This window comes from Strix uralensis, chromosome 5, assembly GCF_047716275.1.
Source record: "Strix uralensis isolate ZFMK-TIS-50842 chromosome 5, bStrUra1, whole genome shotgun sequence".
Taxonomy (NCBI): Eukaryota; Metazoa; Chordata; class Aves; order Strigiformes; family Strigidae; genus Strix; species Strix uralensis.
In genome coordinates this window covers 12,341,967-12,414,055 of record NC_133976.1, presented here as the reverse complement: position 1 = coordinate 12,414,055, position 72,089 = coordinate 12,341,967, and the positions used below count along the sequence as shown (strand labels likewise).

The 72,089-nt window shown below is 38.0% G+C and overlaps 1 protein-coding gene across 3 annotated transcripts; it reads left to right on the top strand.

Moving 5' to 3' along the window:
- Positions 1 to 17,659: 17,659 nt before the first annotated feature.
- On the top strand, positions 17,660 to 54,841 carry GNAI1 (G protein subunit alpha i1). Of its 3 annotated transcripts, none has more exons than XM_074869873.1 (10): positions 17,660 to 17,676; positions 18,537 to 18,721; positions 38,443 to 38,485; positions 38,565 to 38,706; positions 43,338 to 43,495; positions 45,285 to 45,413; positions 50,280 to 50,409; positions 51,615 to 51,768; positions 52,694 to 52,908; positions 53,010 to 54,841. In XM_074869873.1, exons 2-9 carry the CDS (start codon positions 18,604 to 18,606, stop codon positions 52,882 to 52,884), a joined length of 1,065 nt encoding a protein of 354 aa, XP_074725974.1. In that variant the 5' UTR covers positions 17,660 to 17,676; positions 18,537 to 18,603; the 3' UTR covers positions 52,885 to 52,908; positions 53,010 to 54,841. The 3 variants fall into 3 exon arrangements, with proteins under 3 accessions (XP_074725974.1, XP_074725973.1, XP_074725975.1); XM_074869872.1 differs by lacking the exon at positions 17,660 to 17,676 and adding an exon at positions 18,227 to 18,445; XM_074869874.1 differs by lacking the exon at positions 17,660 to 17,676 and having other exon boundaries at positions 18,232 to 18,721; positions 52,694 to 52,897.
- The last annotated feature ends 17,248 nt before the right edge of the window (positions 54,842 to 72,089 follow it).

The window sequence follows — 72,089 nt, the reverse complement described above, 5'->3', positions numbered from 1 at the left end:
ATGGCTCCAAGATGGACCCACCAATGGCCAAGGCTGAGCCCATCAGCGACAGTGGTAGCACCTCTGAGATAACATATTTAAGAAAGGGGGGGAAAAAACCTACACAATTGCAGCCAGAGAGATGAGTGAGAGAAACAACTCTGCAGACACCCAGGTCAGTGAAGGAGGAGGAGGAGGTGCTTCAGGGGCCGGAGCAGAGATTCCCCTGCAGCCCGTGGTGCAGCCCATGGTGAGGCAGCTGTGCCCTGCACCCATGGAGGGTAACGGTGGAGCAGATCTCCACCTGCAGCCCGGGGAGGACCCCACGCCAGAGAAGGGGGATGCCCGAAGGAGGCTGTGATCCCGTGGGAAGCCCACGCTGGAGCAGGCTCCTGGCAGGACCTGTGGACCCATGGAGAGAGGAGCCCACGCTGGAGCAGGTTTTCTGGCAGGATTTGTGACCTCGCGGGAGACCCACACTGGAGCAGTCTGCTCCTGAAGGGCTGCACCCCGTGGAAGGGACCCATGCTGGAGCAGTTCATGAAGAGCTGCAGCCTGTGGGAAGGACTCACATTAGAGACATTCATGGAGGACTGTCTGCTGTGGAGGGACCCAGCACTGGAGCAGGGGAATAGTGTGAGGAGTCCTCCAAAGGAGAGGCAGAGACAATGTGTGATGAACTGAGTGCAACCCCCATTCCCTGTCCCACTGTGTTGCTGGTGGGACAGAAGGTAGAGAATTTGGTAGTGAAGTTCAGCCTGGGAAACAGGGAGGGGTGGGGAGGGGTGGGGGGAATGTGTGTTTAAGATGTGGGTTTATTTCTCATTATCCTGCTCTGATTTGATTGGCAACAAATTAAACTAATTTTTTTCCCCAAGTTGAGTCTGTTTTGCCCATGACAGTAATTGGTGAGTGATCTCTCCCTGCTTATCTCGACTCACGAGTCTTTTGTTATATTTTCTCTTCCCTGTCCAGCTGAGGAGGGGAGTGATAGAGCAGCATTGGTAGGCACCTGGCATCCAGCCAGGGTCAACCCACCACAGGTACTGTGTTATTAAACACTATACTTATTTCTCAAGGTCTATACAGATTCATTCACCCAAACTAAATCGAAAGGATTAAATATTTATAAGCCTGTACTTTTGCTTTGCCTTGAGGTAAATAAAGCCCACTATCAGATAATCTCTGCAGCAAGAGCATTATCTGAAGTTCACTACAATTCTTTAAACATTAATTATAAATTCAGTGGGATCAAGATAAGGGTCTAAATAAGAACTTTATATCCTTTCTGTTGAAAAGTACTACAGTTTGGAGGAAACCTTGCTTTTCTCTCTGTATCTTTCAGTTTCTTCTCATGTAAGTTCTACCAAATTTTATGAGATTTTGGTATATTAAAGCTGGAAAGGTGTTTATTAATCAATGAGTATATTAAACGAAATTAAAGAAGGAATGATTAATCTGTCAGGCTCTTGACTATTTGTTGTCAACCTATGCTTGATTGCTGTATGACTTCTTTATATGTTTATGGCAATGAACTGATTCAATACTACTTTCATAATGAACACATTTCCTACTATCAAGGACCTGTCATTCCACAGTTCTACACTGCTATGCAGAGATGATGCACTGGTTCAGTTAAGGACGAGTTACCAGGGTTCTGTGAGAAGATGTAGCTCTACTTATTTATGTTGTTTCCCTAGCAGTTTATCTATACAAGAACCCATGCGGAGGAAATGAACTTGGAAGAGCAGAAAGAGGGTTTGGAAATAAGCCACCTTTAACAAGAAGATGAAATATCTTCACTGTTATTTAATAGTGAGGAAGGCTCCATGGAAGAGTTAAAGCTTTAATTTTTGCATATTTATTGTGTGAAGAGACAGAAGTATTTTGGAAAAATTCTCTACCTAACTAGGCTTTGGAACAAAAGTTCTGACAAAAAAAAGAATCTTGAGAGATTAATTAGTATCACATTCAGGACAATCATGTTGGTAACAGGCACTGATTAACAACTTAAGTTATAAAAACATTTCTTATTAAACAACACTTGTTCAGTGTTCAGTATTGTTTTGAATCAAATTTAATTTTCACTCTTCTCAGATTCAGCCTTTTGTATACTTGTTTCACAGATTGACAGCATATATCCTGATAAAAAGTAGTAACCAAGCTAGCCTTGAAGCACAAAAGACTGCATGACAAGTAATAGAGGCCTTATTTTATGATTTAGCATAAAAAAATCTGCTTCTTGATAAAATTCACCACTGTAATTCAGTTTATACATATTAAAAGCAGGAACCTAAGGGCAGATATGGAAATCTTATTTTTTAACACAACTTATAATTCACTTCTTCACTACTATAAAATATTTCTGTGGATATAAGAAAGTTTAAGGAGGAAAAAAAAGATCAGAGTAAATAATAAAATATTGTCTTTAGTCACACAAAATCAAGATACTAATATCTGCAACACCAGTTTCTATAAAGAAACCACAAACTAGCCTAAATTACAAAAAAGTTTCCTCACTGATTTGTTTTTACATGATTGTCCATTGCAGTATTTTGGAATATTTGCTGGTGAATATTAGGGGCCAGCTATTTTGAAAGAAGGGACACCACAAAAGTATAATTAATTTGAAATTATATTACAATTCCTGTATGTCAGTAATTAACATTCTTGGTCTCATCCTGGAAGTGAAAGAGAGAATGCAAAGAAAGACCATAAATTATCCTTAATATCAACAGATTTCTCTTCAGGATACAGTGAAAAAATAATAGTAGAGATAGTAAAGAAGCTTCTTTTATAGCTTCCCTTCAGCAGATTTATACATATATATAAGGCTTTTTAGTGTACTTTAGAGACAGAGATACATATATCTGATTGTAAAGCCTTTGGCTTTTACAGTATAGATTAAGCACACCGAAATGCTACAGTTCCATCTAGTTTAAGACCTTATTACCATTGGGAGAAGAGAAAATTCACACGGCTGCAATGTGGTGTTTACTGATGCAGGTGTATTTTTTCAGATATATTGTTGACATTTTTCTGTCAAATTACTGCTTTGGCATAAGAAAGAGCAAATAAGCATTAATACAAAGTACTAAGCAACATTTTCTGCAGTGGAAAAAGCAGGAAGAAAAGCAGAGTTGGCAGGCCACTATCAGTGAGCTAAATTATTTGGATTTTTGAATTCTAGAATTCAGTTTTGTAAATAAATTACTCTATAGCTATCTTAGAGACATAGTAAAAAATTTCTAAACTAAAATACATGTATTGCATAAGGGTCAATAGCATATATGATCACTAATCTGTAGTTTCACAAATCATTTACAATATATTACAGAAGTTTTTGCAAACAGGTGTGTCGAACTTTGAAGACCTCCCAGATTTCTTATTTCAGCTTTTTCCAACCTTCCTATTAGTATTAGACTTTCAGACTACAAACAAATATTTCTAAATTTGAATATTATTAACTAGAAAATTGATCAGCATACTGAAAATGAAAGCTTTTTTGTCTGTCTTTTTTTTCGGTTTCAACTTTCCTAAATGTGATTCTCGTTTTGCACAATGCCGAATATTTCTGTGTTGGCTGATCATGACCCATCTGCATTATGTAACTGTCAAAAGCCCGTCTTGGCCTTGGATCATGTTGAAAGCAACTATTGTACAGAGGGTCACTTGCCATTTTTATGTAATTGTCCAGAGAATGTCCTAGTTCACATTTAAATGACTCTACGATACGAAATTTCTCCCAGCATTCAGTCAAGCTTTTGTCTTGCTCTGAATAGTTCCTATTAAAAAGCAGAAATGTATGAATAGAGAGATACCCCACCGCCTGTTTCAACCCACTGGAGGCTGTAACATGCTTGTGAATAAACAATATATATACATATATAAAGAGGAAGTTCAAATGAAAAAGTTTGGTGTGAAAAATAACATTTATATTTGGATAGGCTAGGCTGCTGTGGCCAAGTCAGTACTGCAACACCTATTCCTGAGAAAACTGCCATGTTTCTATGATACCTTTATTATTTCTCGTCCCTGAAATCTGGGTTGTTTGCTCTCTTATTATGGCTTAAATAGGGCATAGCCAGCTATGAACGTTCATTACTGTTTTGTATCTGCGGACACTGGAAGAGGATATCTGGGTTACACAGACACTTTCAAACTGTGCTGAGGAGCCAGAGGAGCTGGGGAGTCGATGCTGCAGTTTAGGCAAGGTACCGCAGTACGCCCAACTTTCTAAGCCCTCCTTGAAGCACAGTAATGCCAAGCGTTTTTCTTGCATGGCCCTGTTAGCTCAGAAATTGCCATGCTCCTGACCACTGCACAGTGTGGGCATTCCCTGTGTAAAATCAACTGACTATCAGTGCTGGTCACGGTGTCCTTCATCTCTGTAATCTCCATGGCTGAGTCACATAGTCGCGTCACATGTTCACCCATGATGCCATAACCGGAAAGCACTATCTGTTCTCTTCCGGTTCTCATTGTCATATTTACCAATTACATATACTATCCTGTTTAGACATCAGATGACAGAATGAAGAGTCAGACTACTCTGCACAATAATATAACTACAAAAGTGAATTTTTAATGCTAACACCAGCTTCTCTTTTCTGCCAGTCATCAAGACCTGAAACATTAGTAACTAAAAATCAAAATTCAGCAGCCAGATCTAGTAAAACGCTTGGTAAACCTGGTAGACACTGTACTGCATATTTACGTGTCCATACTTCTCTTTTTCAATGGCTTCTACGTGATTTTTTATCAGTAACATAAATCAAGCTTTGAACTATAACTGCAAGGCCTACCACCTGATAGGCTAGAAATGAGCTAAAAGCGAATTCAAAGGAACATGAAAGTTGCCAGGTATCTCCACCACGTTCCATAATGAATTAAAAGGTTCCTTTTATTCAAATTACAGAATTCTGTATCACAGCTATCTGTGGCAAGTCACACAGCTTTAGTTTAACTAAGGGACAATCATGCTGTTTTGGGAATCAGCTTCACTTGTGGGATCTTTCTCAAGATCACTGAGGCAATTTGTAATCTCTCATTAGAAGAGATTTGCTACAGTTCATTCCTAAATTATTTTATTATAGGTATACAGACATTAAGGAAGTATAAAAACCAGATTACCTAGTTTGATTTTCCATCTATCACTGATCCTTAAATTACGTACCTGTCATCCGAGAGAGAAAGTTTCAAGAGTCTCCTCAGTGCATTGCCTGGCATGAGGTGGCTGCTCTGAACTCACGCCTCCGTCTCGGTAAAACACAGTGCAAAACCTTCTGAAGAGACTGTCCAAGCCACCACGAGATGACACAGTGCAGCCACCTCCTCCTGTTGCTGCTCACATTCCTCATCCCTTTTAGTAGAGAATTCTCGCTGAGCATTTTTATAATGATTTATACACTTACTGTAGATTTTCAACTTCCTTGTTTTGGTGTGTTCACACTAGCTCTGTAAGTACTATTTCAATATCGGCCTCATTAAAACTTCAAGAAGAGATAAAATTGCCTCTTCATACACATATTCTTTATTTAGCTATATAAACATTTTTTTCCCCCCAGGGTCCAGAATTACAATCATTCTAGGTCACTCTGTGTAACTGCCTTTGGCTCATCATTAATTAATGTTTTATTGGCCTCTGTATCATATGCAAGTTTTATCAGATATGGTCTAATAATTAATTCAAAGTTATCAACCACAATGTTGAACAGAACAGAAATGAGTCCTGTTCTCTGCAGAACTCTTCCACAGATCCCATCCATCGGTGAAAATCTGGACATAATATTTACATAAATGTCACAAATCACAAAAATACATGTCTATATAAAGATACACAATTTTATACATGTTTTAAAAATCTGACAGCTCACTTCTCTTAAATCCCTCTAAAGTCTGAATCATGGATAAAGCATATTGCTGCATTTTCAATCTGAAAGTCATGGAATACTTAGTGAAAAACCTTACAGGTTTTCAAAAAAAAGTTTAAAATATTTATTTTTAGAAAATAAAATTCAGTAAAATGTTGATTGGAATCGATTATATTTCTACCTTTTAATTCTTAAGGAAATTAATCGTGTGTCTGTTTTCTGTTATTTTGGCTCAGGCTGACCAGCCTGCTATAACAAGGGATATCTCAGCAGTGCTATTTCAATGTTAATATCATATTTTTTAAAAAATTATATTTCTATATGTATCACCCTATTGCCTTTTTTAATAGATAACACAGTAACATCAGATCTGTTTTTGCAGAAATGGAAACTCATTGTAGAAACCTACTGTTTATACATTAATTGAACATACTTCAGAGTAGCTCTGGAAATGAAAAAGCACAATACAGCCCAAACTCATGCCAACTTTGTCTAGAGAAAACAGGGCTTGTGATGGGACTCCAAGATGTGAAAGAAGCATAGATCAGTGAGAGAGGAGGCTTATTTAAGATGAAGGAAACCTACCAAATGCATTGGTCAGTTTATAATTTATGAGTTTATAAGGTTTTTGGTTTTGTTTGTTTGTATGTGGTTTGTTTTTTGTTTGGTTGTTCTGTTTTTGTAAAAATACAGTTTGTGGATTCCAAACTGTTTTGCTCACTGCTTATCTGGTTTGAGTCTCAAACACAGTTCTGGGGGATCACTGCCCACCGCTTGCAGATCTGCTCTGAAAGCAGAACCTCAGGCTGCAGCCCAGCCCACCCATGGGAGAGGGCGGGCGGGCTGTGAGCCTCAGGAAGTGGCAACTTGTGAACTGCAGCTATTCACTGACATCATCGTCCTCACGCAGCAGCAGGAAGGGGGCTGCGGAGAGCTGTAATGGTTCCTCAGCTGACAGGCTGCGGCGAGCCCTGCAAGCCGGGGGCGAGCAGCGCAGGGAGCCCGGCGAGCGCCCGCCCGCAGCCCGCAGCCCCCAGCCGCGCCCGAAGGCGTCGCGCCAGCACGATGGCGCTTCAACCGCTGCCACTTCTCCCTTGTTAACAAGGGTCTCTGTCCCGCTGACAACGACCCGTTCAATGTGCCAGCACCGGGCCTGGGCCTCCACCAGCTCCCAGTCACCGCAGCTGCGCTGCGCGGTCCCGGCCGCAGCTCCAGCTCCCTCCGGCTCCCTCCGGCTCCTTGGCCCTAGCTGTAATACTTTGCTTTCTCTAGAGTGCTCGAGATCTTCTGATCATAATTCTTGTTTGCAACTTGGTCCCACTAATTTAGGGAATAGTTGGACGTCGGGATCCTTTGGCTCTAATTCCATTTTCAGGTTTTTTAACCAGCGAAGTACCTTGCGGAGCACTCTGCGCTGCTGACCTGCATTGCCTGACCTTGGCCTGAGTTTCTGTGAAGCTCTGATGGTGAGGGCAATGGTCATTCTGCACACAAACATTAGCATTCTGCAGTAACAAGTAGTACTCAGTCTTTCCTGTTTAAATTCCTGATAGCTCTTTCTCATCTAAACACATTTCCTGGTTTTGTTCCATTAGGCAGTTTTATCAATGCACAGTTTTCTTAATCTGAGTTCCTCAAATTTTTGCAGCAAAGGCACACAATTTAGCTTTATAGTTCTGTTTCAGCTAGGGAAATACCTGGATCTTCCATGTGCCTCTCATGAGAGAAGCTGAAAACATCATCTACTTTCTTGGGAACAAAACCTGGATATACCAGGGAAAACTCAACATGATGGATTAACTGCGTAGAATAATTTGCCAGATTATTCCATCAGGTGATTTTGTGGCAGACAAGGAAGAATTATTTTTGCATACTGGAGAGGAGAAGAAATTATTTTGTTAGGCAAGGCATTTTATTTCTAGAGTCTTTTAGTGCTTTCTTCAACGCTGTGTAATCCAAAGTCACAACCGAGTTTTACGGGTATCGATGAAAGTGTTCTTCCTTCCTTACAGTGGATTTGGTATTTGGCATTAATGTTGACAGAATTTAGCTAATATATATTATTTTTATTGCTAACCATAACATTCTTAAGACACAATATTACTGAAAATAATTTCTGTTATTTTACAAATAGATTTTATGCCTGCTTCAACATTGCATTTTTATAAAAAACATTGTTTGTGTTACTTGATTTTATTCTGTTAACACAGTAGAGTCACCTAACTTTATTCAAGAAAAAAAAAATCTTCTGTCAGAATCCTCCTGTGGTATGTGTGATTATTTTTTGTGAGACTTAAACAGATCAACAGAATACTCCAAGGCAAAACTTCTTAGATTTCAAAGGGAAGATTATATTCGAAATGTAATTTATAATACCATGCACCATTAGACATAATGTATTATTCAGCTAAATACTGTAATGGTATTCAATTCACAATGAAAATTAAAAATTAAAAACTTTGCAGCTATTGATTTTCTGTATTCTGCACAGATATTGAGAAAAGTGAAGAAGTCTGAAAAAAAGTAGCAGTCCGTTTAAGGACAAGCTTTAAGGACATTGAACATGTAAACAAACAATAGAATGAATGGCATTACCCTGGCAACTTGGAATAATTTATATTGAAGTGAAGCAAATGCCAAGGCAAACAAAGGAGCACTGAAATATAACCAAGTGCTGGGTTTACTTGTTCCTGTTCAGAAGATGAAGGAACAAGCATTAGAAACCGCTGTTTCCTGTAATGAGGCTAATATCTGTTTTGCTCTGAGTAATTATTCATTTCATATAAATCAACAAAATAAAACCCATCTTGTCACCACATAAGAGAATAGCCTGCATGTTTATCCACATCTCTATGATGACAGGAAGTGTTCTGCTTTTTTTTAGGCAATTTAAGGAGATACTTAAATGAAAAAAATTAATCAGTCCACAGAAACACAAAATTTTGAACGGAGATGGAAATTAACTTAGATGTTATGATTTCAAGGCCTAAACTGTGAGCTTACCGTTCCTCCCAATTTGCTTAGGATCAAATTTTAGACAAAAAAGTTATAGTGACTTTCATTTACCCAGTAAAAATGATGTTTTTGCAACACAGTGTCAGCATAATCTAACTACGTAAGAATTTTGAAACATGCTGAGCACCCTGACTGTAGATCATGAATGCACTTAAACACATGAAGCACTCGAGCAGTTCCAAAAGGGAAATTCTGCCTATACTGAAGTACAGTAATGGTAAAGTAATAGTAATGGTAACGTCTCCATTGACTTCAGTGTACCCAGGATTTGAACCATGAACTTTGCTGCTTTTAATAAACTGCTTAAAACTAAGGTTTGTTGGTTTATTTAGATCGACTGGTGGAGCAAAGGAAGAAAAGACAAGCTTTAGGACACACAACCCCTTATTCAGAAGCAGCAGAATTCAAAACCAATTACAAGCTAAGTGGAAGCAAGCACAGATGTTAAGTATGACTCTGGATTGAATCTGGGACCTTGTATGACTGAGAACACACAGGAACATTTTGAAGATTCAGCATACATGTAAACATAAAACCATGGCAAATGTCTTCCTTCAGACCTGCTTCATGTTGCTGCTCCGTAACAATCACTGAAAGGAGGTAGGCAGTTTTACAATTTTCTTCTCCATCTGTTGTAATCAAGAGAATCCTTTAGACTCATAGTAATAGAATCCCAGGTTCTAGTATTAGACTGTATGTCATCATGCCTGGGGAAGAGAAGGACAAACCCACTTTCATTCAGAATTATTTTACTTGGTATTTATTGATCAGTACTCAGTTATTCAACATTCTAAAAAGGAAAGACTACTGCCATAACCCACACATAAATGTTTGCAAAAATAGAAAGGACCACTTATTAAAAAAATATTTTTCATTTAGATGTAAATATCATGTACCTTTCATTTGCAAGAAAACATATTTATTGGATAACATGGTCATGATCTACTCCATTCAGTCAATAGACTTTACTTGCAATTTATTTTAAATGTGCAATAATTGAAAAAGTCTCTGAATCTCCGTAAGTGATCAGTCCTATTCTTTGGTTTGTTGATATGTTTTGTCAGCAAAATGGTTGCTGGATTTGTAGTATATTTATAACTATGAATTAAAACCTTCTATTAATACATTATAGAATCTATTTATCACAATAATTAATGTTCTTATGCAATTTTCAAGTGCAGCAAAAGAAAACAGACTCTTCAGGGTACCTGCTCATAAGAGCTGCCTTTCAGAGTACACGTGAGGACTCTAGATATGACAGTCAAGAAGTTGTTCTATTTTCTTATAGTTATTCTGTGCTTATGTGAGAGAAAAATGGAACATTCTTCCTGCAGTAATTTTCCTGAATATCTTGTTAGTATAACATCTTGGGTAGTTGCTTCACTCATTATACGTTTACGGATCTTGACTGAAGATGTTTATCTTAAATTCATTTAAAAAGACACCAACTTATGATGACCTAGCATGGTAAGAGTAAACATTATACTGATGGGCATTTTTGCATATACACTGATGTTTACTTCCTACAATTCAAAATTGAAACAGTCACTACAAAAAAGATTTACTAAAGCTTTACACAAATAGAATGATATCCACTCTATAATTTTTGCTGATGTGACAATTGCGCATGAATATACATACTTATGTATCTAATTTTTACTCACATGCAGTAACATTTACAAACACAACACTTAGTGGTTCATAGTGCTGTTTAACACTTACTGTGAAATGATTTCAATTTATCCATACCTACAAAGGAACAAAGAATAATATAACTGCACAGACCACATCCCAAAGAGGCATGTATTTCATAATATTACATGTTTACCTGATTTTTTTGTGGTTTATTTTATGTGTAATTCATTTCTGCTATGGGTATACTAAAGGGTTATGTTCTGAAGCTCTACAGGAGTTTGTGCTGGCCTCTCAGCACTATGGAAACAAATGTGTATCTGTGTGTGTGTGTGTGTGTGTGTGTGTGTCTCCCTCTCACAAATTAATATAATCTTTATTAACAACATGCTCAATTTTTCAATGAGTTCTTCTTTTATTTATACTATGAAGTCCTTATAATGATTAGTTCATTTGCAGCTCAGGGTTAGAACAGACAGTAGATTATGTAGCTTTTTTTGCCATAATTGTTCAGAATTAAATCTAACAAGATAATTGTTCAAAAACATGCAGACTGCACAAAGAGAAATCTGACTTGCTGAACATTTGCTCCTGGCTGTGTCATATTCTAGGAGAGGACTTATCTACAGTGTTTTGAACACTGAAATCATCAACTTACAGACTTGCAGAACTTGTTGGAAACCTGATCTTTTGGAAAGGTTAACATAATATGAATTAAATGTCAAATTCCCCTCTGCCCCATTGCTGAACCTTCTCCTGTCAAAATATATGCAGTCCACCTGCAAAGACCTCTGGATTACACTGTGTGCATACACAAAGCCGATTCTCCTCCCACATTAGTGTAATTAGCACTGCCTTCATTAAAATTAACAGAACCCTCACTGTGTATTTCAGGGCAGCAGTGAGTACTAGGTCACGCATAGCACTCACTGGCCTGTGTGCCGTACATCTCCTCTCCCTCCCAACAGCACCATCCTTGCACAATATACACCTTGGAATCTCTCAAGGCATTGACAGTCATTGCTTGCATCCATATTAACAAGCACTATAGTTGTTAGCATGCTACCAAGTTATGGCTTAATCAATTCACAGAATCACAGAATCATCTAGGTTGGAAAAGACCTTGAAGATCACCTAGTCCAACCATTAACCTAACACTGACAGTTCTCAACTACACCATATCCCTCAGCGCTATGTCAACCCAACTCTTAAACACCTCCAGGGATGGGGACTCCACCACCTCCCTGGACAGCCCATTCCAACACCTAACAACCCGTTCTGTAAAGAAATGCTTCCTAATATCCAGTCTAAACCTTCCATGGTGCAACTTGAGGCCATTCCCTCTTATCCTGTCGCTTGTTACTTGGTTAAAGAGACTCATCCCCAGCTCTCTGCAACCTCCTTTCAGGTAGTTGTAGAGGGCGATGAGGTCTCTCCTCAGCCTCCTCTTCTCCAGACTAAACAACCCCAGTTCCCTCAGCTGCTACTCGTACGACATGTGCTCCAGACCCTTCACCAGCTTCATTGCCCTTCTCTGGACACGCTCGAGTAATTCAGTGTCCTTTTTGTAGTGAGGGGCCCAAAACTGAACACAGTCATCGAGGTGTGGCCTCACCAGTGCCGAGTACAGGGGTAGGATCACTTCCCTGTCCCTGCTGGCCACGCTATTTCTGATACAAGCCAGGATGCCATTGGCCTTCTTGGCCACCTGGGCACACTGCTGGCTCATGTTCAGCTGGCTGTCAATCAACACCCCCAGGTCCCTCTCTGACTGGCAGCTCTCCAGCCACTCCTCCCCAAGCCTGTAGCACTGCTGGGGGTTGTTGTGGCTGAAGTGCAGCACCTGGCATTTGGCCTTATTGAAACTCCTACAGTTGGCCTTAGCCCATCGCTCCAGCCTGTGCAGGTCTCTCTGCAGAGCCTCCCTACCCTCGAGCAGATCAACACTCCCACCCAACTTGGTGTCATCTGCAAACTTACTGAGGGTGCACTCGATCCCCTTGTCTAGGTCATCAATAAAGATGTTAAACAGGAGTGGCCCCAAAACTGAGCCCTGGGGGACACCACTCGTGACCGGCCACCAACTGGATTTAACTCCGTTCACCACAACTCTTTGGGCCCGGCCATCCAGCCAGTTTTTTACCCAGCAAAGCCTGTGCCCATCCAAGCCGCGAGCAGCCAGTTTCACCAGGAGAATGCTGTGGGAAATGGTGTCAAAGGCCTTACTAAAGTCAAGGTAGACAACATCCACAGCCTTTCCCTCATCCAATAAGCAGGTTGCCCTGTTGTAGAAGGAGATCAGGTTTGTCAAGCAGGACCTGCCTTTCATAAACCCATGCTGACTGGGCCTGATCATCTGGTTGTCCCGCATATGTTGTATGATGGTACTCAGGATGAGCTGCTCCATCAGCTTCCCGGGCACTGAAGTCAAGCTGACAGGCCTGTAATTTCCCGGATCATCCTTCCGACCCTTCTTATATATGGGCGTCACATTGGCCAGTTTCCAATCTGTCGGGACCTCCCCGGTCAGCCAGGACTGCTGGTAAATGATGGAAAGCTGTTTGGCGAGCACCCCAGCCAGCTCCTTCAGCACCCTCGGGTGTATCCCATCCGGTCCCACAGACTTGTGTGTGTCTATGTGATGCAGTAGGTCACTGACTGTCTCCTCCTGGATTGCGGGAGGGTGGTTCTCCCAGTCTCTGTCTTCTGGCTGAGGAGGCTGGATTCCCTCAGTACAACTAGTTTTGTTATTAAAGACTGAGGCAAAGAAGGCATTGAGCACTTCAGCCTTTTCCTCATCACTTGTTACCATGTTTCCTTCTGCGTCTACCAGGGGATGGAGGCTCTCCCTGGTCTTTCTTTTGCTGTTGAAGTACTTAAGAAACATTTCTTGTTATCCTTGACTGCTGAAGCCAGATTAGTTTCTAGCTGGGCTTTAGATCTCCTGATTTCCACCCTGCATAGCCTCACAGCATCTTTGTAATCATTGTCCGTGGCTAGTGCCTTCTTCCAAAGGCCGTAAACTCTCCTTTTCTCCCTGAGTTGCAGCCAAAGCTCCCTGTTCAGCCAGGGTGGTCTTCGCTGGTGGGGACTGCCTGCTCCTGTGCCATTAAGACTTCCTTCTTAAAGAGTGTCCAGCCTTCCTGGACCCCTATACCCTTCATGACCGTCTCCCAAGGGATTCTGTCAAGCAGTTGCCTAAACAAATCAAAGTCAGCCCTTTGGAAGTCCAGGATGTCAGTTCTGCTTCCCCATCTCCTGGCCTCTCTAAGAATAGAGAACTCTATTATTTCATGATCACTGTGCCCTAGTCGGCCTCCAACCATCATCCACCAGTCCTTCTCTGTTCACAAAAAGGAGGTCCAGCAGGGCACCTTCGATTCAGTATCTCTCAGCTATGGCATTAGGAAATTTTAAAACTGAACTTGTTTTGTGGTTCCAAGAAGAATTTCAGTTTGAATTAAGCATACAAAATCTCTTAGTCAGAAAGGATCTTCACAGAGGTGTTGCAAGTGACAGCTGAGGTCTGCCCTATCATTAGTGACATTGCTGAACAGGGACATTATCATAGCTAGTTAACATCTAAAATATCCACTATCTATTAATTAATCACACTAACGTGAGAGGAGAATCAGTTTTGTGTATGCATACAGTATAAGCCAGAGGTTCTGGAAGGTGGACTGCATGTATTTTGCCAGAAGACTCAGCAATGGGGCAGAGGGGCATTTGACATTGAATTCATACAGTGGATTCTTATTTGCTTTGATGTCTGTTTTACCATTTTTTCATCTGCTTGAATTTCAAATAGTGTAATACATGATTTAGATATGGTGCCACATGGGATCACAACATCACATGGGAGGCTCCTAGTTAATCTAGAAAAAAAATGGGGGTTACTAAACTGTAAAAGTCAAGGAGTTGGCTAAAGGCAAAAACTGCAATATACACACTTTAAAAGTGAAGCACTAGCATGGAAGATACCTTGCAGTGAATCTTGGGAACATTTGGTTTTCTTAACACAAAAAAGAAATTAATTAGGTAAGATTTTATTTTAGTTTAGGCATTGAGTTATAATTATGCATATAGTTACATGCTTTATTCAGAAAGCATTTTACCTTGGTCTATTCACTTTTCCAAAGATAGAAATTCAAATTCTTGCCTGCTTTCCTCTATTTCTTTCACAACAATTGTATTCAATTTCTCATATATGATTTTGCACACTGTCTCTGGTTAAAAATGAGAGCAAATAATGTGGCTGAATCAGATAATTGAAATTAAAATCTGAAAAACAGCAAAACAGAAGGCTGAAGGCTGATAATTATCCCCACTGTATATTCCATCCACAAGAAATTCTACTTACTAAGCCCACGCAGTAGCAGCTAAAGATAATCTTACACAAAAATGAGCCCAAGAGCAGGTGATGGGGACTAAAAAGGAGGTCAGACCAAACAACAGCTATTTGTTGCTAAAGCAAGAAAAACAACAAAATCTCTTGAAATAATCCTCTCTCAGGAACGAGGCTGCAAAACACACACACAGAGCTTCTGAGCAATCTCCCGACTTGTCAGATGAAGGGAAAAGCTGTATAATTCTAACTGTAGGGATGAAATACACTATCTCATATAACCATACTGCTCTGAAGCAACTCTAATCAATGCGTTAGAGCAAACACATTCCTGACATTTTGGAATAAAACTGATGGATGGTGTACTCCCAAATACAGACTATATTTAAATATTTAACTATAGTTTCTTTGATAATGCAGTAGAGTATTTTAAAGTATAAGATATCATGTACAGATCTGTACCAGCTTCAGATATAGATGCAGGCCTCCACTGCTCTACAACTTATCATGTAAGACATTATTTGTTGTAAAGCACTGCACTGACAAACTTGGTTCTGAATATTGGGAGTTTCCTGGCCACAAGAGTTAGCACAATCATTCTTCAACCATCTGGGGCACTGTAAAAAGGGTATGTGTTATTCCGTGGTCCTGAGAGCTTCTATTGATGTGAAGTAACTCTAGAACATAGTAAGTTATCACCTGGGTCATTATTCCATAAGTAGAACTAAACAGCTGACATTGGTGAACACAGTTGAGAGGTTCTTTTATTTCAAAGAGACTACATAAGGAAATAATATTGGTGAATCATATGTAAACAGTAATGAGTATTTCTTCTACTCCTGTAAAATTAAAAATCAATACAAATTTGCTTCAAATTTCAACACAAGTAACATGCATGTCAGAGAAAACATATGTAAGCAGATCTTCAGAAGTAGCCCTGTTTTTGGTAATGTTGGTCATGTACATAAAGGTACACCTTATCGACAGGACTGTAACAGGAAAAAGGTAGTAGAAGAGTCCCTAATTAGGAAATAAAGTGTTTTTAAGATAAATAGAACTAAAAGGAGAATTAAATCTTTTTGTATTTAAGACTATCTAAATGTGTAAAAAAGCAGATACTATACAGATCTGTTTTCGTGCTACAGGGTCATAAAAAAAAAAAAGGAACTGGGGCCTATTTCACTCTTTATATCCATGGGTGTAATGACAGTGTTAGAAAGGCAAAAGGGCACAGACAGAACTGTAGCAGACAATCTTAGTCAAAAGTATAAAAATGTGTGCTAGGCACATGATTAAATGAAACAAAATCCATCCAAAGTTGGGGTGTCCTACTTGTATTACCTCCATCCTTATAATATCTACCTCCCTCATTATCACATCTTTCTATCTACAGTAATCTCTGTTTACTACTTTCTTATCCCTTAATCTGCACACTTTCACTTGCCAATATTCAAACCACGTGTTGTTTATCTCAGAAATCAGTCTTTATTCTTTATTGCCAAAGCAGAAAACTATCCTTAAGCTTATTAATTTTCCTCTCGCCTCACTCCATTCTTTCCTGAGCAACAGTCTACATCACTACCTGTGCCACTTTGTCACAGGAGATGCCAGGAACCCTAAAACAAGTCTAGGTTCCCATATGTGAGCTGAACTGTTTTGTAAAAACTCTTATCCCATGGTACCAGTGTGGAAGTCAGCACAAGAGAACACAAAATGGACTGCATGCATGAACCACTCAGGAGGAAAAATCGCTGGTGGCAAAGAAGCAAGTCACACTTCTCAGGTGTCCAGCCATTCTCCATAGCAGTAGCACAATGAAGATGGCCAAATAAAATGTCTCAGAGGTCTTATGAAGTCTTAAGAGTTAATGTTGTTCAGGGTTTCTTTAAGGAAGGAATTTATACCGTATTTTGCTAAAGTTGAGTGCATGCTTGCCAACCAGAAAATGTTTAAATTATTTAAGTCACCGTTTAATTGAGCGTTATCTACTTCATTTTAGACCATTACTTATGGTTTATTCAGCGTCAGCATTCAAAGACCCGTTTAAAGAAGAAAATCCAACACATCCAATAAAAATTGAACATGCAATACACTTTTCCTTCAAGTATTACAGGAAAAAACTTTTAAATTACCGAGTAATAGCTGAATGTGACTTAAAGTCTTTGTACTCTAATGCTAAAACACCTCCTGTACTGTAAAATTCTGCTCTTTTCGAGCTCATTCTGGGGGAAGAAATTCTTGAGATCCTATAGAAACAAAAAATCCTAAGGACTCACTGGGGAAGATGAACTTTAACAGATTTGCCTTGTAGACTCTTGAGTCTTATGTTTTGACTGAAACTTTTCCTGAGATTCAGAGTTTCATCTCATGGGCAGGCTGTTTCAGCTAAGAAATTCTGTGAAATCTACTTTATTTCAAACTGCGCTCACAAATTGGCGGGGGGTGGGGTGGATACAAAGTCGCAGCTCAGCTGACCCTGCTCTCAGCAGGCGGTTGGACCGGATGATCTCCCGCGGTCCCTTCCAATCCGAATTCTTCTGTGATCCTATTATAAGGTAATAGGATCTTTTGTAATCCAAACAGCTCAACGTGTGCACGGTGGGGAAAGAGTTGGAAACACTGCATCGAGTTTTCTTCCGGGTTTTATATTAAAGAACAAAACAAGCAACAGAACAACCCCTCGGTAGGATGTGGATATCCAGACAGCCCTACACTTGAACTCCGACAAGTACGCCAGGCACACGAGGAGAAAGTTGACTGAGCAGTTCAGAGCCGTGGGGTGGGATCGTTTCGTTTGGCTTTCTTTTCGTGAGGGAAAAATGCTGCTGACCGGTGAGTCTCAAGAGTAGAAAGCCCCGCTGCTGCCCCAGACCCCCTCCCGGCCTCCCCTTCCTGAGGGGACGGTCGCCCCGCAGCCCACGGGCACCCAGCGCCAGTGGCGGCTGGACCCCGAGGCGCTTTGTCGGCGGGGAAGCGAGCGCAAGGCAGCCGGGCGGGCACGCCGGGAGCCAACAGCGACGGAAGCGGCCCCCAGGCGGGGCCGTCACTGAGGAGAGGGGGCTCCTCCACCCGCTCCTGCCCTGCCCTAGGCGGCCTCAGCCTCTGGAGCCGCCCTGCCTCCCTCGGCCCCTCCCGCTCAGACCCGTTTAAACTCGAGCTCGCGGCGGTTTCCCCCAGCGCCACGCGCAGGTGCCCGGCGCTCGCGCGCGATGACGTCACACAGCCGCCGCCCTCCTCCCGCGCCCGTTTTTAACCTCATTCGCGTCCCGCGCTACGGCTCGCGGGTGCCGTGCGCATGCGCAGCCGCGCCGCCCGGCCCTTCCCGCCGTGCACGCGCTCGCCCCCGCCTCCATCCTCCCCCCTCCCCGCTATCCCGCGCCGCCGTGTGGGCGGTTGCGCGCGACAGAGCGCCTCCGGAGAGGGCGGTGCCGGTGCCGGTGCCGCGGGAGCGCGAGGGCCGCGGCGGCGGGAGCAGCAGCCTCCGTCAGCAGCGCTCCGCCGTCTCCCTTTCCGCGTCCCCCTGGGGACGGCTTCAGGCAAGCCTCCCTCGCCCTCGTGTCCCCCCCGCCGCGTTCTTCCTCTCCGCTTGCTTGCGTGTGAGGTAAACTCGGCGCCGGCGTTGCGTTTCAGGTGAGGGAGGGGGGGAAGGCGAAAGAGAGCGGGGAAGGCACTCACTCCCCCTCCCTCTTCAGCCCCGCGAAACCCCGCCGCTCCCTTGATTCTCTTCTCCCGGCGAAGTAAAACAACCCCCTTCCCAAAATGGGCTGCACGCTGAGCGCCGAGGACAAGGCAGCGGTGGAGAGGAGCAAGATGATCGACAGGAACCTGAGGGAGGATGGCGAGAAGGCGGCCAGGGAGGTCAAGCTGCTCCTCTTAGGTAAGAGCTCCCGTGAGGTGAGGGTGCCCCTGAGGTAGCCCCCCCCCCCCCCCGCCGCCAAAGCCGTGGGGTGAGGTGCCCGCTCGCCGCGCAGCCCTGAGGTAAGGGCCCCTGCCGAGGCGAGGGCGGGGCAGGTGCCCGCCGAGCCAGCTCGCAGCCAGTGTGGCACTGGAGGATGGCTGAGGAGAGGGCCCCGCTTCTCGGGCGAGGAGGGCGGCTGGGCGGTGGGAGGCTTTCCTCGGGTAACGGGACAGAGGCACCGCTGTGCTGCCGTAGTGGGGAGGGTGCTTACGGCCCCTCAGAAGTTTTCGGGGTGAGGGGAGGCAGAGCAGCCCGCCCAGTCAGGTGAGCGCCTCGGCTTCTGTTGGGGTTGGTGGCAGGGCCGTCCTGGGTAACGGCACCTCGTAATGTGTCCCGGGGCCCTTCTTTAGAGCGGGCCCTAACTTCCGTATGGAGAGGATAACATCTTAAACTTTTGACGTAGATTCTGTGTACCTCTGCTCAGAGGAAGGGAATTTTAGGTTGGAGGATGTTTGTTCTTAATGTTTCTTGTGGAGCCGAACATCTCCCAAACTTTTGCTGTAAGAATAAGGCACAGAAAGCATCAAAGGAACACAAAACAAAGCATCATTTAAATTTTTTGCATCGTTTTATTTTTGTGGAAGTTGCTTATGTTGCAGAAATTTTACAATGGGAAGTACAACCTTGATGGGGGTTCTAAATGTATAATCTAGTGACTCATATAATATGCTATTGTGTTCTTGAGTTCTTCGCACAAGTGCTTGAAGCTAGCTTTTTTGTATATTTTAAGTGATATGTTTGTGTGTAAAGATAAGTAAGATTTTTAAAAATTACAAGAAAAAAAGCGAGGATTTTAATTGGAAATACCTTTGTGCAAGACTAAAATTACCGTACAGCTTGCGGACAGCTGAATGCTGCGAGATTTGCATTGTATTAATGTTGTGGGAGTTTTCCAGTATATGCCGTATAAACCTTCTAATCCGGAGTTAAGTAGCTGTTGAGTGGCAGTTTTTCTCGTGCTGCTCTTCCCCTCCCAGAGGTACAGTTTCAGGCAAACTTTTTAAACGACTGCCCAATTTGTCACTCCCGTCGACATTGATTTTTCTAGATTGCTAGTCTACAGTGCTCTGTTCACTACATTGTAGTAGACCTCTTAAATAACGTCTTTCTGTTGCTAAACTCTAAAATAGCTCCAGAAGGGTACGGGAGACTGAAGCGCTTTCATGTGTAGATGAGATGAAACAAACCTAGTATGGAAAAATCATCCTAAAATGCGTTTATAGAGTTAAAATTTTGCTTGTGAGAGAAACATTTAAAGCTTTTCTTTTTGATTTGTTTTCCAGAAAGTGTTAGGCTTTTGGCTGGTACGTTGTCTAGTCCTGCAAACCTTTGGAATCCTCACATTGTTCGTGGAAAGGTTATCCTGTATGCGATCAATAGCAATACTGCAGAAGATGTTACTGACTTTTTCAGAGGTGGCAAAGTAATGCTTTGTATGTCTTCTGGCAAGGCATTTAAAATGATTTTTCAGTATTTTCCTCTTCTGTATGGAACATGTAGTCTGGTAGTCACCTTCATAGCTTCCACCGTATTCTGTGGATACAGGTCAAGCCCACATCTGTAGAAAGATGCTTTAAACTTGAGAATGAATTTTGTCACTGTTTTCAGTTGTTTAGTGCTCTTATGCATAAAGTCCTGTGTTACAAGCTTTTATTTTTAAATTTTATAAATTCTATGTATCTAATACAGAAAAGCTTTTCAGGAAAGTATGTTTTTCTGCTGAAATCTCTTGAAATCGTAGGATATGGAACAATGGCTCAAATACATGTGTTTTCTAATTTTTTTTACATGTGTTCAATATTTCCCCCTCCCCTATTAAAAAGAGGGGTTAAAACTAGCAGGGTGACTTGTTAGGACTAGTGTTTGAATCATTGTTTAAACAAAAATTGCCTAAATGTTTACTGAACTCAGAACGAGGTTTTGCATATACACCCATGGATGCGTTTGTGTATTTCACTATGAAAGTTTTTCTGTTTCCTTGCAACTGTGTCAGATGTCTTAAATGTTATGTGAATGCTTTATCTGATGGTGAAACTATTTAAAGTTACTTCCACTAGAGTCACTTTCTTCTCATCGCTCACTTTCCCAATTGCTTGTTCAGCCCATATGTCATAGTTTATCATCTGCTCGGTTGTACTCCTACATCTATTTATGGGCTTGTTCTGCTAAAAAGATACCGAAATAAAAGGAAAAGTACAAATTGTGGTCTGCTGCCAGGAAAATACAATGTGTGAGAGGCATCTAAAATACCTTGCTTACATAGAAAAAGAGCATGTAGCTGTACAGCTGTTGACCCAATCAGACAGATTTATTCCAACATCTACAAAAGCTATACTTTTGTGTGGTGATTAGAGAATCCTATTGAAGCTTGAGCTAGGATGCTCAATTGAAGGAAGATGTGTTTATAAAATCAGTCTATTTCTAGCCTTTAAATTTAATTTATTCCATTATATGCTTTTCAAAAGGTTTTTCTAAACCAGGAAATTGCAGTGATATAATTACAGGAGAGATGTGACATTGCTCTACCTAAACCATGACTTTGTGAACAATATCACTGCTCCATGTTAGATTTAGATTTTGTTGTCCTGTTTCTAGGAAGAAGCAGACACATTTAAACTGTGCAAAATACTGTTGGCCTGGGTTATCTAATTTATTTCATTCTGTAAATACAGATTTCAATCTGTAAATTGGTGCATCATTTTGTACAAATTTGACTGCAGGTCATTTGGAACAAAAATACTGGATTCTGAACATTATCCATGTATAACAATATTTTAACCTTGTAATTCTATGCAGTTCAGTGTGCTATCCCAACAGCAGGAGAACCTTTTCTGGAAAATTTGAGAACCATCCTCATTATTAGAAGTAAGCTGAATTTGAGCATATAGTTTGTAAGCCAAATGGAAAAATGCTTGTTTATACATGGAATTAGGTGATTTATTTTTTCAAATCATTAAATAAATGACCTTCTTTCATTTAAAATTATTTTCAATCAATGGTTGACAAAGAAATATTTACATTTCATAGGAACTCAACAAAAAATGCAAGTGCTGTCTAGTATATTGTCCAATACTAAAAATGTAACATACAAACGTACTTAAGCACTTTAATATTTCTGTGTCAGGTTGATGGTTCCTAAACTTCTGTTTCCTAATTGTTTGAAGTAGTACTTTGTTTTATTGTATTTTTGTTGCTGTTGTTTCTTATAGATAATCTCATATACTTAATGTGAACAAGATTTTTCAAAAGCAGTGTATATTTTGGCTGGCTTCCAAGTAGAGAAAGCAGTAGACCTGAGTTGTTTTTCTTTTCCGTGGTTCCTCATCTTAACTTTTAGCGTTCAACAAATAAAAATTCCAGTGATGCTTGCAGAATGAATGTAGTTCTACTCATGTTGGGAGATGGTGGTTCTGTGTGAGTGATCTGTGTGCTGCATTAATATACATGTGATCCAGATCAGGTGTGGATTTGCAAGTACGTTTCTGTTGAATTAGCTAAAGCACATAAGACTGAACTTACGCCAACTGCAGGAGAACAGGCAGTACCTCATTTAGTAGAAAGCCTTCTGGTATGAGGTTAACGCATCAAGTTTTATGAATACATTCAAACTGGCAGCATGAGTTTATAGGATTAGCGCTTTGTCTTGTGGATTATCACATTCTTCACCTAATATAGCAAATACAGTGTTCAGGTATGAATGAAAAAGGCAATAGATATGTCTTAAACATTCTTCAGGGGTAGATCCTGGGATCTAGGAGGTCACAGACCATATATCTGAACAACTGTAATTATCTGTCTTCTTTCTGGAAAATCATGTTTGTAGATTTAAGTTCAGTGGATACCTTTGTACTCCTGATCAGCAGAGCCACTTTTCCATTCCTGAATAGATCCTTGTGATTCATACTGGAACACTGGCATGTCGCATTCCTAAAGATGCCTGTGTTTTAACTTAAGACAGAGTACTGCTGTTAGTCTTTTTCACTGCAGTTCTTCCTGTTCCCTAAGGCAGTAACCAGAACAATTCTATTAAGTTGTTCTTCTAAATCTTCAAATCTCAGGCATCCTTTTCTGGCTGTTTTTTTGTTTTGTTTTGTTTTTGTTTTTGTTTTTTTTTGTTACAGACCTGCATCTTTCTGTCTGCTCAGTCAGCTGACTCCCACTGCATACTCATCTTTTCAACAGCATGATCTTTGCAGTCCTTGGCAATACCTGCCTTTCTGCAGACCTGACTGCACACTGGAATAAAAAAAAATATATGCTGTTTGTACCATTACTTGTCTTGCCTTTTCTCCAGAGTATTTTCTTTCTCCACACTTGCAGATAAAAAGGACTTCAGAAGTCTGAACTTCTCGAAAAAGCCTTATTCTCACAAACAAGTGTTGCACATTTCAGAGATGTTGACCTCATTTTTGTAAGTTATGCCAGCCTAGTCTAAAACATTTTTGACAAAATATTTCCTGTCTCACCTTCGGAGACAACTATCTATAGATATTTACAAAGTTCACCTCTTATTTAAAAGCCCTTTATGATACCTAAAAGAAGTGTTTAAAGTTTGGGGGTTTTTTTTTTGCTTGTAGGTCTTGTTTGTCTCGCCTTCTCCCCCTCCCCCGACTTTCTGCTTGTCTGCTTAGATTTAGCTAGAGTGCTGAACTAGGAGCTCTCTTGCATTTTTATATTGTACAATCGGACTCTGGCAATCAGGATGTTATTTATGTGGACTTTTATATCTGACTTTGTAGTTAAGTCAATGAAATCCTCAACCCTTTGTACTAAATATAACAATAATTTCAAAGAACAAAGTCAAAATTACTACATTCCCATAGTGTAATAATCACCCTTGCTTTTGTGAAAGGAGGCTCATGGATGTACAGAAAACACAGCCATTCAGTTACCGTTGTGTTTGTATAATTACAGTTTGGGTTTTTTATGTCTCTTTCTATTTGAATGTTAGTGTCATAATTTACATCATCATCATATTGGTCTTTAATGTGTGTATAGACTTCTTCACTACAATGCAAATTAGTGATTTCAGGTCATCTGTTGCATTATTATTTTAAATCTTCATTTTGGAAGTTTCTTTATAAAGTCACCATTTATGTTTGTATCATGATTTTAATTCTTTAACATTCTTAGGAAAAAATTTACTTCAGTACATGTTGTTTCAGAAAGGGCTAAAGAGAAACTGCATGTTTTGTAGTATGTCATGATACCACTCATGGTGACTTTGCTTTTTTTGTCTCTTGATTAAAAAGTGTAGTTATGGATATATAAAAATTACTTTAACTTATCTTTTCCATCAGGCATTAAGGCTTTTTTTTTAAATATTTTAAGAGTTAGAAAACATTTTAAGCTTAAAAAAATATTTTCCTTCAAGTTGTCTTTTAAAAACAATTGTAATGCTGCTTCTCTTCGTGCCCCCCACCCCTGAATTAGAGACCAAAAAAGCTCTGGTAAGGTTCTTTTTGGTAAGCTGTTCACTCCCAGCATCAGTGATGCCTCAAGACTACACATAAGTTCTGTAATACACGGTCTCAATTAGTTTCTTCATACTTTTTCTGGCAGCACAGTTTATTGTGCCATCACTGTGCTGATATGGCAGTTTACTTCAGTCCTATAGATTATATTACTGAAATGATTGTGTATTTAAGCTAACCGTTTGTGAAGTTATTTTCAACTCACTTCAGAACTAAAGTTTACAGTATAGCTCCTTGCATAGTTTTGTTGGCACAACTTGAACTCAGGCTTTGTGCTATAAAGAGTTAGGCTGTGCTGATTTATATAATCATGTTGCTGAAGTGGATTGTTCCTTTGCCACATTTTACCTTTTAGTTGTTTTGGTCCTCTGAGAAGGAAGGACTGAGTAGTTGGCACATCCTAAAGTCTGGCTAAATATTTTGAAACCAAGCCATGAGTCTAGTTTCAGAGGGCATGAAATTCTGAAGTCAGTTTTGCCGCTGAGCTTGATGGATATCTGCAGTGTTTCCTGTAATATGCTATCTTGCAAATGTGGAGGTAGAAAACTGGAAGTAGAAAAGAGATATTTAAGATGTTCTGTTAAGTGTGAAGTATTTCTGCCATGGAAACGCTGAAATAATGATCTGAACTGACTTGATAATTAGCTATTAAGTTTTTTTCCAAGATGTGCATAGGAGAACTGTATTGATGAATACTTGCTATTCTGAGGTTGAGTCTTAGTCATTGTCCAGCTTTACTGAGGTCAGCTGTTCTATTTATTGCCTTCTTTGCTCAATGTCCTACTGTTACTTTAGGCTTTGGTAAATTACTGTTTTGTTATGCTGTAAGTGGAACTTAGTTGGTTTCACCTGAGAGATTCTGTATCCAAGAAGTATTTACATTAGTAATGTATACAGAGAGCAGCTGGAAAAATCAGAACTTTGAACTTGTGAGAGCAAAAAGTTTTATGTGCACTATTCAGAAAAATGCAGAGTTTTTGAAGTGGCTCAACTTAGTGACATTTCTGAGTGGAAGGATAATTAAGATACTGGAATTTATTAGACAATTAAGACAAAACCAAACTTTTTGCTGACACTTGTACTAGGAATGTATGCTTTTGCAATAAAAGATTTGAACTAATTTCTTAATGCTAAACATATTTTGTTCTCCTTGTCCATTAAGTAGGAGCAGACAAGACAAAATAATATTTCTTAATGAGAATCAGGATGGGAAATGAAGGAATGATATGATGTCATAGACTAATTATCCATGTTTGTGACTGCTGATAACCCTTTCACAGTGTAGCTGTAAGAAGTGTTAAGAGTTGGGGATTTGGGAGATGTTTCTCATCATCATGGCTTTGCCCTCAGAATTTACAAAGCTGTGGAGCCAGCTTCAAAGTCTTTGGAATTATCTATAGCTTAAATATGTAACAGGAGATAGTTTCATGTGTCTGTTCATGCTGTCCCAGCAAAATTGCCAAACAATCACCTAGTATCACAGATACCCGTGTGCATTATTCCTCGATTTGAAAATGTTATCTGATCAGGCCAAATTTTGACTTTCCACTTCATTTTGGTTTAATTGATGGCTAGTCCCTTCCTTAAAAACCATATTTCTGTGTAATTTTTAAAAATTTCACGATATTATTATTTCAGGATCTTGACTGATGGGGGTAATTGACATTGAGCATTTAGGAACCAATTCTTTAAGTAAGAGATTTGTTGTTAAACATATGATAGGCATATAAATTGTTTTCCTTTCTTGGCTTTGGTAATTAAAGGATCATTGAAGCTCTGAATAACACAATTTCTTGTATGTTTAGGGATCAACTTAATAAAACAAGTAGAGGTGTTGACATATCTATGGACACTATGTATTTATATTTAGAGATGCATGTGCACTGCAGTATTATATGTACCTATATAAATTGATACTGAAATTAGAAAATACTTTTTGTAAAGCTACTTATTTAAAGGAATCAACAGCATTTAAACATACAGTGTTTCAATTTAGAATTAAACTTGACCTCATTACTTTTTCTTGTGTGCTTTTGAGAAATGTAGTATTGCATTTGAAGTGAGTAATACACTTAGCAAAGGTACCTGATTAAATCTTTAGTGAAATGTAACAATATCTAGGCAACCAGAATGGACAGGAAGTCTTTACAATCATTGCTCTAAACAGATTACTTTTAAAGAAGAAATCAATGTACTGTAATGAACATTCCTGTTGAAGCTGTGAAGCAGGTTTATAATTTTTAATATCTTCTAGAATTTAAAACGGTCTGTTTCTTGAAATGAAAATACTGTTGGCATCAAATGGCTACCTGTATGCCATCTTCCCTTTGCAAAGTTGATAAAATAATTTCTTGCATACAACTACTTGTTTTTTTACATGGATGAAGCTGGTTTAAGTTGTTCAGCTCATAATAGGAGTTGTTACCCATCATGATTGTAAGGAGGTTCTGAATCTCTGGGGTTTTTTTTAACATTTCCCAGTAAAACTCAAGAGGTTCTTGCCTACTTTCTAAATCCATAGCAGAATGCTGGAAATAGCAGTGCCTGTTGTCTAATAAGCAGTTGAGCCATTCTAGAAGCTCTGTGTTGCTCAGAAGGAGAGTGCTCTTGCAGCATCTGACTGAATAGTTTTGCTCTTCCCTGGCACTTCTAAATGCTTAATTCAGTTTTGTGCTGGTTTAATAGCCAGATTGGCTGTCCGGTTTGGACTGACTTTGCTGCTGAAGTGGACAGTTTAACTGGTACTTCATAATGGTGTGGTTAGGACCTGAATAAAAGCATGCTGAGGAGAAGAGATACATGCCTTATGCAGATAGCCTGCTGGAAATGCATGGCAGTGGGTGGAGGGGAAAATGGTTGCAGAATAGTCTTTCAATTTCTGCATTTCTGTGTCACAGTGTACTGTAGAATAGTGTTAGGAATAATGCGAAATTGTGTTCACTTGGAAGGTCCAGTTGGTAGACATGTTAAACCCTATTCAGAACCCACTTATTTCAAAACCTCATTACTGGAATAGGAGATAGTGCCAGTCTTTCTCAAGGAGCGTGGTGATTAAGGCATTTGATCAGAAAATGGAGGTAGGAGTTTGTTTTCATTCAAAGTCCAAGGAGTCTCAGACCTACGTTTCCTTATGCTATTCTAATTTATAGGTTGTAGGCTTAACTAGGAAGAATCCTCTTCTACCTAGCACTTTGTGAAAAATGCAGGATGGTAGTGGACAAGAAACATAACTGCCAGCTCAGTGTCGAAACAGTAGAGAGTGGAGCCATTAGTCTCCAGTTAAAACAGTAAAGTTGTACTAATATTATAAAGAGCATGCAGTGTGAATGTAGTATTGGAATGCAAATTTAAAACTTGCTATGACTGGAGATAAATGTTTTGCAATAACAAAATTCAGAGTAAACAACAATTGTCTTGAGTATTTATAGATTTTTATTTAATTAAATATTATTTTGAATGCTCGTTGATTTCAGAATCTACCAGCAATGTACTGTACAAGGGTGGACTGAAAATAAGCTGCTGAGTGTCATTTAATTGTTGTCTTGTGTTCCTGATGCATTAAATATTTCTTGAAATGTTTTGAAAGTGTCTTTCTCAGCTGTATGCAGATTCAGTTACTGATCCTTAATAAATCCGGTAAACTCTTGGCAAAACCATTATATGCTTTCTAAAGCTCTTGAAGACATTGACAGGGATTCCTTCTAATATGCTTTAGTGCCTCAGTGTTTGCTAGCAAAGGCTGTCATTTAATTCCTAGATGGGAGACTACTTAGGTTATTTTCTGTCTGCTGTTCTGGAACATGGGACCTTTTGGGGTTCGATTAGATTGGGCTTTGACAATATACTTTTTTTAAGGCCTAACAAGCTGCTATTTATGTAGGTATCTAATTCCTTGCTCTGGGCTTGTTGGGTGCAACTGCATGTTTGAATGGGTTGAAATTTTCATATACTTCAAAGGTTTCTCAGTTTAATTAGAGACCAGTTAAATACAAAGTTTGTTTAAACAATAAAAAAAGCCAGATTTTTTCTTTTAGTACTGTTAATCACAAATAATATTGTGCTTGTATGTAGCTTTGTGGAAAGTGCATGTAACACAAGAACATGGTTGAGTGTACACATGAATTTTCTTTCCTGGTTCAAATACAAATAAGAGTTCTGAAAATGTTTGCTTTTGAAAAAGATCAGTCTGGATAGCTAGATCTTTTCATTTAACATTTCAACTGTGTGAGTTTGTAAATCCTTACAAGTTTTTGGTGGAGGCCTTTTTGTAGTCAATTTAGGTCAACTATCAATATGCTTGTCCTCCTTGTTTTTGTGGATCTTAGTCCTCAAGCTACAAGATGAAAAACTGTTAAGTTAGGTGTGGATGAAGACTGAGAATTTATGTGAACTAAAGTTTATTGTACTACTTTTACAGTAATGGGCTGACTTTTAGTATAACTGCATTTGCCCTGGTATAAACTTTGACAGTACCCCATTTATGTTATTTGCAAATAATGCCTTGGTGTTACATGACACGTAGAACTTTGAATAAAATCAGTTGAGATTTACGCGAGAGATCTTCTTCCTGCTTTGATAGGAGCACACACACTTTGCTTTCTGATTTTTCCTGACTCTTTGTACAGTTACACAGTAATATGAGGTAGCAGGGACAGTTGGATCTGTCACAATTGTAGATAATATAGCAGTAGTGTTGTTCTGAATTGCAAGTGGAGCCCGAGATGAAAATATGTTGTGAATTCCATGCAGTTATTCTGCCTCTGCAGTGGTGATTCTTTTTGTAAAGTATCTTCGTGATTAATGATAGTCTGCTTAGTAGTAGAAGTTCTCTCTCTAGTATCTCAGTCACTGAACATAACATCTTTGCACGGCATATTTATAGCTCAGTGAACAGTAAAAGGCCATGAAGGCCAACCACACTGTCAAGAAAAATGTCAGGGCACTCCAGATTTCTGGAGGTTCATTAGATAAATATTTGGAGGTTTGAATGAGGCATGCTGTACTCTATTGGCGGAATTTGACAGTAACTGTCTTGGTAAACATTGTAAGAGCAAAGGAGGTGGTTCTTTCTGTTGGAGCACTCGGCACTTATGTCATGTAGTGTGGTCATATACAATATCCACTCAAACTCATGTTCTAGGTCTTTAATCGTGTTCTTTCATATGATGATTTCAAATTAGGTAGTGATTGTTTCTGAGTGTACTACTACATATTGAAGAAGATAACCACTTTAATTTTTTTAAGTAACAGATGTAAATCTTTGTTTTAATTTTGAAGATAAGACCAGTTATTTGCTATTAGTGAAATTCCATCAGAAACACTAATGAGTTTCTGGACTTCAAATTTTGAGGAGGTTCCCAGATCTTATAAAGGATAGTAATGTGGAGGCTGGCCTTTGATACATTTCAGTAGTCAGCTGATAATCTGACCAAGCTGCTTTCATAATTGACCTGTTAGGTAAATCTGGAGCCACAAATCTTTCAGCCACTGGGGATGTGGCATACGTCCAGCAGCTAGCATGATTACTACGTGGTTTTCCTTTTTAAATGTGCATCCATTCCCTTATTTAATTTCTGGCATAGGTAATAGGTTTATTTCCAAACTTTTCAGTCTCGGCTTGTCATGGTCCCTCTGGGTTTGGCACCTCACCTAAAGGAAGCTACTCCTATATCTTAACTGAAGAAAATGCTTCAAAGTACAATGGCACTGTCCCTCTAAGGCAATGATACTGTTTTTTAAGAGTTCTCTTGTACATTCTCAACAGATGCGTCTTTTAAAAATAGATTCAATTCCAAGGTACCATATTTCCTTTTGAACGTTTCACAGTTTCTGAAATATGACACTTGGGTTTGTACTGATACGGTCCTTTATAGCGAGGCAATGAGTCCACAATATGGTTATGGTGTAAGTGATACACATATTGATAAATGGGTTCCTACTAGCAGTAGCTGTACAGCCAGTAATTGGAAGCAGTTGAGGAATATTAACTATAAGAACAATTTTGAAGAGCTAAATATTTTTATTCAAAAGCGGCATGCATTCAAGTGTGTTGTACATAAAACTGCACATAAAATTTCTGCTATGGTGTCTGCTTATCACATGCATCAAATTCAAAGCCAAAAGATTTCATAAAAAGATATTAAGCACTAATAGAAAATTTGAAATAGCTGGAAAGTCAATTCATACTTCTAAAGATATGAATAAAAGTTAACCTTAAGGTCTGCAAAATGGAGTGTGTGCTCTCTTTGTTTCACCATAAGCTTTATTTTTTAGAATTCATTGAGTTCCAGAGGTTATACTGAATATAAACCCTTGCTTTTTCTTTGTTTCAGTACTAAACTAATTAATACAGTCTTTATCACTTGCTTATGTGTTTACTATAGTAATAGCCTGGGTATCTAAGAAACTTAAAGCAGTTTATTGGAGGTCTAGGCCTGAATAAACACACAGGATGCTAACATGAGTTAATATGTGTTTGCTTCTTGAGGTAACATTTTATATTAACAGTTTTCTTAAATGATGTTTTATATATAATATATTATTTTGTTGTGTCCTATGGATTTCAAATATCTATGAAGAGCAATACTGAAGGCATAGGAAAGAAATAATTAGTTGTAATTAATTCTTGATTTGTTAGAAAATTTACAAAAGTGACAGTGGCTTATAGGTTTAAATGGTGCTGCTTCTGTAGAACTAAGCCAGCATGCAGATACTGAAACTTTGAGAATTATCTCAGATCTTTTATCTGAGTCAGTGTCATAATTTTAGAATCTGTCACTCCTGTGGTTTCAACCAGTGATGTAATCTGGGGTTTACACTATTGCTGTATGGCTAAGTTACTGAAATATTTTCTTCCAGGTATTATTCACACAGCTTCTTTCTTAACACATTCAAAGCTTCCTGGCACATTCAAATCCCAGTAGCTATGGAAATTCCAAGACTAATGCCACCTTGTAAGTAATGAGTACTGTCAACCTTTGGTTGACTGTGTGAAAACAGTTGGGAGCGGGAAAAGGAACATAAACCCTGTCAGTGGTAACAGCTGCCCAAAAATTAGAAGAATACAAGGTGGTGGTAGATAAGAAGTGTAACTTCTGGGTGGCTTCAAACAAGGGGAGTGAGGCCACAAGACACAAAAAAAAAAACCAAAACCAAACAGGGAGATGAAGGGTGTGGGTTCTGGTGTCAGAAAATGTTTTATTTAGTGGTCAACCTGTCTAGTGGATGTGTAGCAGCAAGTTTTCATTGTGGGTTTCTTGTACTAGCATTGATGTATTTTGGATACAGTAACAATGATTAGCAGCTTGAATTCTAATTTAAATCTCATGTCTGTTAATGTGTCATGAGGTGATTAAATTTAAGAGGTCATAATTCCAAGTTATCTGCTTGCCGTGTGCTTTTGTAAGAGATTACTGGCCCCATAGCAGAAACACTAGAAGTCACTGGGCATTTAGCTTGTGCTGTGACCAGTGGCAGCTGAGGAACAGGCATCATTCATCGTGTGCTTTCTGCTGTGAATAACATCTGACAGAGGATTGGATTGGAGAGTTGTGGGGAAAGGACTTTACAGTAGGTGAATCCACCAATCTACGAGCCAATGTGTTTTATCTCAACTTTCCCATGTGTCTCTATGTTTAAGGTAATCTGGTGCATGTCTCCTGTTTTCACAGTCTGAAAATCTGACAAGCATCCGTTGAACATTCTATGTTAATTGCTTGTGTCTATACTTGAGCTCTCTTCTGTCAACATACAAAACTATTCTACTTGTTTGTGGGTTTTGTTCATTTGTCTGACTTGGTACTTCAAAGCCAGCCCTGTTCTAATCTTCAGTTTTTATCTAACTCTTCTCTTAATCTAGTTTTTTCCCCAAAAAATTTAGTCTACATTTTTTTCCGTGTTAGTGTTTCAAGGAGTATATTTGTGCTATTAGGAGTTGTTGTACTTGACAGTTGGTTTCCTCCAAAAAGGGATACTCTGAACTTAAAGTTTGCATTGTGTTTTATTTTGTTTGTATTTGATTAGTTTCTCCAGTAAGCAATTAGCAAATGCTTCACAAGGTAGAAATGTTACTATTAAGATCTCAGCACTTACAAACAACAGTTTCTGTGCTTGGGTGCATAAAACATTTGTTCTAGAAATCTGTAATTCTGGAATGTTTGCTATGTAGGCAGTGTGTGGGATAATAAATCATGAGACACTGAGTAGTTTAAAGTAACATTTTTTTGCTGACCTGTTATTTTTAATCAAATTATAAAATACTTATTTCAATTCTCTTTAAACACAGGCATGCTCCATTTGGAAAGTAAAAGAATATTTTGAATCTGTCTGAAATGATGTTTGCTACAATTTCATGATAGTGAGTCATAGGATCATAGAATCCTTTAGGTTGGAAAAGACCCTTAAGATCGTGTCCAATGAAGTCTGTCTTTTTTGTATTTTTTAGTAAGTTCTTGTGGAACTGGCCAAATAGCAGTTTGGAGAATCATATATTGCTTTAGCTGTTCCTTAAATTTATTTGAGCTTTGCTAGCCCTATTCGGTTTCTTCAGAGTACTATATGTGAGGTTGGTCTGTTAAATGTTGGTTTTGGTTGGTTTTTTGAACATGAAGATGCTTTGATTTTTACCTCTATTTCCAAACTTGAAAGTTGGCTTTGAGAGAAAAATTATAATACAAATTAAGTCTCTCTTATTAGCTGAGCTTCAGATTAACTGTGCCATGGATGGTGCAGAAGGGGTAGTCAGAGGCCTGGGTTTAGGTGCTGGGTATGAATTCACTGAGTGCTGTCATAACTCATGCTGGATCCAGGTAAGTGACTGCTTTGGATGGCACCAATACTAGCTGTGGAAGTATTGACATGTGAAGGTAGAGCCTGGTTACTAAACTTTGAGGCAGAAGACCCGTCAGATTATAGTAGAATCCATGGAGGAAAACGTGGTTCTGCCATTTCTTGTGTTAAATTGTGCTGATTAAGTTGGACATGCTTTGCTTCTACACTTTGTCAGTCTGTATAATGAAGCATAAGGATCTATCTGCTTTCTGGCAGGCAGGTGTGGTAAGAGTATTAGACTTAGTTGAAGTTATATTCCTACTGAACTATGAGAATAAAAGTTTTAAAATTGGATTTTTCATAGGATGTGTTGCCCTCTGTTTTTTTTTTTTTTTGCTGAGGAGTGCGTAAAGGACACAAAGTGTGCAAGAGATGAAAATACTCATCAGTTATTAAAACTTTCTTTTGTCAAAGTGATGACCTAACAGTTAACTTAAACTTGCATTTAAAACTAAGCAAACAAAAAATGCCCACCATTCTTACAAATTCAGAACTGATACACTGCTGTTTTTCTAGTGAGAGCAGAACTGTCATGTCTTTTTATTAATACTTTTTATGTTATACATAAATAGTGACTGAGCCAATAAAGACTGTCTATTCAAATTATTGGCAGTGGTGAAGCTGAAGTCAAGTATCATTCTTAAGTATTAGGCAATAAATAGCATCCTTTACTAGATGATTGAGGAATATACAATCAAGTCTGTCTAAATTTGGGTAGGGTTTGTCTGTGACAGTACATCTAGCTCTGACATTTTATATGCAGCTGTCACTTGAACACTGCTTGCTCCTGTCTAAAACTTTCTAAACTAGAGTTAGTTCTCATTTTGCTTTATGGGCAACTTACACTGAGATAAAGGAGGAAATTTTACAAATGCATCCATCAGAAAACCTGTCTGAGCTCTGCATTCAGGAGTGCAAAAATAATGACTCTACTTTTAGTATGGGACTGAAAGGTGTAATTTTTTTACATACTTTGCAGAGATTATTAGGCAAGCTGCAGGCATTTTAGCATGCAGTTAAAGAAAAAACCCAAACCAAACACAGCTGTTTCTATTTTGCATTAAATAAAATGGGGGAATGCATCTTCCAGGAACTCACTGTTGATGTTAGGTACTCTGTAATAAATGACTTAATTTTTTTTCGTACTTGTTATGAGTGTTTGTGGTTATGTTACTGAGAGACCCTTTATGAGAATTCTAGGTATTTGGTACATGTGTATTCCAGCACCGTAGAGAAACATGCATATCTGACTTGAGAAGAACTTAGTAGAAAGTGTATTACAAAACAAGTAAATTTTGATACTGTGACTAGCCCTGACACTGACCTGCTTGGTTAGTCAAATGTGGCAAATTTTTAACAGACCACTTCACAAGATTATGTAAATTAAATGCTGTTGTAATATTAATAGCTCTAAAATTGATGTTGAATGCAGGGTATATACTTCAAATTGTTTGAATAAAAATACTAACCCAAAGCAAAAGACAGTAATTTCATTCATAAAGCTAATCTTTAAACTTTTGACACCTATTTGTGCTTAAGTGCATAATTAGGTATTTACAGATTAAGTGTTAATTTGGTTTATAAATGCTTTGGGTGTCACGATAACAAATCATTTTTGTACTGTTGTCTGTTTATATTAATATACTGATATTGAACTTGCATGGTAGCTCAGAGTCTGAGAACTGTTGCTACTCTATAAAGAAACTTGCAAGTTTATAAAAAAAAATGGTCTTTTACTTGGACATTAGGTAAAGATAGCATTAAGCAATCTTAGGTTGATGTTGACAGGCCTACTCTATTCCTTAGCTGCTTAATTCTTCAGCACACGAGCTTCTGTTGGTGCTAACACTTGTTATACTGTGTGTTGGAGGAAGTGAAGTCTGGCCACATCAGTAGCAGTGATGGGGAGGAGGTGGGACAGCTTTTGGCAGCCAGTCTTAAATCGGCTTGAGCCTGTCATGAAGCTACATATTTGGTTTAATAGGAGGAATATCCCAAAGGCATTACTGTACAGTAGTCAAAGTACAGAAATATTCTGTTATACTGACATCAAAAAATAATTTAAGTTGGAAGAAACCTCTAGAGGTCAACTAGCTCAACGCTTGGCTCAAACCCAGGCTAACATCAAAATAGATATGGTTGCTCAGAGCCTTTCCAGTTGAATCTTGAAGATCTCCAGGGCTGATTTTTGTACTTCCTCTATGTGCAATTAGTTCCAGTGCTTAACCTCTTCCATGGGGATTGGTTCCCAGCCTCTCCCTTATACCTCTGTGAAACTGCCTGTGCTGCAGCTTCTTGGTTGCCTAACGCCCCCCCCCCCCCCCGCCCCCCAATCTTTCCAGGATTAAAAAACCCCGTTACGTGTAGCTTTTCCTGTTATGCCATGTGCACCAGCACCCTCATCCAGTAAGTGACCTACTGGTTTTTGTCTAGTTTATTAGTAGCTCATTTACTGTGTCCTGAGGGGGGTAACAGTACGCAGTACTCAGATACAGCATCATGAATACTGACTGCTGGGGAATAACCGCTTCTTTTGACTTGTTGATTGCAGTTTTGCCAGTGCAGCAGTGGTAGCTGTTGGCCAGGGTCAACCCAAACAGCTACACAGCTGCTTGATCACTCCTCTCCCTCAGGATAAGCAGAAAATAGAAGGAAGGCGAGAAGACTTGTGGATCACGATAATGACATTTTAACAGGGAAGGCGAAAGCTTACACAAACAAGAAAAGCAAAAATAAGAATTAATTCCTTGCTTCCCATTGGGAGGCAGATGCTTGGCTGCTTCCTGGAAAGCAAAGTATCAGCATGCATAACGGTTGTGTGGGAAGAATCATAGAATCATTTAGATTGGAAAAGCCCTTTAAGATCATCAAGTCCAACTGTTAATCTAACACTGCTAAATCGTGTCCCTAAGTGCCACATCTACAGGTCTTTTAAATACCTCCAGGGATGGTGACTCAACCAGTTCCCTGGGCAGCCTGTTCCAGTGTTTAACAATCCTTTCAGTGAAGAAATTTTTCCTAATATCCAAACTAAACCTCCCCCGGCACAACTTGAGGCCATTTCCTCTTGTCCTATCACTTGTTACCTGGGAGAAGAGACTGACACCCACCTTGCTACAACCTCATTTCAGGTAGTTGTAGAGAGCAGTAAGGTCTCCCCTGAACCCCCTTTTCTCCAGGCTAAACAACCCCAGTTCCCTCAGCTTTTCCTCATAAGACTTGTGCTCTAGACCTTTCACCACAGCCACCCCTCCAAAGACTATGACAAACAAAGGTTAAGACAAACACCATAAACACAAATGTCCACCATTCCTCCTTCTTTCCCCGAGCTTTTACTGCTGAGCACGGCATCCTGTGGTATGGACTATCCCTTTGGTCAACTTTGGTCAGTTGTCCTGCCTATGTCCCTTCTCAGCTTCTTGTCTGCTCCCAGCCTGCTCGCCAGGGTTGGGGACAGGGTGGAAAAGAGAAAAAAGCTTTGATTCTGTGTGTGCACTCTTCAGCAATAGCAAAAACTCCAGTGTGTTATCAACACTGGTTTAGCCACCCAAAGCACAGCACCACTGGGCTGCTGTGAAGAAAGTTAACTCCATCCCAGCCAGACCCAGTGCTGCAGCCTGGTATGTGGTTGACCTTCATTGCCACAAGGGCCCACTACTGACTCTTCAGGTTGTTGATCTGCACAGTTTTCTGCAAGGTTGTTCCCGAACCCATTAACACCAAGTCTGTATTGTTGCATGGGTTATTCTGTGCCACTTGCAGGACTTCACATTTGTCTCGGTTCACTGTCATGAGATTCCTGTCAGCTCAGTCCTCTAGCTTGTTGAGGACCCTCTGTTCTCCAACACTGTGACCACTTCATGGCCTCCCAGGCTGATGTCGCCTGCAGACTTGATGTGGGTGCATTCCATCCTGGCTCTCAGGTCACTGATGATGATGTTAAACTGTATTAGCCCAGTATCATCTCCTGAAGATTGCCTTCTCTAACTGGCTTCCGGTTAGATTTTAAACTGTTGACCACAAACCTTTAAGTCTGGCTGTCTTGACAGATTTTCAGACACCCTGAAGTTGATATTTGTCCAATTTGGTACAAGGATGCTATGGGAGGTGGCATTGGAAGCCTTATTAGAGTCAAAGTAAATTACATCCAGTGGTGTCCTTCATCCCCAAAATCAGCTGTTTCCTCATAAAAAGTTATCAAATTAGGTGGAGTTTGCACTTTGTAAATCCATGCTGGCAATTCCCAATCATCTTCTTCTCGTTCATGTGCCTGGAAATGACTTCCAGGAGTATTTGCTGTGTAGGTAGTCTGAGGATCAGGGTGAGGCTGGCTTTCTCATAATGCCTCACATTCCCCTTCCTGCCCATTTTTTGAAGATTAATAAATACAACCTTTATCAGTGGCTTCCCGTGGTCACAGGGACCTCTAAAGAAGAGAGTTTTCTTTGGTTATATTGGAATTGGACAACTGATAATTTGTGTGCACCTGTAGACTGTGTGAAGATTATACTCACTTATACAAAACCATACTGAGAAAGATGAAATGTAAGAGGGAGAATTCAGCATAAGTCACAGACAAACTGGGAGCATGCTGTCTGAAGGGATTAGCTCTCAGCTCTAAGAATTCCGTATTTTTTTCAGAGAATGAGGTAGACTAAAGAAAGTGAAGGTAAACGAAGGTGGTTGAGACAGCAAAAACTGCATTTTTTTTTTCCCCTGTATGCTGACACACATACTGATTGTTTTTGTAAGTTTTGTATTTTAACATAATGTTGTTTTTTTTTTTTTTTTTATTTGTTAAGCATTGAGAATGGTATCAGCATGTCTGGCAAATCTCATGCAATCTGTTCCAACAAAAAGTAGTCTGACTGTGTTGGTTTATTATTACAAGGACCAAAAGATGGTTGCAAGGACTAGAACCCTGAAGAGTTTGAAAATGTTCATTTGCAACACTGAAGACCATTATACAGTGTGAAGAACTCATAAAGGAGGTTTTTGGTTAGGTGTTGATTAAAAAGGCAGAGGAATTGAGCTTCAGACCCCTTTGAAGTTGAACAACTGATCATGTTTGCATTAGAAACACCAGCAGACTCTAAAGATTATGCTTGCTTCTATAAAAAGAAAAGACTTTTTAGAGCTGAATGATTTGCTCTTAAAATATCTTGATTTTGAAACTGCTAGCTCAAGATACATTTTGATATTAAAAATTAATTTGTAACAAATGTACTTTTAACTGTTGAAGGTTTTTATATTGGTTAGGCATTTGAAGTGTGGAAATTAAATGTATTTTCTAAGATTACTAAAAGTCTAATGAATTTTCACACACTTATTTTTCAGGAGCTGGTGAATCAGGGAAAAGCACAATTGTCAAACAAATGAAGTAAGTATGGTGAAATACTGTGATAGAGAAATATTTTTTTTTTATTTGAATAGAGAATTTATTTTTTTTTCTTCTGTAGGATTATCCATGAAGCTGGTTATTCAGAAGAAGAATGTAAACAGTACAAAGCTGTTGTCTACAGTAACACCATTCAGTCCATTATTGCTATCATTAGAGCAATGGGGAGGTTGAAGATAGACTTTGGTGATTCAACCAGGGCTGTGAGTATTGAAGGACACACATAGTTGAAGTACACACACAGATACACAACTGAAATGTTAATTCATTTTCAATTTTTGACTGTTTCTATTTCCTGAAAAAATCTTTTGATATCCAAAAAATCATCTTCGTAGGTTATAAAGTTTGATTGAAAACTAAGTGGCATTGGTCTTTACATTGCAAGGTGACCTACAGAGCAATCAGCACTGGGTTGATTCACAACAGCTATTTGGTTTAGATACAGTTCTCCAAATTCTATCTAAATCTGGAGAAATAAACATCTGAGTTTTAAGGAGTTTTTGAAAAACATTAAACTATGCAGTCATGTCTCTTTATTTGTATGGACTAGTGGGCTATTATGTTCTGTAATTCATTTAAGTTAGGCATCTTCATGTTCCTTAAAAAACACAGCTTAAATAGGTAAGCATCTAGCTATTGTCTTCACTTCTCTATGAGGTCATAGGCACAGTGATGCCTAAAACATGTCCAGTTTGTGAGCTTGATCCTGTTTCATACTGATTTCCAGTGTGGAGGACTTTATTTTACTTGAAGCAGACACATGGGGGTAGCCCTGCTGCTGGTATTCCATTTTTCCATGATACCATATGGACTAACGATTTTTCCCAGGAAATAGGAGACTTTTTCCTAACCTTCTCTGCACCTTTTCCATCTCATTTCATCCAGTGTCCTGCATACACATCTCTGATGGGTGTATTTGCCATTCCACCTATTGAAGCTGGTCTGCGGAATTGATTCTTTGGCTTATTGCTTCTCCAGTCCTAACCCTATACTGTTACCTGGGGTGACCCTGATTATGTCCATGTCTGGTCAGAAGGTTAGATGCTCTGTATCTCTCTGTAAAATGCTTAACTTAAGTGGTTTTGCTTCTCTGGTTACAGCAGTACACTCTGTGCTGTAGTGCTGAAATTGATCACCAAAGTTGTTGGTCTGAATAGCACTGAAACTTAGTTTGGGATGTGTGCTTTTATTTTCTTTCTATAGAAATCAATGCCAGAATATGGAATGCTCACCAGTACAGTTTTTGAAGCAGGAACTAGACACATTATGGCTTTCTTGCAGGAAAGATGGCTTTTTTGCTGTTCATGTATTGAAATAAGTATGTAAGGTAGTCAGAGGGATATTTTGTCATAATTAAGTTCTTTCTGTTATGTTAAAGTTGAATTACAGTTTGGAAGTAGAGGAGGGTCTTAAGAAACAGCATGTAAATTCTTCATGACAAAGTCTTGTGGTCAAGATTTTAGTGACTGCTTAAAAAGGAATTTATAATTATTAGAGAGTATACCTTCAGTGACCTTGTGAAATGCGTTATGTATGGTTGTCATAAGGAAGACAAATGTTCATAACATTAAGTAAGGTGGGTCATAAAGTTGTATCTGAAGTCTAAATCTGATTGGCAGTTGTGAATTATTAGTTAGTTTTAATTTTGCTCTTTTGATAGTTGTTATTTTATGTACATTAATTCTACCTAAAACCTCTTCAGTTGTAACCATTACTAGTAAAAGCTTTGTTTTCATTGGTTATTCCTTTCTGTTGTCTTCCCTTAAGGCCAAAGTTTTCCAGGGCAGCAACAGTATCTTATCGCATGTTAGTTCAGTATTTGTGCAATGAAGTCCTCTCTGGAGTCTGGCAGTTATGTTGGAAAGAGGCAGATGGTAGACCCATGTTACTAAATACATAGTAGGAGAAAACGGAGGAGGAGTAAATTTAGGTGTTAGATAAAATGACTAACAAGAAGATTTTGAGGGCTGTTTTATATATGATATAAATTTGATGGTTTTTGATTCTTTTTTTAGGGGTTTTTTTTGAGTGTGGGGTTTTTTTTTTTGAGAGCTATATAAATGAGGAGTCAAACTTTTGTCAGGGTAGCTGTTCATCCCTTTGCACTTAGGCAGGTCTTGGTGGTCCAAATGCCTTTTTCAGAGTAACACTGCTATGGAACATCAGTGTTAGATTTTTGCTAATTATAAGGTCAGAAATGGAAAAAGGAATTCAGAGCTTGTGTTATACATCAGTCTCACTTAAAAAAAAAAAAGTATCGTTATTCCTTGATTATTATAATATACTCTTTTAAATTATATTCTATTTTATTGTAATTATGTCGTTTTTCAGCAAAAAAAGCCCTTAGAACGTAACTCCTGCTGTTACATTCAGGCTCTTTTTCTTAAATTTCTTAGGGTTTTACTCTAAACGGGATAATTTTGTTTGGAAAATCATAAACTCTTATTTCTGTCCGAAGACTAATGGTAAAGCAGTGAGTTGAACTTTTTCTTTTTTAAAGCTATTGAAACAAGGGAGCACAGCAGCAGCTTCAGTACTGGTCAGTCTCAAGACTCTTGTATCTTCCTTTGTCCTACAGGACATTTCAGTACTCAGGTAGAAACTGTGTTTTGACAGACGTATAGTGAATGTGCTTTAAAGGACTATGGACCACTTTCTGAATGTGAGATTTGCTGTAATTAGCTAGAGAGATGGGTAAACTAGTTTCTTTACATTATCTCTGTTCTGAAATCTGGTATAAAAATTATGACACCTAAAGAGGAAGCTACCTCATTCCAGTATAATTAAAGAAAACCATCTAGCATTGGTTAATAACGAAAATAGGACTTGATCACTACATACTACATCCCTGGTGGTTTCTATAGTACTTGCCATCCTTAGAGAAGGGAGTATGGGGGTAACAGAGACTGCTTTTTATTTTAATGTTTAGGCTTCTAAAAAGCTGAAACTGATTCTCGTTCCACCTCCCCTTTCCCTTTCCTCCCATTTTAGAGCATGTAGATATTAGAGTTATTTGAAACAGAGTAAATTTTGTATATTTGAAAGTCAGACCATGTTAGGTATAAAATGGCATAATTAATCATGACAAAATTGACTGTCAGTTTCTAAGCTGTTTCCACCATGTGTCTTAATATATGGGCTCTTCCTCAAGGTCTGCTACTTCTGTGAGTTGTAGGTCCTTGGCATTTGCATCCACAAACAATATTCAAGACCAGAATTGTCATTCAGGTTTCTTTTATGCAGGCGTATTGCTCAAACTACAGTCTGTGTGATCTGACTATCGAGTCCTTTGATCTTTACTGCTCTGGTTTTTTATGTAATTATTAGTGCAATCCATTGAATTTTTATTAGTTGGCCATAATTTCTCCTGTGCCTGTACAGTAATCAGTATTCTGTTAATTTCACAAATACTCATTTTTAGATTTGTTACTACTGTAGCTTTCAAAAGACTTTGAACTGTGTATCAGATACCTGTTGTTCATATGTGTAACTACATACATATAGTTATATATAAATCTCTTCAAGTTTGCATTGACTTGACTGAACTGTAAGCTTTTAGCTTTCAAGCTGTGAATATCAGTATTAATCCATCTGTAAACAGTTTCCCTGTTAGCTGTCATAATGATTATGAAGTCCACAGCAGACAGTATCTTTAGAAGGATCATTACTTTCTGTTCTTATCCTGAAAATGTTTTTTCTCACAGCTTATTGTTTGAACAGCAAAGGTGACAGAACCGGAGTTTTCTACAGATTTGTATCTGTATCTTCACTTAATGTTTTGTGAGAATAACCTTATATGTTGCTTTCTTTAATCCTCCTCTTTCTTGAAACACTTTCAGTTCTCAGCTGATGTGCCTAAGTCTTTTTCTCCTTACTCCTTTCCAGTATCATCTGTTCTCTTTCAATTATTGGACAAACAGTACATGCTGTGGGTAGCAGTTACAAGCCACAAGTACGCTGATTTTTCTGGCTCACATACCTTGGCATTAGATCACATACAGCAAATAACCAAGGTCAAGCGACTACCCACATGAGTACTAATGTGGATCTCTTTACCCAGCTGCTATCTTCTTTTTTCCAGTGCCTTACAGGTCTAACATTTTTAAGTTTCCTCAGTCAGAATTGGATGAATGTTAGCCAACTGGTCAGATTCTGTTAAAGGAGACTGGTGGATCGACATCCTGTAGTCCATTAGCCTCACTCTCACAGACAGTCATTATTTGGTCTCTTAAAACTCTTGATGTTTGCTTGATATTGCATTACCTAGGAAACTTGGTCTCTGTAGAATAATTAAGGTAATGGATATTTGTAACTGATTTATCTGAAAAGGTTTTAAGAAGGATTTTTCTATTTCCTGATGCATGCTTTGGGAAGAAATGATCATTTGTCACTTTCAGAGTTGTTTTTTGAAGCTTATGTGTTTTCCTCAGTCGATCAATATACATCTGCATTTCTGAAGGTTCTAGTATGCATTGTAACCATTGTAACCAGTTTGTGATATTTGATAAGCAAATAAGGTTAGTGTTAGACTTGAGCACAAAATATGTTACTAGTGTTTATAGAAGCTTAGTTCAAGTTATAAAGACATCAGAAGAAGCTTTATCAGCTAATGAGAAATTTGGTTTACTAGTCTTTTTCTATTGTTGAAAACCGTGGGAATTAATATCCTATGAAGACCATTAAAACCAATTGTTTTCCTTCACATTTTTTTGTTTGGTCACATTCACATTTACTGGGTTAAGAAAGTAACTTATTTGCTGAATATAGTTCTTAGGTGATAATACTTCTGTTGTATTTCTCAACCGTCTCTCCCCTTTCTGTTTACATCCTAAAGGATGATGCTCGTCAACTCTTTGTGTTAGCTGGAGCAGCAGAAGAAGGATTTATGACTGCAGAGCTTGCTGGAGTTATCAAGAGACTGTGGAAAGACAGTGGAGTTCAAGCTTGTTTCAACAGATCTAGAGAATACCAGCTTAATGACTCTGCTGCCTAGTAAGTACTACGTGACAAAGATTCTCTTTGTCTTGTAAGTAATAGATAAAGGAATACAAGGGAAGTCTCATCTTTTGAAAAATTCTGCTCTCATGTAGATGGAAAATTTAGAAGTAAATGGACAAAGATATTGTCTACTTGGGTCAAAATGCTCCCAACTGGGCTTCAAGGGTGGAAAGGAAGAGGTGTAGTGTAATTACGAATTGGAATCGTGTTCTGACCAGTTTCATCCTCTTGAAGATAAAAACTGCTTTAAGGTGCTTTAATAGCATTTTTATTACAAAAACATGACTCAAGTACCTGTTCAGTATCTGAACGTGTCCCAGAAGCTTGATTACGTGATGTGAATCTGTATTACCAAGGACACTACTTTCATGTTCATAATAGTTTCTCTTATGGTTCAACATTGCTGCGTTTTCTTTGTTAATTAACGGTCTGTTAGAAATACATCGAGCAAAGGTAACAATGGGGATGTGTCTTCTGTGCTAGGGTACTTCATTAAAAAAATAAAATAGGAATCAAAGATGTGAGAAATAAGATGTGATGACAGCAAGTAATGGTAATTCAGTCAAGGAAAAGAGTCCATCGAGGGAGAGGTAAGATGTTAAAGAATGGCATAGCAGTGATACTGGCCTAACGCACAATTTTTTAAAGCTTTATCATTCTGAATTAATTTGTAGTGCTTGAAGTTAGTTTTCCCTGTCCTTAAAATAAGGTACTTCTGTTCTTTAGAATAACCATACATAGATAAACAACATGCAGGTGAGGTAACTGAGAAGACTACTGGAGTAATGTAATCTGGAGTAATGTAATTACAGGCATGCTGAACTAATAGAAATGTGATCAAATTGTATTGAAATAACACTGATAGTTCCAGCATGATTGTTACTTGTTTGCTGAAGTTGTTCTAAGCGTACAGAGGGTAGACAGCAACAAGCTGAGGTCACGATGGCAGATCTCTTGACTTAAAAGATAGCACTTGTATAAAATTTCTTCAATATGGAGCACTTCATTTGGAGGATCACTTTACTCTGGTAACCTCCTCTGTTCTGTTTTGTTGTTTTAGATACCTCTGCCTCCATTTTCATAAGAAAACTGTTCTAGCAATACACTTGTATTCTTAAAATTGCTAACTTCTGGTTACAAGGAAAGAAGAACATAATGCCTTCCCTATTTGCTATAAGGAAAAACACAAATAATATTTGTATAGTTTTTAGAAACGCTGGGCTGCTTGGCCTGCATCACAAGGATTTTGGCAAGGAAAGTATACTATTGTAAAAAATGTGTGCGTTTAGAAATTCTCAATAGAAAGTTAATTGTTATGTATTAAGCATTTTCTTAAACACATTAATTCTGGCCCAAACACTGAGTTGTTCTTTTTGTAGCTATTATCAAATCCACGGTAATTTTGGACTTTGGTTATCGTTCAAAGTAACTTGTTGTTCGGTAGGTTACAAAGATGAAGGTGTTTTTCTAGTTAGTGCAAATAACATTGGTGTACGTGGAACCATGTTTGCATTTGGGGATTTCAAAAGAAGAATTCTTTGTAGTGGAGTCAATTGCATAAGTTTTCTTTCTTCTAGGATGAAATATCTTTTATGTCTCTAAAGCTTATTTCAGAAAACCTTGGAAAATTGAGGAGAATGATGTGTCTTTTTTTCTTAGAGAAAGCTATTTATAGAAGTCAAGCACAGTATAATGAATTGGACCTAGAACTTCTGTAATTCTTTGTAATTATCTTGTTATTATTTTATGAATAACTGAAAGCAGTATTTATTTTTACTTTCAGTTACCTGAATGACTTGGACAGGATAGCACAAACCAGCTACATTCCAACCCAACAGGATGTTCTCAGGACTAGAGTGAAAACTACAGGAATAGTAGAAACTCACTTTACTTTCAAAGATCTTCATTTTAAGTATGTAAATTATGCTGCATGTTCATCTGTCTGTTAGGGTTTCTGTAAAGTTCTAGAAGATGGACTTTCAACGATGTAATTTAAGAAATTTGTCTAACCACAACTTTGATTCCCCCCCCCCCCCCCCTTTTTTTTTTCTGAAAAAAATTCCCCAGGCTTGGCTTAATTTTCTGAATGGGTGTGGGAGTCAGTGGAACTCCTGTAATAACTCAGAATAAACGTGCAGATATTAAGTAGTAAATGCTTTGGTTTTATTGGAAGCTTTTTGTAAAGATATTTTATATGTAAATTAAATCTCAAAACATTCCATTTTCTGCCATGTTATATAGCTGTTCTATCAGATGCTTCCCTTTAAATTCACTTGGAGAGATGGAGGCTTATAAATGTTTGCTAGTGCTGTATGAAAGAGTAAATACATTTTCCTGAAGAACTGAATTAAAATATGTGTTGTACTTTAAGGTAGTACTTTATTTAGTGATGGGAGAATGTGACTTGTTTCCTGTGGTGTGGGATTTACAAAATAATGTTAATATTTTAAACATTTTATGTCCAAAGACATTCATGATGAAAGCCTAGGATAGTATAAATGTAATAAAATTCTATCTCCTACTGATCAGGAAGGATGAGAAGAAAACTCAGTAAAACTCACATTGCATCTGCATTTAGATTGTGTAGAGATTGTTGTCAGCATGTATGTAATATATTTGTTTAGTATCTTCATGGAAAATATTTTTTTCATGTAAATTCATAGCAAGTACTGTAATATTGATGTTTTAGGGCCATCAGTACTGTGGAAATATATTTTGTTTCCTTGTTTTAGGGTTTAAGTATACAAAATCCATATTCATCCATAAAATAATAGCTGGTAAATGGGAATAAATCTCTCACAAACCTAAGGAGAGTAGTCCTTAGCCAAGCCTCCAGAAGTCTTCAGAATTCTGAGGACCTACCCATTTTCACACTCACTTTCTAATGTTTCTTGTTTAGTTCCCTATTGTAGATGGGTTTAAAGTCTTCTATACGCTCAAAGAATTTGTATGCAGGTAGCTACTTCCAGTCTGTACTGATTATTAGGGCTGTTATGATCACAGTTCTATAAAGTCCATTACAAGGACATATGATTACACTGCTATAAAACGTGTAACTTCACAGCTAAATACTTCTGAAGGCCTTAATGTTGTACATTTAAACACCTTTACAGCAGGTGTTTAAATTTTAGGTGCCTTAGGAGATAGGCTTAATGAGTTACTGGAAGGACTTGAAGTATACTCTTACATAACATTGAAAAGAGCTTTTAAGATGAACTAAGGGCATAAAAGGCTTGATTATACGAAGATGAAGGTACATAAACATGACTAGCTGTGCAATATTGTGTACTTGATTTTTTCATTCTTTCCTGTTTTGCTGTGTGTGTTTAGATTCTCTGAGGTTGAGCTTCATTTTAGCCTTCTCTATAAAGTGCTTAGCATAGGTTTGATTATTGATTCAATCTAAAATGCAAATATCAAGTCATCTTCATCCTGTTTCTATAGACTATTTCAGAAGTTGAGTCTGATCATTTACTGTCTTCAAAGAACACTTTATTTTGTAGAAATATTCTTCTGATAATTAAACATTTCTTATGGACAAAGCATCTTAGTACAGAATTATAAAACATTAGCATTAGCATTGATAGAAGTAATGACTCCAATTTAAGGTATTGTTAATGTATCCAAGTATGAAATATCTTCCTATGGGTACAGCCATCACTATTTGAGAACCAAGTAGAGCTAGGTGGCTGACTTGCATTTATAAGTTGTTACCCCAGGACTTCCCCTCAAACATGTCTCTGAAGGTAAGGAACACTTCTAAGGAATACTTTTTTATTTTTAAATTTTAATGGGAGTAACTTTTAAAATGTTTTTAAGATGGCATTATTCCATTGTAGAACATTAAATGGGCAATGAGCATTGTCACTTGCATGATAGTATACCCAAGTAGAAGACCTCATTAGAGGTTATGATGTTTTTGACAGTTTTTGATCAGAAAGCGAAGGGTCTTCATTTGTCTTCTAATTTGTTTCCATCCCTACTTATTTTTCCTGTGTTTTTTATATAAAAATCTAGCAACTCAGACCACTTGAAGATTTCTAAAAATAACAACTGTAATAGAATCTCTTCAAGTGCAATTTACCTAGTCATGTAGTACAGTAACATGAAATCTGTATCGTTATCTACCCCCGCAATCTCACAGCCCCCGGAAAACAGGAAAAGGGGATAATAAAAAATACATGTTGGTTTTAATAAGTGTGTAATATGTGAGACTTTCCAGATATATATCATATTTTTGTAAACACTCACCCTGCCTCAAAAAAATATTTGTCAAATTCAGTGTCTTTCGCAATGCTGGGGACTGGAACGAACAGCTTGTATAGACTTAAAAAAGAAGTGAAAGCAATCATAATAAATATCTGGTGTCCTTTTGGCCTGTATCCCATTTTATATGGGTACTGAAATCATGTTCTTTGCTTAAATAGTCTGAAAGAAGCAGAACATAGCAAATGTAGCAACGCTAGTTTTCAAAAATGTATTGTGTTAATGAAACGACCCTGCATCAGTCCATACATTTGCACAATTGCAGATAAACCATTCAGAAAGCTATCTGTTTAGTATAGCAATATAACATAGCTTAGTAGAGTGTCTTCAATGCTTTGCATTTAGTTCAGTGATCTGTCTTAATGTGGCATAGTCACCTTGTAATCTCATTAAAGTCTGTTTTCCTTAAATAATGGCAAGTCACTAAAGCATTTCTCTAATAACTTCATTCTTTAGATAAGAGGGGTAGATTCAGCTGTTACAAATGTCAATTCTTTTAGCACTGCCTTGTATTTCTTTTTAGTTCATTGTAGATTCTGACTTACCTTGCATAAGCACAATATGGTTCTTTTGAGTAGTCAGACCATGGACAGTACTGTGAATTTTAGCACCTGAGGCAAGTGCTTAGTAGATGCTCTTGCACTCAACCCTGTGTGCACACCATCCTGTATTGGAAGGTGGAATCTGTAAATCATTCTTTCAAAACTTTTTAAAATTTATCTGCAGATTAAGCAGCTTCTATGTTTCAGTCTTTCGGGACTGTGACCTAACAGGCCTTGGTATGACTTCTAACAGGGCAAATGGAAAGCCTATGAAATTTAAGACCGCTTTGTTCAGAATAGTTAATTGTTCTGAAAGATACTTGCAGCCTTATCTTTTTTTTAAGAATTCTGTGTGCCGAGTAGTTAAGTTTTTTTCTGTATGCCTGTAATTTCTCTGTACTGATATCATATGGAAAAGAAGCTTCATTACGTAAATCAATCCATCAGGTTCTTCTAACTTGCTGTTGAGGTGTTCACTGTGAAACTGTAGTGCCACAACTTCATCCAGCACTAGAATTTAGTATGTAAAAATTTCAAAGATGAGTGCAAAAAGATGGCTTGCATAAAGAACAGGGAATTTGTTAGGTGCACTGTTAGACAACCCCCAAAAGAGACAAGCATCACTGGTGAAATCCACCATTGGCAGAGAGGCTGATCTGAACTGAAATGTTTCTGGCTAAAATCAATATCTGCAAATATGAACTGGAAATTACAATTCTGTGTTCTAGAAGTTGTCAGTCTACAGCATTTTCTCTCCCTTCCAAGGATACCTGCTGCCAACATAGTCTCAACAAGCCAAAATCATAGAATTCCTCTTGTGTAGACCTATTTTTCTTTACTTATTTTTGGTGTTCTTTGAATACTTTTTACTGCAGACTTTTATTAATACAGGTGTTGGTTCCCATCTCCCCACACCATGATTCACTGTTCATTGTATCAGGATGCTATCTGACTTGCAAAATACTTGAGTTTCCTAATGATATCTAACGAAAGCTCTGTCTTTCAGAGTGACTGTAGCCCATAATAGTTAGCAAATGGCCATTTAAAGCATTTAGCAGAGAAAAGCAAATCCATTCATATCATGCTAATTTGCTGATCCCGTTGAGTTCTGGAATGTGGTCTTTACCTCTTGCTCTATTTCTGTTAAGCTAAGAATTCAAAAGAAAGGAGACTCACCTTTATAGCTGAGTTTTCCCACGTAACTGCATTTCCAAAAAATGCATTTATTAGTGGGAAAAATTATTATTCTTATTATGTAACACTTATTTTATCTTTTAAGAGAATTTCAAAATTAATTCTAGGAGCTCTTAATATCCCATTTAAACATGGGCAGTTGAAAAATAGATCAAGTTGCATTTTGATTCAGGAGAGAGAGGAGCTGGAACTCACCAGGATTTAGAGATTTCAGATTAAATTTGAAAAAGTGAAAATTAGATTTCATATCTTCATATTCAGAATACTGAAATACCAATGATGTCAGTGCTACTTGTGTCCCACTTCCTTAGTATTGCATTAGTATTGCATTATTTTCAAGTATTAAAACAGACACCACTCTGCTCTTAAAGAATCTTTTGTTGATCAGTACCTTTTATTATTGTAGACTTTATTCATTTGGGCTAAAGGTTGAATAACACTTCCATCTAGTTTACATTTAGTAAAGCTAAGTCTGTATTTTTATTTTTTTATAGGTTACACTTTGTTAACGAAATACAGTATTGTAAATAATTAGTTTTGTTTAGCTTTCATCTCACTTCCTCTTGTTTTCTAAAATGTTGGAAGGCTTTTAAGGCTTTAAAATTGTTTTTTTAATATCGAGATATTAAATAGTAAAAAACATTGCAGATTTTTGTGCCTTTTAAAAAATTTTGTGGTCAGACTTACATAGCTGATAATTTCAGATTTTGGTGGTTAACATTCAAAAAGCTAGAAATTCCAAAGTTCATTCCCTGCTTTGCACTTCTGTTTTGCAGAATGTTTGATGTTGGAGGCCAAAGATCAGAGCGGAAGAAGTGGATTCATTGTTTTGAGGGTGTTACAGCAATTATTTTTTGTGTGGCATTAAGTGATTATGACTTGGTCTTGGCTGAAGATGAGGAAATGGCAAGTACCTTAATGTTGAAGAAGGGAATAGTTTTTGGGTAGAAGCTAAATATAAGGAAAACTGTAAATACATCTTTTAGTGTACTACTGCTTTATAAGATGTATGGGTTTGGTGTAAAATGTCTTAGAGGAATGGTGATAGAATTCATGCTTTCAGGTTTTGAAGTATTTCCTCAGATTCTTAGAAGGAATACTGAGACAAGTATTCTTCTCAGCTACGCTCTCATGTTTTAAAGGATGCATAAATTAATGAGGAGAGATTGTCAGTAATAAACATTTTAGTCTATGGATGCTAGAAGTATATAGTAAGAAATTGCTTGACTTACATGTTTCTACTTAACTGCATGTTTTGTTTTCCTTCCTCAGTCTTCAGTTTTTGTTTCTTTCTAAATGTGTTTCTCTGATCTCTTTCCATAGTTGCAGAAATTTCTCTTCCTTCTCCCTTCCAACCCTCTCCACTCCTTTTTCCTCTTTCAAGGTGTGACTCCTTCCATATCAGTATGCACAGAGTGCATGCTTTTTACTGAGTGGTGTAAAGTGATGCTTATCTATTGTGTGTGAATCATTAATAGACTTCTGTGCTCTTCCTCATGTTCTGCAACTTCTTATAAAACATAGTTTGGGGAGGAAAGAGAAATAAATAAAACCTTTCAAGTCAAGTGTAGTCAAAGAAGGTCATACTGCTACTTAAATGACTGAAGCTTGACCAAAGTACTTAAATGTTGGATATTTTTTCTACAGAGTTAAAAATTAGGGTAAGGGTTAAAAAACTGCTCATTTGATTCTCTAGTTCTATAGAACTATTTTTTTTTTTTCTTATACTGGAATTTTAGCTAGGTGCAGAATTTAATTTTCAATTTCCAGAAGATCTAATCAGTATAAGACAAATTCAGGTAACTCAACAACTCTTGTAGAATATCTGTACTGCAAAATGTCAGAAACTTCTAAAATATTGAAGAGCTTAAACCTGGAAATGAGGCGGGGGGGGGAGGGGGGAGGGGGGAGAAAAGTAGTTGCTTAACTGTTATTTGTTATTTGTAGTGGTCTTGGCCTCTCTGTATTTCCCTGTGGTAAAATGTGATTCTGTGTTCTAAAAACTTAGTTTTGTAACTTATCCAGTTCATTTGTAACTAATAAAATAATGTATCCCGATTTTACTACTGAAGTCTGATAAAATACAACGAAGTGTTTTTTTCCAATTACAGAATCGGATGCATGAAAGCATGAAATTGTTTGACAGTATCTGCAACAATAAATGGTTCACAGACACTTCTATTATTCTTTTCCTGAACAAGAAAGATCTTTTTGAAGAAAAAATCAAAAGGAGTCCTCTCACTATTTGCTACCCTGAATATGCAGGTATTGGAGGGGGTGAAGGTGTCAAGTAATTTTTGGTTAATTACCTCATTTTTCATGCAGAAATCAGGAGTAGTTTAATAACTCTAGGTATCTAAAATATTTAAATGAAATAAAGTTTAAGATGGGGGAGTTGTTTTTATGGATCACAAATAAAATCGTGCTAAATCAGATCAATCTTTTTGACTAGGTGAAATAATGCTGGTCCACTGATAGTGTTTACATGTTACTGCTGCACCTCTTTTCAGCCTAATTTATTTAGCCCATTCTTTTTTCTGATGTCCTCCTAGTTTTGTACTTGGATGTAATTTTTTTCGCTAGCAGGAATCCTTGAGGATGCATGAGAGTTTATTTGAACAGGGAGTGTGTATACATTTTAGAAGTAGGTGGCTTATTCAGGAAATATATGGCAAAAGAGTATGATTTCTTTTAACAAGTCTTTGCCTTTTTCTGTAGTATTTTCAGACTATTCAGTAAGTTCAGACTATTCCATTGTACGGAGAATAGCATGTTGGAGGTAAAAATCTTAGGAGAGATATGTATGCCAAATGTCTGTGAGTTTGGGAGAAACCCAAAGCTTTTAAACATGTAAAAATTGAACGTGAATAACTTGAATGAAGGAAGCAAAATATCCTAATCCAGGGAACAGTGATGGGTCATTAATGACTTGCTCCGTCTGCCACTGCAGTAGGTGGAAAGACTTCCTGCAGCTGGAATTGAATTGCGTCCTTAGTTTTTATTTTTAAAAAATGTGTCCAAAAGGTTCCTTCTGGATTTATCTGTAGCATCTTAAAGCAATGGCTGTGGAATTACTCCTCTTCAGGTTTAGGTTGACTATTTCCAAAGAACTATCTCCTTCAAAGATAGAATATGCATCTTGATCTTTCTAAGTTTGAAACCTGCTTACTGAGCAATTTTCTCCTTCTAGGATCAAACACTTACGAAGAAGCAGCTGCTTACATTCAATGTCAGTTTGAGGATCTGAACAAGAGAAAAGACACAAAGGAAATCTACACTCACTTCACATGTGCCACAGACACAAAAAATGTGCAGTTTGTTTTCGATGCTGTAACTGATGTCATTATTAAAAATAACCTTAAAGACTGTGGCCTCTTCTGAGAACAGACAAAAGGTTGTTAAATGGTAAATTATATGCCTGAAAACAGGATTTAGGCATTTGGAATAGGCCCATGCTGTGTAAAATCTGCATAGATATACTTAATTCTCTTTTATTTTATTTCTAGGTTTGGAGAATGACTTCGCACAATCCTAATCTGATTCTTTTTGAGGAGAACGAAATAAAAAATACGTTGTGCTGAATGATAGATCAGTACTGTACTTGCCTGTTTTAACAGCTTTATTTATGTTTGTCTTGTAAATTTAATTAGTTAACATTGAGATGTCAGTTGATTGTATGTAAACTTATAATTGTAGTAATGTATTTGTATAAACGTTGAACGGAATATTTTAGTAACTTGATGTCCTCTAAAATTTCCATGTTTTATGAACATACTCTTAGAGGAGACAGACACTTTTTGCCTTTGGATTATTTAAACATCTTGTAAAATTAAATTTTCTTTTCGTCTTAAGGGTGCATGCTGCCTTATTCTTTACTTTTGTTCGTAATACTGTATATGGCGTTAGCTTTTTTGATATTTAAAAAGCCTCATACACCTGCTCAGACTTAAAAGAAAAATAACCAATAAAACTTGTTTTTTGCCTTAAGTTTTGAAAAAAAATCTTTTTATAAATTTAAGATAAATGCAAAGATTATTTTTAAAATTTAAATGAAATCCACAGTTTATGAAATCTGGGCTTGCAGTCTTTGCAGGGCAAATGTGGCAACACTGAGAAATTGAATTTTAAGGTTCAACTGTCATTGAAGCTCATGGAAATGCACAAAGGAAGTTGTTAAAACCATTAATATCAATAAAAAAAGTGTGAAACTGTGGTCTTTGCTCAGTGGAGTGAATGACAAAACTATCTTTGGTTTGTTTTTTTTATAGACCATTAACAAAGGCTGGACTTCAGAGTAATATTTTTTTTCTGCTTACTTAAGAAGTAAAATCATGTTCTCCTTAAACTTTTTGCTATTTTCTGGTAATAAAACTGGTTTGATAATTTAATAACTATAGAAATATTAGGTTCTCCTACAAGACATGACACAGTGGCTTCACAGATTAAGGCAATTTCCTGTTGCATATAAAAATCTTCAGTATTTTGGATAAGGTGTTTTAATGACTTGTAAATGCTGGTTCTTTAATTTCCTTTTTAATTATAACTAAAGTCTCACAGTTTCTTTAAATAATAAGTTAAAGAATATGATTTTCTTCTGGTTATGCTTTCATGATGTGATTTGTTATCTTGGGTACATATCATCCGTTGCCTTATGGGTAGTGCCAAAACTGATTTTTTTTATACAGATTTTAAAATGAATAAGCTTCTATTTGTAAATAAGTTCATGGATGGTTGTCTTACATGTATGTCATCTAGAAGATACAAACGTACCAAACATGGAAGTATGATTTTTCTATAATTGTTAAAATATTTCAGGCAGCTACAGTACATCATAAGTTCTGTGAGAATAAGTCTTTGAACCTGTTGCTATTTTTCTATATTATCTTAGCATTTATGTTCTTAGAAATGTTCAACCAAAATATTTAAGTCAATATTCTGTTATTTAATTTTTGAGTGTATGCGTTTCATTTAAGCCTCAGCTTGAGTAAAACTTGTCTGCACTTATTCTTTAATGCTTCCTTTGTTAGGTACAGAATTGCTAAATGTGTTTCAAAGGAAAGATTAGAAAGGAGATAACTTACTACTGGAGGTTGTTAAATATATTCATAAATTATGAGCTCTTTTAGCAGTTACAGTAAGCAATCTGTATATCCTGGGCTGCTTTTAATTGTAATTTACAGTTCTGGGTACATAACTGATTTTAAATCTCATTGAACTACTTTGTGGAAGTTGTATTTACACCTACATTTAAGTTGGTTTTTGTACTTAATGTAAAACAAGAATTGGGATTAATCAAATTACATAAATAAATTAAATTTTGTGCCTTGCTTGAAAGAAATGTTTTTCATTAAATGTGCTGATTAAAATCTTTTTGCATCCATCCTGTGGAGATAACTAGGTAGCAAAAATGAGAAGATAGGAAGTCAAGAGTAAATTCAAAAACTTTATGCAAGGAACAGTAACATGAAAATGAGCATAAATTGAAGATTATTGATTAATTCATGAATATTTTTCCTCCACCAGTGTTCCTAACACCTTCAGTTTGAGAATTTTTGCAATTTTGCAACTGGTGTTTTGTAAAGTATTTACATCTTAACACAGAACAAAATTGTGACATATTTTTGCTTGCTAGTCCAGGCAAATAAGACTGTCTTTCTGACTTGATGAGCAGACAGCAGGTATGTTTCCTTATAGATGCTCTGTACTGGTTGAACAGTCTTCGTCCCGAGACGGAAGTTGTCAGCCTAGGCCACTGCTCTAGGAAAAGCTACAAGAGGATTTACGCAAAATAGTGGTGGGAGCCACACACGTAGTTTTCACTGCAATTGTAATAGGGCTCCACTCCATCTCTGTTCTGTCAGGACGGTGCTTAGTCAGAGCACTGCAGAAAATGGACAAAATCTTGCAGGTCCACCACTGGGGATAGTCTTGTTCCTCGGCATTCTGAGGCTCTGTTCTCTTCCAGTTCTTCATTCCTCATTTCTTTATGCAAAGTATCCAGGGAAACTGCTTTTTCTAGCCTTATACAAGAAAGCTCCCTCTACTATTTTAGATGTTACTTCAGATTAAATGTTATAAATTTATTACATGTAAGGAATTATAACTTTATGGATGCTTCTTCAGCCCCCATGGTCTTGTGAGCGTATTGTCCATGGTTGGTCTCTCAATAAAATGCAGCTATCATTAAACATGCAGTTATTTTTAGGGGGTTTAACTGTGAGGAAGTGTGGCTTGGAAGATTTGTTTTTTGGCTTCATGATGTTACTTACTGAATTTGGAGGAAGCTTGATGTTAAATGTAGTAACTTCGTAACTAAAACAGGGTCCAAGATCATAGCATGGGAACAGTGTAGCATTTGCTGGATTGCCATTTCTGTTTCTATCTGTGTAATTAGCAGCTTCATGATTTAAATTCTACATAAAACCTTAGGGAACAAAAGAGATTAATCTGCAACATGCTGAACAGCATGATGGCTAGTATGTGTTTAGAACTGGGGAAAATGAAAAGGCAAGTTTCTGTTCCAAATCAAGCAAAAAGGAAACCCTACCAAGATACTGGCTATCCTACTGTGTGGATGTCTCTTGAAGTTGTTGTAGTTAATATTAATAACTAAGAGCCTGTGGGTCAAAGAGTAATACCAGAGTTGTAAACTTCAAATCATTGACTATTTCATCTTGAAAAATGTGTAGAAGGTGCAACAAGAGGCTGAAAGCAGCTTATCCTGTGAGAGAGTACACTCACAGGCTATGAATGAGAAATATGAGACTGGTGAAAGAGTAAGTTAATTACTAGTCATTAGCTATATCAGTGCCTGTAGTTTTCATTAAAATTGAGATTTTTTTTTTGGACTCTGAAGAACAGGAATATTAATTTCAGTTGCATAGGTGCAAGAAAACCATTTCCAGCTCTGTCTCTGAAGTTCTTGCAAAGAACCTGCCTTGACATAGAGGAAGTTAGGAGCAGAATTTCAATCAGATGTGTTTACAAGTCATGAAAATATGCTGTGTTTGAAAGTGGCTGAGTAAAGTGCATTAATCAAGCTTTTTATGCATATCATGTTTAGGAGCAGCCTTTTTCAAAGTTGGTCATGGTTCCAGACAAGGTGTTTCTGGTTGGTTTGCTCTGCATATGGTTTCTTTTTTGTGGTAGTGGGAAGGCTTTCTGACTCTTATCTGACACAGCAGAGATCAGGGTTATTGAGGGTTACCTAATTTTGGTAATAATTTGCTTGAACTGTGGCATAATTCAGATTATTTTTTAAAGAGCAGTCTGTGGATTGAGATCCATATGGTATAGTGTAGTGCTATACCATTTTTGGTCATACTCCCTTTTGGATTTTAGGAAGGGGAAACAGTTAAGCCCACAATATAGAAATATAGTTCTGTAGTAAAACTGTATTTCTGTAGTGCAATGCCTCAGTTCTGAAAGGAATTGCAGAGCAGCTGTTACAAATGAAAGATGTATGTATGCCAGGATGTACTGATCAGAATGTGCTATCTGAAATTTGACTGGTTTTAATTGCAATGGAACAAAAGATGTTTTAAGACAAATACGTTGTCAGTGGAAGCCACTGTGGCTTCACAGAACTAGCTGTTTCCAGCTAACTTCTTTATTCTCTCGTTTTCTGTCCTTAAGCTAATAGAGAAGTTTGGTAAGAGGTGTCATTTGTCACTGTGCTTTCCCACTCACGGGTTGTGCTATTGTGTAGACATCTTAAGGAATGTGTACCTTGAATCCTGTGGAATATGCTGGTCTTTAGCATTTTATCTGCAAAAGAAATTAATGTCTATGCAATGTAAAATAATTATTATTACACCAATATAAGAGTACGCAGACTAATTATAGAATAACTAAGTGTACTTAAAACTGCATGTGTTTATGTTGAAATCATGAAGAAAAGTTTGGGAAACCAGGAACTTGAGCAGGTGAAGCTTTTCAGTTATGTAGCTTATAGTTCCAGAGTGATACGCAGTCTGATCATAAGTCCTTACAGTATGACACAGAGCACATCTCAAATACCTCTTGCAAATAAGTGTCCTTGTTTCTACAAAATCAGAATGCACTTTGAGACTCTACAGTACAAATGGCTGAGTGGGAGTCATTTTAAATAGATACTAAGATACTTCCAGAAGGGTTTGGCCATTTGTCAAAATAAAGTAGCGGTTATCTGAACTAAAAGAAATGAATAATCCATCAGTTTTGCACATAAATTCAAAAGATGTAATAATTTACCTCAGGAACCATAATGTCTTACTCTGAAAAAAAATTGCTGAGGCATAGTCACATATTCTCGCTCTCCCGCTCTGCCAATGTAATGATTCTACTACAATGTGATACGCCCCCCCCCCAAATCGGTTCTAAAAATTCTATGGAACTAAGTAATCCTGAGAATGTTACATATTTTTGATTGAAAAAGGTTATTACTTGTCCTGTATGCCAGGATTTTTTTGGTAGATTAAAACAAAGTTTCAGCTATTCCTGTTTTGATTCCATAAATCACAAACTTCAAAATACTTTGTCTAACTTTTCAGAGCTTTGTTATTAATACAAGGATAATTTTTCAATGAGAATAATATTACCTTTCACTTGGTGTAAATTGCCAAAAATTATATTTGAACTGCATAATATAGAATATGAAACTGAACACCAGCAATCCGAAAAAGCATATCCAAATTATATTCAGTGACGTAATTGTAGGAAACATACTTGAACATGTGTTCAGGATGTGATTTTTGTCCTGTATATTACGTTTTAAAGCTATCTGTAAGTTAGCAAGTATAGTTCGTCACATCCAGTTTCTAATGATCTTTCTAGTACTTTTAATCTTTAACATAAATATGGTTTAAATACTTCATACTTCTAGAAATGTTATTGTAAAAAAGTCAAATTTGTTAGATACTGCCCATGGAAATGAGTACATTCTGAAATTGTTGCTTATAGATTCTGCCAGTATCTTTCATAGCCAAGTTATGTTGGTTTGGCTTAAATGTCATTAGCTTGCCTTGTTTTTTCTATGTATAACTTAATTCTTTGTAAAATTCTCTGTCTTTGGCCTTCTGACTATTTAAAGGATGGAAGAAAGTCATAAACTATATCATCTACTGAGACAAAAAGAACATTTTCAAGATACTTGTAGTCAATCAGGCAGATGATGTTCTGGGAAGGCTTTAAAGAAAATACTCCATGATAAACTTCACAGCTGTGTTCCAGCAATTGAAGAAGGCAACTTTGGGAGAGTGATGTGGCATAAAGTTGGGGTTTTTTGGTATGTTTTTTAATGGTTGTGGTTGTCTGGGGCTCTTAATTCTGAGGAGATACAGTGAGGTATGTGCAGTTGCTCGGCTTCCTAGCCCCTTTCCAGGTGAGGCTCTTAGAGGTCTGTGTATTGAAGGCCCAGGCAGCCTGATCTTACAAATGTTGAGGAAGAGGGTTGTGAGCTACTTAGCAAAAAGAAGAGGCAAGAGGCACCCTGATTCTCCTGGAGAGGAGAGAGGGAGCACTCCCTGGAGGGGTGAATAGAGATGGAGGGAGGGAGGGAGGCAGCTGCAATGGATATTTAAGTTTGTATTTGAATGCTCTCAGGGTTTAATACAATTTTACAAGAAGAGATGATGTGTGTGGGTGCTGCTAGAAGAACGTTAGTGTATTGTACACTTAATCTTGAAACATCTTGTCCTATCCACATTCTCAGCCCTTGAAGATCTATCTTCCTCTACTTAAAAACCATGCCAGAAAGAATAAAATGCTAATACAGCTGTAGAGTAATACTTTGCTAATTTTCAATGAGTTTTTTCTTCAAAACCAGAATTTTTAGTGTAGAGTCTCAAAGATGATCTGAAAGATAAATCCCAAGACTGTTTAATGAGTTTTATAGTGTTTTAAATATTAAAGTGCAGAGACTGGGACAAGCTATTTCATTTCACTTTTTTTTTTTTTTTTTCCCCAGTAGACCTGTGAAAAGAAGATTAATGAGCACTCAGTGCTCAGTGTGAGCCTTCCTGAGAGCAGTGCTGAAATACAATGCTTCCATAGGCTGTAAGAGAGGTAGAATGAAGCATTTGTATCTTCTGTGGAATTGCAGCAAAGAACTGATAGCACTTCCTGATAGCTCTAATGTTTTGATCCAGTAGATTGATAGATGATGTTCTTGTCAAAGAGGAAAGAGTAAAATAGTATCAGTGATACAGGACCCTAAACTACCAGAGTACAAGTGTTAAGGTCCTTTGAGGCCAAACTGTGATGACTGCTGTAGAAGGGTTGTTTACATAAACTGACTTTCAGTGAAAGCTTTAAAAGGAGTTAGCTGTTTCATCACTTTCAAAAGGACTTCAGAAAGCAATGAGCAGTTATGTTAGAAATGGGATAATTTGCTGAACATTAAAGTGAAGCATCTCGAGTTAAAACAGTTTGTCAAGTGATCGCCTATCAGCTGGCATGTGGTAATGAGTGTGTTTTCTTAGCCTTTGGCAAGTGCAATGTAGTTCAGGTTATTTAAAACACAATGAAATTTATACATCTAATAAGTAAGGAGGACATGATCACTAAGGAAATAGTTTGCAAAGTTAAGATTTCATATTAGGTAACAAAGCCTTGCATTTTTCCAGTAACACTTAAACACATAATCACATTATGTCAGCATTTCAGAAACTCATTTCTGAAGTAGATCTATGCCAGGTTTTTGGAGATAGCACTTATCATCATACTATATACAGAACTGAGGGGATGATGGCACTAACAGTATTTTCTGTAGTCCAGTTGCAAGGCTATTCAGCCTGATTTTTGAAATACATTTGACATGCTCAAACTGAGAAAAATGCCCTGATGAATGGGCTAGTAAATACTCAAATGGTTGTTTTTAACTTGTCCTGTTAAATTGATTTCATTTTAGATAATATGACTTCTCATTTCTGCAGGGGCTAGAATCTGTACGTATCACAGTTACCAATCCTAATAATTAATTATTTTGCAACAAACGTGTGTATCTTGTACGAATAAGTTCAATAGAAGATCTGAGAGTTAGACGTTTACTCAGATGCATGCTTTGAACCAAAGCAGATGCTGAACTCGCCTGTGTCCTGAAGGAGTACCCTAGCCAGCTGTATGTGAGACTATGGCCATGTCCCTGCTCTTCACCTTTGAATGGTAACAAAACCATCCTTTTAGACCTTTTTTCCAGACACCATGTTATTTATAATGCTTTACAATGTCCAATTTGAAATTTATTAGTTATTTTTTGAACTACCAGCAAACAGGAGAAACTTACAGAGCTCCCTTAAGACTTATCTGGTCATCCTTTAGCTGTGTCTTTGAGCTGGATGGATTCGGCCTGATGAGACTTTTTCTGTACAGTGCACGTTTTTTTAGTCCTTCCATTCTTGCAATTCTTTCCTGCATCAGTTTCCATTTCTCCTTGTGTATCTTGCAAAGCTATTTATAAGTGAAAAGGGTTTAAAAGTGGAAAGCTTTTTTTTAAAAAAAATTTCCTTTTGGTAAGATGGATGGGGAAAGAATACAAAATGAGCATTTTACTAAAAAATATCAGTTTGAATCATTTCAACAAGCTTCAAAATTTTCCATTCCCAAAGCTTAGATACTGCTTGAGAGGTTTGTAATTACTAAATAGTTTAATGCACTTTTTAAAAAAAAAATGCAGATTAAAAGACAGAAAAATACATTATCAAAGGCTGAAATACCAAAACCCCTTTCTACTTCCATGCTGTTTCTGGTCAGACCAGAGTAATTAATGGATGACTTCCATTAAGTCATGATGTTATTAGACTGGGGAAAGATAGACAAAAATCAGAATACTGTGTTCATTCTGGAAGGATTCAGGTAGTATATTGAGGAAAAGCCATCAATGAAACAGGATTGCAGACACCAGAACACTTTAGGACAACATTTTTTAAATTTCTGAATGAAGGCGTGCAGCTTCCTTGTGAGGTATTTTTCCCTTGCCTGATTTGATTTTGACTAAAGGCTGCTGCTAAAGCAATTCTTTGCCAAATTGCCAACTGGAATTCAGCTCTAGAGCCATTAGTCTTTAACTGCTGGGTTCAAAAAGAGATTCCTAGGAAGTCAGTTTTCTTCTTTGCTTTAACTCTTAACTCCGTAGAGGACTTCTATGTTCTTAGGTGGACAGTGGCCCAGGAGGTGTAAGCTGGACTTTTAAGGCAGATTTTTCTTATGAGCTGTATTCTGGAAGGCAAAATAGTGGAGTTAACATGTCTATACAGGCTTCTGTGCTTTAAGCACAGTAAATTGATGTTTACAGAATTTCATTATACCAAAATAAGGTACTTGTTCAGCACAGCACCTCACTTCTATTCTGAGTAGGTGCCCAGTGGTGCTGCATTCTGCCTCTGTGCTGAATTCTTTGAAAGAGATGACATGAGAAATATGGTGAGAAGCTACCATCTTTTACTTTCCTGTATCTATTAATCTTTAAAATTGGATTTTTTTTTATTGCTGTCAGACAACATGGAGGGCATGCCACAGAGCATGATAATCATGAGACAGCATAATCAAAATGTATTTTGAGTCACAAAGATGAATTTGCTCCTAATGCCAAAGCCTCTAGATAATGGAGGAGTAAGAGCCAAATACAGAACCCAAGCTGTGAGCCAGTGTACCTTTCTACTTACAGGTTTTTTTCCCCTCTAGTTACTTATCTATGGCTACAATAAATGTACTTGCCAAGTAATTCATTGATTTATGGGGATCTTTAGTAGCAGAGGGAGGTAACAGGAAAGGCAGTGAGTGGATCTTGGGGAAGAGGAAGCAGCTGGGGATGCCAGTGGCTGTGGGATTTGTTGTAGCAGAAAAATAAGACTTAAACATCTCTGTTGTGAATGCTATTTTTAATGTTTTGGAGAGGAAGCAGATGGAAGGAGACTATCAGATCAGCACAACATGGAAAGATAAAGAGTAAGCCCTTTTAAAGCAATATATAATCTTTATGAGTAGATGTCTCTTCTGTAACAGTCTCCATACGATGATCATATGGACTTACACAGAGCCTCTGGCTGTCTTCCATGGAACTCCTGAACTCCATGCCGTATGTACAATCAAAGGAGGTTTGGGCATGTGTTTCTGAGCATTTGCTGTGTTGTGTTTTTAAGTGCTCAGTGCATGACTATCAACTATATCATGTGTGTCTTTATTGGGGTTGGTACTTCTAAAAGTGCAGTTCTCGGTCACTGTTACCCTGCTGATGAAAAGAGAGAACTCCTGACTGGCTGCTGTGTTAATAGTGGTAGTCACAGCTGGTCTGTCTGATCCAAGGCAGTGGAGTGCTAAGTATGAAACCATGCTGGATTAGGGATAAAGCAGTGATGGTACAAGAAGATTTAAGAGGACTGCCAAAACCAGACTTTCTAAATCATTCCCACTTAAAGTGTACAAACTCATCCTGAATTGGAAGTTGCCTCATTTCCTAGACAAATTACCTGCTGTAACCAACAATGCAAAACCCTTTTGGCTTTGTTTCCATAGATGATCATTTGAGGTGAACTATCTGGAATAGCATTTAATGGAAATAAGACATGGCTAAGATTCAGTTCCTCACAGTTAATCAGGACACATAAGAAGTCATCCCACAAAGTTAATCCCAGCCAAAGGAGTTTGCAGCATGTGCAGATGACATCATGATTTACCAGTCAGATAGGATTTTACTGCAGTAAATAAGCTTGACAGATTAATCTGGTTTTGAGAGGGATATGAATCCTTTTTAGAAAACCTTGATCAAGCATCAAAACACTTATCACACTTCATCCCTCAAAAAACGGCATTAGAGGTAGGGAATTTCTCTCAAGACACTAGCAAAAGCTACTGGTACTAGAATACAACACTAGTATGTACCTGACAGTGCTTTTTGTTGCTTTGCTGCCAAAGTTTTGAGACGGGAGTTTTGTGTTCAACATTGTCTATCCCACACAACTGAATTCTGCTTCCACTAAGGTTAGAGGATGACTGGTTGACTTACCTGTGATGGCCAGAAAGCTCCATGCAGGATAGTAAGTCGGGTGAACAACCACCTTCTAACACGGCAGTACTTTTAATGGATGTTGTCTGATGTGTAATGGCTTAGAAGCAGTACTTTTTAGCAAGAGATCTGGCATCCAGAGGGCATTTAAGATGGTCTCTGTTTAGTCTGATGCAATTAGATCTAAATGCTGTCATAAACAATAGCATCGTATAATAACTAGCAACAAGACTTCCTGTATTTATATTATAACACATCTAAATAATTTTACTATATACTTTAAAATTCCACTTTTATTCTGAATTAAGTTGCTTTTTATTTATTATGTATGCATATATAAACAATACCATGTACAGTTCAGGCAAGGATGGTTCTTGCACCTGTAAAACAGACGCCTTGCACATTGTAATGTGCTGTCTTGTGTTTAAGATATTTTCTGTAAGAACAAACTGGAAGTTCTCTTCCACTGGTGAAAATTACGTGGGGTATTACACTATTACCAAAAACAAAGGCCAAAATTGACTTCAGTAGAATCAAAGACCATTTCCTGGCATACCTAATTCATTATAACAGATTTCTTGCTCTAAGTTGCATGTGAAGTCTGTGGCAGAACAAGTGAGTATGAGATAATCATATTCAGCCTTACTCCTTAGGATGTCTCCAAAACTGCACTGTTATTCCTCAGTCATTTTTGAGATCTGGTTCTCTGGGCTGCAGTGATTGAATACAGACAATTTATTTAGTACTTAATTATCCTTATGGCCTGGAAAGGTAGTGAGCCTTTCTTTAAAGGAATAGGTTAGAAAAGTAGTATAAACTTTCCACAGAGGAAGAGTAAAATGCTACTTTAGAAACTGGGTATATAACCTTTTTCTTGGAAAATGTATGTTTATGTCCTTTTAGGAAGCATGTTTATCTGAACCTTAGATTAGTCTGTTTTATCATGTTTTCTCTGCTTTAAAAAACAGCTGACTTCAGAGTGGGATTAACTTCTCAGAAATATATTCCATAGCTTCTCCTCACATTTTGTGTGCTTATCAAATCCAGTTGTAAGTAAGTTTCATACTAACACTGTTTACAGTATGATCTGTCAGCAATCCTATTAGTGTAAAATATTTTTCAAGGATTCATAAAAATTGATACTAAAACCAGTTTGTAGCTGAAACTGAAATTGCCAGACCTGTTCCACTCTGACATGCTTTTTATATGCATTAGAGAAAAACTGAACACCAGAAACACACCTTGAGTATAGAAAGAAGCTGAGGAAGGTTGTGTCGATGCTAAATTTAATAGGTATTATCAGGGAGTGCATTAAAGTCCTTCTTCCAAGTGTTGCAGACTGGTTTGTGACCATACTGTTCTGTCCTGCTGTGCTCTACAGTGGCTTCCCTGGGCTGTACCATGGTTCAACTGCAGCCCACGCTGATGCTGCTTCTGGAATGTGTCTCTAGTGTTACCCCTGCTTGTGGGTCACTTGTCTCACACTCACCTTGGCTATACCTGTTAGCAAGCAGTACAGACCAAGCAAAGCAGATTTGTTCAAGTAAAATGCCTATTGCTAAGGATGCAATGCCCAAGCTTTGTGCGTTTCAGGGGATCTTACTGCTCTTTTGGACCAAGTGCCCCGTAGCAGCTGGAACATGGTAGGTGCACTCCTGGTTCAGATGTTGCAGAACTTTTCCACAGTGAGAACCAGTGAGGATGGCTAGGAAATTTGCTTTGGAAGCACATTCCTGATGAAAACTAAATCTAATGTAGACACGTTATGCTATTTGCTGGATGTGAGAGTCTATGCACAGATGCTCAGTGACTGTGAATCACTACTATAGAAAGAGGCAACAACCTGTCTACAGTTACCATGCCCAGTGCTCTTATTTCTGCTGAAGGGGCATACAGTCTCCTGGGAATCCATTTCTCTGGAAGAGAGCCTTGCCATTCCCCTCCGGATCTTGGAAATCCTTTACTTGCAGTGGTCAGTGAGGAATCAGTTCAAAGTAAGACAACCATCTGCTGGTGACCTAAGCTTGTGATGCCATATTTCAGTTTCAGTGTAGTTTGGCCCATAATGGTTGTATACCTGAGGTTAATCGGTACTGGTGGTATCATCAGGGGTCTCTCAACTGGAAAGGACTACGAATCCCTGTATGCAGCTTTCATAATACAATTGTGTTAACTGATAATAATTATCTGTTATTTTACAGGTTCTGTGAACCATTGTAGAAGATCAGTGGTTTCTGTGAGTCTCTGCAGCAACAGCTTACATCACAAATTGGCTTTTACCTCAGCTATTTTCCACTGAAGATGCATTTCTCCTCAAAGAAAACCTCATCCTCTAGGATACCAGTATATTAATCCACACTCTTCATTTACCATTCAGCTGTACCAGGACACCAAGAGGCACTTCCTTTGAGAGGGTCCTAACTCCTCAGTGTTTACATGCAGTGTGTTTTCTGTCATCACACTAAGGAGAAGGATGCTGTGGGACAGCCCTTCTCCCAGTAATGCAAAGTGCTTGAAATCACTGTGCAGGGAACAGAATGCTGTGAGCTGTGGCATTACTCCAGTGAGTTGTTCAGCAGGGCAGGAGTCAGCAGGCTCAGCCTTGGCCCAGGCTGCCTTTCTCCGAACATCCCTGCCTCCCTTCTAGCACAACTAGACATTGCATGCATCTGTATTGCTTCTGTTTCCCTGCCTAAAGCACTGATCTTTTCTCCGTAGTGAAAACATGCTATATGCACAAAACATCTTATACCGTATAAGGGCACTTACAAGGATACTTGTACAATACAAGGCGTAAGTAGTATGTTGCTTTTTACTCAGACCATTAATCCTCATAAACTTCATCCCTATTCTACAGGGCTTGGAAAATTTTTGTGAAAAACTCACAGGCATGGGTGCTGGAAACCTGCTTTTTAGCCACTACCAAACCTCTACAAGCTTCTGGGCATTCCTCCTTACTGCTGCCAGTCTTTAATCTACGGAGATAAACTGTTCCTCTGTAATATCTCTCCTGTCTAGCAACCTGGATTTCTATATCAGCCCTTCTACGTGGGCTGCCTTCTTGGCAAAAAGCTTGCTGTTTGGAAAAGGAGTAGAAGCTGAAAAAGCTCCCAACAAAACAATGAAACAAATTTTTAAGACTTACTTTTACAATTTTGGTAAGGATCCAGCCAGCTTGTGTGTGGGGAGCAGACTGGGAAGAACTTGTCAGCTGTCTTGGTGGCAGTCTGCTTGGCCTCTGCCAGGGCAGCTGCTTCCTGGACACCTGCTATTCCTCTGGGGCCAGAGAAGTGTCCTGCCATGGGGTCTTCTGAGGTTGGAGGCTCAGATTAGAAAACACAACCAAGGAACTGCTCTTTTCTTGGTATCCGTGACCTTCCTTTGAATGCAGACCATGAGACAGTCTTTTTCTGTTCCTTCTTGTTTGCAACATTTTGACGCTCAACTTGCTGCTGGATGACACACACTGAATTGTATGTGCCAGCCTGAGAACAGGTGAGGCTAAATTCTCAGATGTTTTCGTGGTGAGGAACTGTTCTAGTCTGAAGACACACACTGTTGTCCATATCTATACTTAGCTTATTGGGACCTCAAAAACAGAGTTTTTGGTAAGAATCTTCAGTTTGATGATCATATCAAAAAAAGACTTCTTGGAGAAGGGCCTTTGCCGAGAAGACTTATTGACTACTGCTAAGCATCCTTCAGCATGGAGAGGGAGTGGATGGCAGTGCCCTGTGTTCAGTCTGAATGTTCTCTCTGTTTTCGTAGTAAGCTAGAGATGAGAACTTGGAATAAGCTTTCCTGTAACTGTGGGAAACAGCAGTTGAAATGGGAATGTTGGTCTGGGTCTGCTGTGGGAAGGGTTTGATGCTAATGGTCCATCCCTGTTTTTTCTTTGTCTGCTCTGGAGGGATTGGATTGACTCCTTTGTGCTGTTGCAAGGATTTGCTCCATCATTAACCACAATAGCCACATCATCCTTTAGGGAAACAGCCTCCTCGTCTGGGAGCTGCTCTTAATCTTGCTGCTTCTCAACCAGATTTGGGACTGAGTCTGTGTGATCTGCTGCTCTTTCTGGTGGTGAAATACCTGGAGTGGGCACTGCAGGAAAAGTTCCTGGTGTTCCTTCTCCTGAGGAGGTCAACATTTGGGATCCCTACCATGGACAGGCTGTCCTGATAGAGGACAAGCAGCCTTAGGATCCTGGAGTGGTCTTGTGGAAGAAGGTGGAGTGTGGAGGGCAGGGAAGATGGGAGTGGGATAGTAATCAGGGCTTCTTCTGTACTGGATGATAGGTGTTTTGTGACGTCCATCCTCTAGTGCCAACAGTTACTTGCTTTCAAACCATGCCGTGTGTCCCCAGTGTGCAGCCTGTGTTGGCACTTCCTTCTGCCCCAAGCAAGCACAATCAAACCACAGTAATACAGCAGGGCTGTTTCTGCATTGTCTTACCATAAAGGATTAGGGGGTAAATTGTTTATGAGTGAGGCAGAAGGATGGGTGATGATGTATTTAAGGCCTTCAATGGCCTTAGTGTCCTCAAGCGTAGTGAGTCCATGCAGTTACAGAATATGGAATACTTAGGATTTCCCAAATCCAAGGAAAGCTACCAGGAGATGTGGATTCTGGTACTCTGGAATGCCACAACAGCAAACCTGAGCATCTGCAACATCTGTCCTTGTCTCAATTCAAGAAATATCCTTTTAGAACTGACTGGGGTGAAGAAAAATCCAGTGACATAGCGCAGAATTCCTGTCAGGAATTTTATGGCAGATAATATGGCAAAACAGATGCTGATGGCACAGGAAGAAAAGGAAAAGGGCAGGTTTGCTGCTGGAGGTTTCTGAATTCAAATCTTCTGAAGCTGGTCTGTATCTGTACCACAGGACTCGATTACATGGCCTGAATTTTGTAATGTTTTCATAACTGTAGATGTGAATCATTCTGTTTGGGAAAATAAGCTGTGACCTCAATTTGTTTTCTTACATTTTTTAAAATTAAAATGGTAATAAAAAAAAGAATGTAAGATGATTATATTGTTCTTTCCAGTCTTTGGTGCTTGATTGCATGATATAAATCCACCATTGCAATCTATTTAACTTTGTTCTTCAGTAACAGAAAACCAGTTGGATCAATGAGATTTAGCAATTGTACTGTTTTCTTATAGATCTGCTCATTGGTAGAAACATTCAAGGATGTTGCTAAAAATAAACATCCTCTTCCTGCAAGGCTGTGAACAGGGACTGTAAAATGCATCTTTAAAGGAGGTACACAACGTAACAGGAAATCAGCTCAGTGTTATTTCAGTTTACTAGTGCTTGATAATGATGTCACCTTTCTAAAACAAGGATTAGGTCCTGAAAACAACAGTAGTAATTTTCTTTTTTCCACAATCCTATGCTTGAATGAAATGAATTGATCTCTGCTTAGCTATCTGGCTGAGCCAATATGCAGTTATTAATAGGAAGGCAGGGTCATCTGAGCTTTCTTCTGAGGCACCTTTTGTTATCTTCAAAAAAAGTATATTCATATACACTTTTTCTGCTTATGTGATAAAGCCATTGATAAAACTCATGTATTTAATGTTGTGTTCCTTATGCCAATACAGTTAAAATGGTGTTTTTGCAGGTCCTTATTCCTTTCATTTCTCCGGTTAATGAAATCACCTGGCAATCTGAGTGACACAAATTAGCACTTAATTTAGGCTATCAGAATTCTTATTTGTTGCTTAAAAATGGCAAAAACAAACAGCAACAAAAAGAATAAAAATTACTCTATTGTCTCAATAAAGGAAATGCGGGGTCTGTTCAATTAAGTACTCCCCTATTTTCTAGAAAACAATGATAATGGTTTTGGCAGATGAAAAGTTTCTTTTGAAGTGCCTTGGCTCAAGCTAAAGGTATTGGTTTCAAATGAAACTTGTAACTCATGAGCCTATTTAAAGTGGCTACTTTAATAGCCAATGGTATTTTAATGTTAGGAGAAAGATTTGCAATTATAACCTATATTCCAAATTTCAGTGATTTTTCTTACTTTTGCTGCTTTGGGGCTTATTTCCTGTTGTGGTTTTTTGTTTTTTTTTTTTTTTTTTTCCCTGAGGAGGGGTGGTTAGGTCTATTTAAATGTGTTAATGGCTGCACCCTAGACTCCTAACAGAAATCTAATCTCAAAAGTGATTAAATTTCAGTGCTGAAGAACCCCATGTTTTTTCTGGCTTCTTTTTTTCAAGTGATATAAATTTTTGTTTGTGTCTGAAGATTTCGGTGTTCGTGAGTACCTTGGCCCTAAGAGGAGGGATTGTCCTGATTGCACTACTATTTTCAGCCACCTTTTGCATTACGCGTTTTAACACTTTTGTGAAGTGTTTTACCTTAGTGCAATCACTTTATCAAGATTCATATGAATGGCATCCTTAAATTAATTATAAATAAATGTTACGATTCTTATGTTACAGAAATTATTCATAGTGCAGTGTTACAGAATTCTTATGAATATATTAATATTCATTCAAGATGCTTTATTAAAAGTCAATACGGTTATTCCCTTCCTATGAGTGGGAAACTGATGGAGAAGAGAGTGAAAACAGTCACTGGGACAACACATCAGCCTACTGTTAAGGTCTGAAAGATTGTCCTGTTTTCAGAATTCTGTTTCGATGCATCCCATACCATCCACATAAGCAAAAATAATATGTTCAAATATTAAAGGCTGTCACTGCTCTACTCAAAAGACAAAAATCCTGTAGATAATGGCAAGTTTGCAGAGCAAAAAGCCAAAGCCTGAAGTTCCCATATGTGTATGACTCCCTCTTTAGGAGGGCTTACATCTGTATTTCATATTTTGGTTACTTGTGCAGTTCATGAAGTTATCTGTGTCCTGCCATGCTGAATAGGGTCAGATGTCATTTTATGTAATATTATTTCCTTTCTGGCTTGAAAAGGCAGTGAAGCTCTGACTTTGTTCTGCCTAACACTAGGACTCCTAAGAGTTTCTGGATGTCTGACACCAACTCTATTCATCTTGTTTAATAAGCTGCATTGACTCTGAGTGTCAAAAGCAAATGAACATTTATTTTCTTCACTCTTTGCAGCTTAATGCATTCAGCTACATTCAAAGGTGATGTAAATACACGTGCTTTTCACTGCCAGGCATCCTTACTACTTTCAGGTAGGTTTGCTTATAATTCTGTCCTCAAAATATTATATTGCTGTTTTCAGATGAGTCCAAGGGGGGATATCACATGACTTGAATCATGTAACTAAATAGTCATCACAGCCAAAGTCTAGCAAGAAGGGTTCCCCACAGCCTATTTCTGTTGCTTGAACAATGCAAGCTGGTGGTCTTCTGACTTTCTTTCCTAAAGACAACACTGTCATGAAAACAATATCAAACTACTTATCTGTTGGGAGAGGAATACAATGTTGGTTTTTATCTCAAGTGTAATTAAAAAACCCCCAGAACCTTTTAAAATGTTGCAAGATTTTCAGTAAACAGGGATTCTAGCTAAACAACCTGAAAACTGCATTGCTACTTATGACTGAGATCTATGAGCTCTTATATTTTTTGAACGATGAATCAAATTACAGACAGAATTTTGAGAACTTTTCATCTTCTATTTCCTGAGAAATAGAGATGATCTAGCAGGGAGGGAAAGACAACCAGTAGACAGCTCTTGTACCTACTGATGCTTTTTGATCGGGCTGAGTTAGTATACAGACAGTTACATTAACAGCTCAGGCAAAGTGCTACAAGCTATAAAGAAAACAGCTGAATAACATACAGATTTTGTGTGTACTACCTAGGTTTGCTGTATATATAGTTGACGGTTTCTTTGGGTTGCAATATGTAACCATAAGGGAGGTGAGGATAAAATGAGGAAATGGTCTTCCAAGTCTTCTTTGACATGTATCTGGAGTGGAAAGTACAACAAATAATGTTTAAATCATTAAATTATTCATAATGAACAAGTTCAATGGCTTTCAGTCTAAAAACCCAGGCACACAGGGATACCTTTGTTCTCCAGTAAACAACTTTAAGGCATGATGTTAAGCCTACTAATGTTATTCAGGGGACTTGAATTGACCTTTGTATGCTTTGGATGTAATACTTTATGAAGAGAGTAATTCAGAGGTGATGAATCCCTTTTCTTTTAGGAAAATAAATACAGAAGTCGCTTATGAAACATTCACATATGTGACCAGGGACTTAAATATTCCTCATGATTTGATTTCCTTCAGGAAGTAGAGAGAAATAGACACTGAACAGACAAAGCCATTACAAGAATCATTCCCCTGGTGTTTAAGCTCGATCAACAACAGATTTGGAAATGTGATATAAGCGACCTTTGAAAAACATGAACTACTATCAGAATATGCGATTTTAAAGACATAACTCAATGTTATAGGAAAGATGGAAATTATGTCAGTAGCCAAGAGACACATTTTCCATTTAAAGCTTAACATTTTAGGAACGCAAAATGTCTTACCAGCGGAGACAGATTTTTATGTCTACATTGACTGGTATATTCTTGCTGTTTTATTTCACTCTGTCCATACAAAGCAAGTGTAACCAGGTTTTCTCAGCAGAGATAATGGTGGCTCTTCAT

Excerpts from the sequence above, each read along its gene's own strand:
- GNAI1 (XM_074869873.1), top strand. The coding sequence starts at position 18,604 with ATGGGCTGCACGCTGAGCGCCGAGGACAAGGCAGCGGTGGAGAGGAGC. Across the intron at positions 38,486-38,564 it reads ACAATTGTCAAACAAATGAA|GATTATCCATGAAGCTGGTT; the intron begins GTAAGTATGGTG and ends TTTCTTCTGTAG. Across the intron at positions 50,410-51,614 it reads TGGCTGAAGATGAGGAAATG|AATCGGATGCATGAAAGCAT; the intron begins GCAAGTACCTTA and ends TTCCAATTACAG.